Genomic DNA, 72,089 nt, shown 5'->3' with positions numbered 1-72,089 from the left:
TGCCTTATTACTTATGCTCTGTTATGGCCTAGCGCCATTCTTTATGCTCAATGTGAAGATTGACCTCCTTGCTAGAAGAGAAGGTAAAGGGGCTTGAGGAATGCCTTTCCACTCCCTGATTATGATGGAAGACAGACTATTCCTTAATATCTCTTTGGAAATCTGAGCCTTATCTAATGAGATGAAACTTAATAAGGATAATTGTTAAACTCAAATCTGAATTTAAAAAATCACCTTCACAAGTCCAAGAAAGAGCAAGTGTGAACTGACAGCAACTTGTCTGAAAACAATTTGGGGGTTTTAGTGAACCACAGGTTCAAAAAGAATAAACAGGTGAGATATAGTAGCCAAGTAAAACAATGTAATCTTAAGCTGCATTTATTAAAGCAGGGCATGCAAGAATAAGAAGGTGACAATCCTGATCAGACTGCACCTGGAATATTATATATTGGGTTCACTTCTGGACACTGAATTTTAGGGAAGATATTGCTAAGCTGGAGAACATCAAGAGAAGGGCAACAAGGATGACAGAAGGCCTTAAGATCAAAACATATGTGTATTGGTTGGAAGAATTGTAAGTACTTCACATGTAAAAGAGAAAATTTAGGGGAACATAGTTGTTTTATTTTACATATTTGAAGGGTTGTCACAGAAAATAGATTAGACTGTTTTGCTTTGCCCCCAAGGGCAGAACTAAGGGGACTAGGTTATATATGCGAAGAAGCAGCCTTAAACTTGGTCTAAAGGAAAAAAATCCCACTATTTAGAGCTATCTCAAAGGAGAATGGACTGACTCTTAGAGATAGTGAAATGCCCTTCACTAGACATCTGCTATCAATAGCTTGAGGACTTTGTATATTGTATAAGGAATTCTTATTCAGGTAAGGGTTGAACTTTTCGGACAGCAAGGTTATTTTTATAGTACCTTTGAGGTTTTGTTATTGTGTAAGGCAACCTATTGTACCCATCTGTGTACTCTTTCCTTTCCTTCTGTCCTTAAAAAATGTTTAACAATCCTTCCTCTTGCCCATTTCCTGAACTTATTGTACTTGTACATTCTATCAAAAATTGGCTCCATAGAGAGCTGGGAACTCATTCACACTAAAACATAAAAACGTTCAGTTGGCTGAGAATTTTATAAATATTTAGGGCATGTGTATTTTCACAGAGATCAAAGTCTTAAATTAGAGAAATTAAGCTCTTAATGCTACATCAGATACCAATAATCAGGTTTCTATTACACATAGTAGGGATATAATAAATATTTGTTAAATAAATATTGAATGGATGGTCAGGTAAACTCTTATAAACACGCTAAGAGTACAAGAAGTAGGGAGGTAATCTATTTCATCCACAAGTCAGTTTACTTCTCTTGAGATTCATGGACTATAGATCTGATAAAGTATATTATTTCCTTATATATGGACAGAAAATTGACTATAGCTTGATGAGGCCTCACTCATAAAGCTGGAGCATAATTCTAAAAGGGGCCCGCCCATAAACAAGTGGCAATATTTCATCCTGAAGGCTGAATCTTTTCTCTATCTATGGGGGAAAGGGGAGACAATTATATTTTCTGTGACACAGTAAACTGCAATGAGAGATGAATATTAATGTGTACAGAGGTGGTGTGAGAGACTTGATGTTAGTTGGTTGGTTGTTGTCCTTCCTTCTCAGAGGCCCAAAATGATATCACTATGTTGGACTCAAGGTACAGTGCATCTGACTATGGCTGATCAGACCAATTTGGGCTCCTAAGGCTCTATCACAGATTGGGCACAAATAGTCCACATAAACATTTAGAGTGGAGATGTCTCTAAATTTGCACATGTCACATGTCTTCTGTGCTACTACAATTTTCCTTCATTCACAGAGCACAGGGCCTTCTTTGATGTGGGCACACAGCTTTACCAGTGTCTCCCATGTCATGCAATTGATTCCAAAGTTCTTCAGAGAGACTCTGAGAGTGTTCTTGTATCACTTCTTCTGCCCTCCACGTGAGCACTTGCCTTGTATGAGTGCTCTATAAAATAGTCTTTTAGGCAAACGTGTGTTTGGCATTTGAAAAACATGGCCAGCCCACTGGAGTTGTGTTCTCTGCAGTAGATTTTGAATGCTTGGCAGTTACTATATTGTGTTTTAATTTCCTAGCTGTTACGTTGAAGTGGGCTTACTGGTTTGGAGATAAGATTACTGCCATGTCATATTAACTGAGAACCTGTGTTTTCTTGGTGTTAATTGTTAGGCCAAAATTAGCACAAGCAGCAGAGAATCAATACACACCCCATTGCATCTTGGCCTCAGAGGCTGCATTGAGTGATCTGAGAACAAAAGATCATGCACCAACTCTCCTTCCACTTAAGTCTTGGCTTGTAGCCTTTTCAAGTTAAATAATTTCCCTTCAATGTGGTAGCTGATCTTGACCATTTTCATGCCCATTGAAGTCTTCTGACAACACTGCTGAAAACATTATGCTAAAAAGCAAGAGAACAAGCACAAAGCCCTACTTCATTCCCCTGGTGACTGGAAGAGCATGAGAGCATCATCCATTATCCAGAGCCTGTGTAAGCATGCCTTCGTGAAACTGCCCTACAATACTGATGAACTTCCCTGGGCACCTAAACTTTGCCACAATTTTCTATAAGCCCTCACAATGGACAGCATCAAATGCCTCAATCAGAATGACAAACATTGTGTACAGACCTCTGTTCTGCTGCTTCAGTTTGGTGAGAAGACAACCCTATGGCCTGGACCCCCTGTGGTTGTGACTAGAGCTAGCAGTGTATCTGCACCTTTGTCACTTGCCTATCACCACAGGACTTTGAGGTACGTAAAAATGGTAAAAAGGTATGAATGATCCTTTTTGCTTCATGTAAAATTGGAATTAAGTGAGGCAAAGTTGTGCAAAGTTGTCAGCCTTGCTCTCTCTTCCAGAGTCATTGAAGTCCAGTGGCAAGACAAAAGTCAAGATGTCTGGTGATGGCTCAGAATACCGTGGATGACTTTGGCATCTTTGAAGTCTAACCAGGGTCCAAGAACTCCACAGCACTGTGTCAGTAAGGCAATTTTCATGATATTGATGGTGATCATGAATATGCATGTATAGTTCGGAATCGCAAAATATAAGAGATTCTCTATGTAGAAGGCAGAAGAAGTAAAACATTTATTAAGACATCAGCGGATCAAATCCCCACACCAATAACCCCAATGTGACATGGCAGTAATCTTATCCCCAAACCAGTAAGCCCACTTCAATGTAACAGCTAGGAAATTAAAATACAATATAGCAACAAGAAGTCTAGCCATCTTGTAATGTTCCCCTCTCCTAGGGCCTTCTCATAAATACTCACTCATGAATCCTAACTGTCTGCTTGCCTGCATCCTTTCTTCCCACGGTTCGAGAGCTTGCAGTTCCAGAAGCCCTTGCAGTTCTCAGAGCCTTAGCAGTTCTCAATCTCTCTCTCTCTCTCTCTCTCTCTCTCTCTCTCTCTCTCTCTCTCTCTCCATGTCTCTGGCTCTCTCTCCTTCTCCGTGGGCTGAATTCTAACCTTAGCATTTATTTTATGGATTTATTTATCGGTAAATATTTTGTATCCTCCTATTAGGGGAAGTCTGACTCAGGCTGGTACCTCAGGTTTGATATGGGGATGAAACATGGCAGTCATAAGTCATCCAACAATTAAGTAAAGGAAGTTTTCTGATAGGGAGGTTTCATGATATGGAAAGGATATTCAACAAGGATACTTTAGCACTTAGCTTGAGTTGACTTGGCTCTGCTTATTTCTGTATGGAAATGTGTCTGGTCAGCAAGTCAGGCTGTGGTCACTTGGACAATCTTGGGACAGACATGCACCAAATATAATGGGACCAACTCAAACATTAATGGGCTTTTTTCATGTCAATATAACCAGAGGCTATGACTCAGTTTAAACATTGCTTATACTCCTCCCAATTTCAGGCTAACCGAAGATGCAGGAGAGTGGGAGGAAGCCTGATAAATATTGGGTCCTATCACACCTCCCAGTAACATGTAAGCTCCTGGAGGTTAAGACCTGTCATCTTTGAATTCCTAGCACAGCACTTAATATATATTAAGCACTTAATAAATGATTGTTGGATTGAACAGAATTGAATTGAGGATTATGCCGTAGGTGCCTTTACTAAATAAGATATCATCGTCCACCTTGAGTTGAATATGGCCTTCCTTTTGAAAGTCAAATAATTGTTTTAACAAGAAGTTTTGGTAATTAATTGAAAGACATATTACTTTCACATTCCCATTAGAATGCAAGCTCCTTGAAGACAGTGACTATTTTTCACTTTATCTTTGCAACCCTGGTGTGCCCATGGTGCCTTACACACAGTGGATACTTAATAAATGCTCATTGAAATAGATTGATTGGATCCTCTATCTATTGGATCACTTATTCTTCCATGAGGATGATGAGCCAAACTATTAGGAAAATTTTTTAAGACTCTTCCTCATCGGGTTTGTGATGTTGGTTTATAAAGAAGATATATCATAGAGAATATTTAACATTTTCCATTTCTTTTTAAAATTAAAATTTATATTTTAATAAACAGAAATTATTTCTTTCCTTTCCACTCCCTACTAATAGAAAAAAAATTCCTTATAAAAATATGGATAGCTAAACAAGACAAATTTTGCCATGCTATTTGCCATGTCCATTATATATATGTACACACACACACACACACACACACACACAATTCTGTCCCAAGTCCATCACCTTATCTAGGGAAAAAAAAGTATGATATAGATGTGAAAGAAATAAAAAAAAAGTTTTTGAACTGTTGAATTAAAAAGAAAGAATTTTCTCATTAGGTTGAAAATTTAATAACCAATATTGACTGTGCTAATTTGCTAATATTCGTGAAGTATTAGCCATTTGGCAGACAACCATTTGTTTCAACAGATGCTGAAATGAGCGTCAATTGCTAAGGAAGGATCGGACATTTTAGCTGTGACCTGCTATTATCTTCTGCCCAATGTTATACTTGACAGAAATATCTGGAAAGTCGTTGGTGAAGTAAAATATACACACCTATGTACATAATATATGTAAAGGATAAAAATTAATTCAATCTGAAGTTGACTTTCACAGACTTTTTCCAGCTTTCTTTAGCAAAAAAAGAAAAATCATCAGCAAAGCACTTCTTTTTTTATTCCTTCAGAGCCTTAGCTTCTGGAGGTTAAAGACCCAAGGACAGAGCTGTTTAGAACAAAGGGCAAGAGAGGCCCACATAGCTAATATCCCCAGGCTTAATCTTTTTTTTCCCCCGAAGACCTATCTTCTTGATACAGGATTGAGTTGTCCTGGTCCTAGATTTCACCTTAGCTTATAGTGTCTATTCAGTACACTTTTCAAATTTGCACATCTGTCAGTAAGGCCATAAACCAGGTTAATTTGCCAATAGCCACAAATGACTTTTGATGTTCGAGATTCTTTAAGTTTTTACCTCTAAATTTTTTCACAGCTCCATATAAGTAGATGGGTATTTAAAAGATAAAGAAGCAAACCACCCAAGAGACAAGATCTTTATCTCTGCTATCAGCTTACTCAATTAATTTCTAGCTTTTCCATATTCAAATAAAACCTGAAAATGGGAAAATTGGAGAGGGACTTTGCTTACATCTGCAAATGTTCTTGGGATGATCTGGTATAATGGGCATTTGCTCTGCTCATTCCCAGATCATTTAGCACAGAGGCATCCATGTGGAAGTTACCAGGGACCTGCTTCTGGGAGAAGACATTCTGCATTTCCTTTCCACATGGGTGGAACAGCATCTTTCCCCTTGCTGTGTAGCCAGAACAGTTTGAATCTTTGGAGCTATCAGATTGGGACAGTCTTTCTCTCTTTTTTGTAGCTTCTGAGGGGTGGATAGTAAAGTCCTCTTCACCCAAAGCTTAGGTAGCCATGTGTTGACTGAGTTCAGAGGGGAAAAGCCTACCTTCTACCCTCTCCCTTTTAGGCTCTGGGCTAATGTGCTTGGTTTTTTTTAAATATTTTGTTTGTCTTTTTCAATTCCAGGTACAGACTGGACCTGCAACTAAGCCTCAGTCTCAATTCTTAAAATTTTTTTTAATTAAAAAAATAATTTGTGAAATAAAACAAGCATTTCTATAGCATAGTACAATAAAAAAGATGATTGCATAGAAGCTGCAAACCTATTATGCACAACTTGCTATTCCTTTCAAATATACAACAAAATTATCATATAAATTTCTTTTTTTTCCTTCCCACCCTAGAGACAGCTACCATTAGAGGCAAGATTCCAGAAAAGATGTTTCTGCCAGACCAGCAAGGAAGTCCTGAGAAACCAGGCTGCCTAAGACTTGAGCCAAATAGGGACTATGGACTCAGAATTTGGTGAGACTAGGTTAAATGGTCCTTAATTGAGTTAAATTGTGACTTTAATCCCTCTCTCCTCCCCAGAGACTAAGGTGGCAGTAAGGATGATTATGACCCCAGGTTTTTGGGGGGACGGCAGGAAGAGGGGGAATGTTTGAATGATTGTTCTTGAAATAAACATGCCTTTGCAAAAGCTAATCTGATTGTGAAATTGTTAAATATAAGCGGAATGTAGGGAACTCCCTAAAATTGGGGGAACATTATCAATGGCAGTTTGAGCCAATGGCAGAGTATAGATACCCAACCTCTTCAGGTGTGGCAGGTAAAATCTGAAATAAGAGAGGACAGAAAGGTTCAAGATGCCATGCGTATCAACTTATTAAGCAATGCACGCCAATTGCATGACAAATTGGGACCAGGCCTTCTCAGTTTGGCACTGGACCTCAAATACAGGTGGAGACAGAATTTTATGCATTAAAAGCAAACAATTAACAGCATACAAACCAGGATACAGGAGTAGATAATCTAATTTCTAATGGAGGAAAGATTAGGGGCTTTCCAAGTTGGGAGGGAGATGAGTGAGTTTTTAGAGTTGGAAGTGGGGAGAGTGAACAGGAACAGTAACTGATTCACCAGTATGGGGCCAGTTTTCAGATAAGACACTTTCTTATACTTTCTATAATCGAATAAAGTTTTTGCATAAGACATAAATTGGACTAGATCCATAATTGAATGGAAAGAGAACTTAAGTAGCTACAGAATTGAGTCACAAGATGGAAGCAGGTATGGTTCACTCAATTCCTACAGTTCCCTCCTAGGGACACTGAAGAACCCTGGAATAGGGGTGAAAATGTATGTAGCACTTTGCTCCTCTGGTCTCTCACTTTTCTGCCAAGAAATGGGTAGCAGAATTCATTACCAGCCTTTTGATACTTTTCATTGAACTTTTGCTTAATGGGAGTTGCTTAGTGGGAAGATCTTTCCCATCCATTAATAGGCCCATGTAACCTGTCTGAGTCAAGGGAAGTCTGAGTAACATGAGCCTGGGTCACAAGGGTTGTGATGCCCTCTGGCTGTGAAGAAGTGTATATATACTCTGAGATTAGCATTTTGCTTTGGGGCTCACTCACGAGAAGGATGTTTGTGTGATGTAGACAGATGAGACTCTGGGTAGCTGTTAAGGAGCTCCCAGCTTCGAAAAACCAGATGTTGTTGCTTCTCTTTCTGGTAACTGTGTATGTATTGCTTTTTTGTTAGACATTTAGAAGTCCTGTCTGTTGATTTGTGTTATTTGCTGATTATATAATTTCTGCTTGTTTTTTCCTCTGAAGTTCAGGATGCTGACTTTTCCCCTGAACTGAGTGAATGATAAATATACATATATATGTATATGTATATCTGTATGTGTATGTGTATGTATATGTATATATATATGTTTGCTTAAAGTAAGATTGTTGACCCCTTTAAAGTTGCTTTCCTTTGGAAAAGCAGATCAAAGAATCTGTATTAGCAGCCCTCCTGTGTGCTGATGTTATTAGTCTTACACCCCCACAGCAGCTGCAAGCAGCATTGTTGTTACATGAGCAGATTCTTAAGTCTTTCGAAAGGTTCTTCAAATCTTTCAGACTTTTCCTCATTTCTCACCTGGCAGGACTCATTTTGGACTTCTTTGTCTTCTTTGCCATGCCCCTGCATCAATACCTTCTCTTCTCCCTCCTGCTTTTAAGCTTTCTTTTGTGTGTTGTTTCTCCTCTATTAGAGTGTAAATTCCTTGCTCTCAACAATCTTTCTTTTTTCACATTTGTATCCCAAGCACTTAACATAGTACCTGATACATAGTAGGTATGTGTTATACATACATAGACAAACACACATAGCTACACACACACACACACACACACACACGCACACGCACACGCACATTTACTATTAGTTTATTCAAAGTGGTTTTTCTTTAAAATCTTGTTACTGTATACTGTGTTCATTTGTGTCTGCTCTGTTCATGCTCTATCAGTTCAATCTAGTATTCTTACATTTCTCAGAATCTACTCCTTGTCATTTCTTATGGCATATGGTATTATGTAGACATACAATTTATTCAACCAGGTAATGCACCTAGGCAGTATAGGCCAGGGAAGTACCTGTTCACTGACTTAGTTGAGTTTCAACCTGAATGCAGTTGTTTCTTCTTCTTCTTCTTCTTCTTCTTCTTCTTCTTCTTCTTCTTCTTCTTCTTCTTCTTCTTCTTCTTCTTCTTCTTCTTCTTCTTCTTCTTCTTCTTCTTCTTCTTCTTCTTCTTCTTCTTCTTCTTCTTCTTCTTCTTCTTCTTCTTCTTCTCCTTCTTCTCCTTCTCCTCCTTCTCCTCCTCCTTCTCCTTGTCCTTCTCCTCCTCCTCCTGTTCTTCTTCCTCCTCTTCCTCCTCCTCCTCCTCTTGCTTCTTCTGAACTGCCTTTAATCTTTCATCATCCTCTGTAATGTTTTGCAAATGAGTTTATATTGTAAATCACTTTACTGCCTTTGACTATCATATCTCTCTGCTTGGAGAGGAAATAACATATTTTCTGTTGGAGATAGTTTCTGAGAGCTTTTGGTTCCTTTGTTATGTAATTACTTCATACTGTTCAAACTTTTGTGGGAAATTACTATAATCAGAGTCAACAGATTTTCTTCTAATGATTTCTTACATTTTACATCAACCATTTATTTGAAAAGGGCAGGTTGGAGTTTATTCATCTTCATTTTTTTCTTTTACCATGCTTGTTTTGTTTTGTTTTTTAAACTTGTTTTAACTAGTTGATTCTGTGTTGGACAAAGATAATTCGGAAATTACTTTCATATTGCTAGCAGATTATTTCCTGACTATTAAATAAAGTAAAAAAATTTACAAAAGTGATCTTCAGCTGAATGTATATTCAGTACCTTTCAACTCTCTTCTTGAAGAAGGCTAGACAATTCTGAGTAGTTTGCAAGGTTTTGATCTCTTTCGTTCCTTAATCTTATACCACATTTTCCAAAATATTTTTCACTTTAACTCTCTGTGCCCACCTTTGTGTTGAAGCCATAAAGTGTTACTACATATATTGACTTAGTTTGGATTATTTTATAAAGTTACTTATGAAATTTATCTTCTACTTTGTGTGAATACGTAAAAGATAGCAATCTTTTCCCTTTTTCTCTAAATTTTCCTTTCTTATTATGAAATAAACACCAACAATATGAACATTTTTATATATAAAGAAAATGAGGCTTGTATATAAAAATGTGAATCTCTCTTACATACAATTATTGTTTAAAGTATCAATCAAATTAAACACAATAGTACCAGCATAGTCCTAGTTGTCTACATCTATTTCTGAACTTCTCCCTGGTCATTTTGACATGTTTAAAATATTTTCATTTTTGTTCTTCATGTTCTTCTAAATCTCCTTTGCAAACATAAGTCCATCCTTTCACAAAAAGGTATAATCAAGAAAAAAATCCATAGATTTCAATGTTTGAAAATATATGTCTCATTTTAGACCTCTGGTCTATCACCTTTCTGCCCACAAGTGGCAGACTTCTGAAGGAATTCTTGTTCTTTGCCTTGAGCAAAGTTCTTAAGTCTTTCAATGTAGTTTTCCTTCTACTATTGTTATTGTATAAATTGTTTTCTATTTGGTTTTGTTCACTTCCTACTGCATCAGTTCAGATAAACATACCCAGGTTTTTCTGACTCTTTCCTTTCCCTTATTGCTTATAGTATGTTGCATTACATTAGCATATCACAAATTCTTTAGCTGTTCCTCAATAAATGAGCAGCAACTTTGTATTTCTTTGCTATAAGAAGAAAGTGTTGCTAGTATAGCCTGGCATATAATAGATACTTAATAATGTTTATCGATTGATCCACTGATGTATACATATGTGTGTACGTGAGCATGCATGCATGTGTGTATAACTATTACCCCTTTGGGATATATGCTGAGTGATCTGCTATTGTCTTCATGATGGCATTTTGACTTATGCTCATCATAAGCACTATTTCTTTTTTTTTTGTGTGTGTGTGCTTGTCTTTGCCAACTCCTTTACCTCTCCAAAGAACATCTGTGATCCATTTCTTTAATTAGTTGCAATGGAATCTTTTGTCTCTAGGTTATGTTCCCAATTAGGTGTAATGGTACTCTTCCTCTGAAGGTTTTATTTCCAATTAGTTGCAATGAAATCTCTTATCCTTAACATTTGTTCCAAATGAATTACGATGTAATTTTTTTGCCTTTAAGTTTTGTTGATAACAAGAATGTCAATATAGATATGACCCAGTTCTTCCAATATTTCATCTACTTGTTCAATGAAGAATGATTGCACATTTAGTGGATTAATTGATGAAGTGACATTTAGAAATGATCCAAGTACTGTGTGATTCTTAACAATACCTTCATTTATTTTGTCACTCTGTCACCATCACTGTAGAAACAGATGGAACCTGTACAAGACTGAGGGCCAATTTAGAATTTTGTTTGCTTCATGGGTTGCCATGGCTAAAATGTTCCTCATCACTGGCCAACCTACTGGTAATAAGCCTCTCTGTACTTAGCTACCTTGGTCCTTGGATAGTAGATTCAGTCTAGCAATGAGACAATTGTTGGAGCTTTTACAGCATACCAAAATATGCCAGATGCTTTTTTGTATTTTCCTAACTTTTGTGAACCCGCAGTCATTGTTAAGTGTTGGGAAAAAATCATTTATGTGTCTTATTCCTAAATTTAAGTGTGTCCACTACAACAGTTTCAGAAATGATTGACAAGATAATAAAGAATGAATGCAAAAAACCAAGTGATATAAAAGTGAACACAAGGCAGTCCAGTTTTTTCGTACCTTTCTCAAGCTAGCTAAATCTATGATTAGCACTTATTATGTACCTTATAAAATAAATCCCATGGGGCTTCTACATTTCTAAGATCTGTCTATTTCTGCCCAAGTTCAGGTCTCTAATGAATATTTCCTGGTCACCTTTCATGCCATATCCAGGTTTAGGTACTATATAGCAACACCCCAGGGGGTGGTTCTGATAGTTCTTCACCTTAAGGACCAATAAATAACGATTCAGTTTTACATGTCTTCAGCAAATCTGTTTCCTTTTCTGGGCTTGTTGGTTGGTTGACTGTCCCAACTTTTGGAGCCACTGGAAAAAAAAAAGCCATCAACTTCTAAGTACTTCCCTTCCTTCTCTTTATCTGCCATGCATGAAAAATGTTAAACCAGATTTAGGTTGAATTGGATCAGACTGAGGAATACAAAAAGCTGAAAAAACCTTTGGTCATCTGCATTTGTCCCACTGTGATTATTTCCTTAAATCTTTTTGTTCAGTTAATGTAAGGTTTCACAGGTGACTCGCCTTTTTCTGCATTTCACCTGGAATCTGTAAGATTGACCCTCAGAGAATAATATTGCAATGCTATATTATTATCTGATTTTAATTTTTATATTTTCTTTTTTTGCTTAGTTAAATTGTTTATGTCATAGTTCTCATTGTCAATGAAAAAGAAAAGTTTTTCTGGAATTAATTAGACCCAAGATTTTGAAAAGTTGCATGACTCCAAGAAGTACTTCAAGTGCATAGTCTTCACTGGCACCATACAATTTAGCAGCTATTGAATTTCATGAACAAATGGGTTATTTTGGCATGCTGCCTCTAGATTCTGTTTTAAATATACAACATTTTTCCTGAATGTTCAAAGCTTTGAACATCTAACATTGCTGTGTGGTATCAGTCTAACTCTCACCTTTGCTTTGTGTCCAATGCCTTTCAGTTCCATTAACCAAATTACGTTAAGCTTCTAGTAGGCACTGTTCAAGGTTCTGCCACTATAATTGAGGTGATGTCCTAATAATCTTCCTTTAACTTTTATTGTAGTGTACTCTTCTATAGGAGACTGGGAGCTGAAAACATTAAAAACATGGTTCTTGTCTCTGGAATTAAGATAATAAAAACTGATGCTCTGTCCTTTCACTCATGAGTTCAAGCATAATGTGGTGGCTTTGATTTTCATTTATAATATGATCACCATAGCTACTCTAAACCAGTTAGACTAAGTAAAATTCAAAGGGAAATGTATTTTTCCTTTTATTCTTATTCAAAGTCACTTCAGGGAATGTTATAATAGCTATTTCTTTAGCAAATCATCTTCTTGCTACAAGAGGCTGTATGGCATATTGGAGTGTTGGGTTTGGCATCAAGAAGACTTTGAATCTCATCTCAGACATTTACTGGATGACCTTAGGGAAGTTACATAACTTCTCTGTGTTTCAGTTCCCTCATTTCTGTAGCAAAGAGGTTGCACTTCATATCCTTTAAAGTTGTTTCTGGCTCTAAATTTGATAATATAAAGTAGCAGTTTGCATATTTACCCATGGCTTTTTTTTACATTTAAATGAATGTACTAGTAGAATATTAGTATTTAAAAAGATGGACCTTTGTATTATGGGAGAGTTTGGCATCACTGCAGGATATTTGCATACTCTCAAAGGCAATCCAATTCTACTCTGCTCCTCCAGTTTAGTTATCATCCCAATGTCTTGTCCATTATATCCATTTGTTTAAGATAAATAACTGGTGGGTGATGACTATAGTGTGTCCATATAACTGCATATCATTATCTGAACAATATCCATTCTTCATCCATTTGGTTTTTCCTACATAGATGGTTAGACCAGATTCTTTTGAGTAGCTGTTAACCTTATCAACAATAATCTACAGTGTTCCAAAGCTTGATGAAACCAGCTTAATGTCATCCACAAACAGAAGTATCTATAAGACCATACTATCTATTGGTACTCCTTTTTCACTTGGACCCTAGTGGGGTTCTAGTGTGATAGATCTTCTCAATGACCAATCATTCTGAACTTTAAATGGTCAGCATTTAAAACCATTCTCCATGCTTCACTTCCAATTCTTTTTTTCCATTTCCCTCAAGTAAACCCCGTAACGTCCCACTCTAAAGCTTCCTAGCCTTTCACTGTGCTCCTTAAATCTTCTGACTCTCACAGAGTCCTGGCTACCTTCTCATGACACAATTTTTTTGTCCTCCCTTTCTGTCACTAGCTGTACTTTCACTAAAATTCCCTGATTCTCTGTAAAGGAGGGGAGTTGGAGTACTTCTTGCTCCCCATTGCCACTTCCCAGTTCTCCCTCTACAATCATCATTCAGCAACCTCTTCTTTTAAAATTCATTCAATCCAGATGTACCATTCAAAATTTTGGTAGCTGGTGTCTACCATTCTCCAGGACACTCCTCTTCTTTCCTTAAAGAATTCAATTCCTTCTGGCCCGTATTCCTTCTCTCCTCCTCAATTCCTGCCCTTATTCTTGGGGACTTTTGAAATATAATTTGATACTCCCTCAAACACCCTAACTTCAGCATTTCTTAACTTAACTAATTTTGCGTGACATACTCCTCTACCCTGCCTCAACCACACACAAACATGGTCATATCCTTGATCTATCCATTACTTAAAAATGCATGTCCATGTCCATGAACTCTGAAATTCCCTTATTTTATCACAATTTACTATCATTTCACTCCTCCCTCTGTCTTGCAATCCTAAATTTTATTTTTTTGTCCATGCTATGACCTTCAATCCTTCAACTGTTCAGTTCTTTCCCAGGCAACCACCCTTGCACTGGCTTTGTTCTTCTTTCACCATCTTGACCCCTTGGTGAACCAGTTCAACTTTAGACTTTTCACTTGAGTCCCTTGTCCCCTTATTCTAATGCCAGTCATGTGCTGCCAAGTCTCAGTCCTGGATTATTTTCACCATCTTCTACATTAGCTTCCACTCAGGTGCTAAATGTATGTAAAACATTTAAATATCAGGAATTAAATATATTTTATTATTCAGGTGGAAGCCTTCTATCCATTACCCTGTTTCTCTTTCAGTTCCTCTTTCCTGCAAGACAAATTAATGAAGTTTATCCAGTTCTGGGTGAGTCCTGTATACAAAGTAAGTTTTCTTAGAGGCAGCAAAAGGCTATAAAGTAAGCTATAGGACATCTCCCCCGAAGCCTCGAAGTTATCTACTCCTGTCACTGAACATAATGACATTCATAACATCTTAAACCACCAGATCTTTGTGGTGGTTTAATTGTTTAATTAACTTAATTAATTAAATTAATATTATATAATATAATTTTATAAATAAATAAACAAATAAATAAATAAATAAAATTGTTTAATTTTAACTGTTTCATTGTATCTTCCAAATTTATTTAGCTTTCTTTTTCAAGGAAATCATATAGATTGAGTCAAAGAGTATGAAGGCAAATGATACATATAATTATTAATTTCCTTTTGGTATTAATTTTCATAGCATCCCAGAATCCTCAAGGTGGAAGAGATTTTGATTCCCATACCTGAACAAGACTCACTTCTGCAACATACCTGACAGTTGATTATCTAGTCACTCCTCGAAGAGCACCAGTGATAAGAAATCCACCAGCTTACATGGCAGATCACTTCATTTCAAGATGGCTCAAAATGTCAAGAAGTTAGACTTTCTACCATTTAGGACTAAGGAGAGCATGTTTTTTTGTAGTTTCCAGCAATAACATCTGAGTTTTATGTATCATATAGAAAGTACCAATAGAAACTCATTATTCTGATGAATTATCTGTATAATATAGTAGAAGCTTGTTCTCACAATCCTTATCTTGTCACTATTATATTCCAAGTCAAAGCCACTTTAGAAAGGATCCAGGTAGTAAGTGAATCCAGACCATACATATCATAATCCATAATGGCAGCTAGATGAGCACAGTGGAGAGAGCTGACTTAGAATCAGGAAGACTTGAGTTCCAATCCAGCCTCAGATACTGTTTGACCCTGGAAAAGTCAATTGACCTCTATTTGTATCAGTTTCCTAATCCATAAAATGGGGACAATTATAGTATCTATATCCAAGCATTATAAAGAAAAAAATGAGATATGTGGAAAGTGCTTTGCAAATCTTAGAGCACTAGATAAATGCTAGCTATGATGACAATGACAATGATGATGGTGGTAGTGTCAGTGGTGATGATGATGTTGATTACAAAGTTGGCTGTTAGATCGAATTCTACTTCATCAAACAGGAAAAAAATTTGTTACTTTGGAGTTAAGATTGAGCCAGCCTTTTCATTATTTAGCTCCTTTTTCAGTGATCTGATAACAGAGATGTGCAAATTTACTTTATTCTTAACCTCTCTTAAAAGGGTTTTTGAGTTTTTTTCCACAGGAAATATCATTCGCAGCCGCTGAAGAAGAGATAGGACAATTGCAGTAGCTCACTGAAGCCTATTAGAAGCAACCTTGATGAGCATGACAGCCATGCTTATTTCAGTGCTCAAACTAGGATAGGATTGGGGGGGGGGGAGTTGAAACTTCAGGGCATTTTGTTCAGCATTTCTCTTACCATTAGTGTTTTGGAACATTCTTTCTATTTTTGTTAACAATTTTCAGTTCCTTTTTTGAGAACTATTTAGTCTTATCCTTTGAACACTTAGTTGGGGAATTGCTTCCATTTCTTTCCATTGTCTATACTTCTCATTACAGCAGCAACAATCTTAGTAGATTTTTACATACACAATACCTCTGTAGTCAGTTATCTTTTTGCATATATCACATAGAACATATGACACTTGTTATACATATATCAGTTATTGCTTCATGTTTGGATCTGTCTATATGAAAAGATAACCAGTACTACAAGGAGGACCAAATGAGTGGTGCAGACAGCATGGGATTAAAGAGAAGTAGCAGCAGACCAAGCTGTGGCTCCCTAAGTTGGTTGTGAACTCCTTCATGACATACTTTTTGGTGTCTCCTATGATTCCCATCCCTTAAAACCCAAACTCCTTAGTGAGACTTTCATGGTCCTTCACAGTCTAGTGCTACCCTCTTTCCAACATTATCTTGTTCACTTCAGTGAATTCCATGCTGTCCTCAGTCAATTTACTAGGCCCTGAAAATATTCTACACCTTTTTTTGGGTATTTTTGCTCAAACTTCTCCATACTCCTAGAATTCAACCTTCCTAGCTGTTGATATTTTATCTGTATTTTAAGCCCAACTCAAATGGCATGACCTACATGGAACTTTCCATGATTCCCTTAGTAAATAATTCCCTCTCTCCCACCCACCTTGACCTTCATATAGACCTTTATTTGTGCCACTCTTTTATATCATAACATTATATTATTATATTACATATATTATTAATCTTATTTTCTCTCATGTTATCCTATCATCCTATGTTAATGTGCCCTGCCTCTGATTCATTTTGTCTACTTTACTCTGAACAGGTCAGTTAACCTCTTTGTGCCCAAAAAACTAAGTCTATAATTGTCAGGGCAGGTTGAGGCAGTTTCTGACCCGGTATTTCCTACCAAAGGAGGCAACTTGTGGCCTCAAGGCTACACATGGACTTCTAGGTCATTGGGTGCTCCCTTTTGACTGAGTCCAAGTTTTACAGAACAAATCCTTTTATAAGGAGGAATTTTTCTGTGAAATTTGGATTCAAAGGGCCACACTTGAGGACCTAGAGGGCCACATGTGGCCTCAAGGCCTCAGGTTCTTACCCCTGCTATACTGATCAAATAATAGGTCTAGTACAAAGATATTGTATGATATTATGCCATATTATATTGTATGACATTATATTATAGCATATCGTGGATTAATTTGTGTATTTATTATATCCTTCTGCTACATAGTTAAGCTACTTGAAGAAAAATCTCTGTCTTTGCTGAACTTCCTATCTCCTCAAATGCTCAAGCACATTTGCATGCACATAATACGTGACAGAATCTGAGGATGACTGTGTTTAAAGGTAGAATAGATGTGCCCAGATAAGGCTGCTTGTGATTTTATGAGTCTATTTTACAAGAATGGAGTTGTGTTATTGTTAGAGACATGGTGATAGAAACTAGCTGTGGGGTTTTTGATGCATGAGTTAAGAAATGGCATTTGTTTCATAAGAAAAAAAAGGGAAGGAAGGAAAGACTGAGTAGAGGAGAAGATTCATCTGTCATGTGGGAGAAGCAGAGAATGAGTGCTCTGTGCCCCTGAAGAGCTAAATACCACCAGCTCAACTTTGGGCCACCTGATAGAGGCTATGCGAATGGCATAGCTTGAGTCTCCATCGGATTGGTGCAAATAACAGTGAATAGGCTCTTGTTCTGTGAATGCTCCTCCTCTACCAAAAAAAAAAGATTTAATAACAGTATTGAGGAATGTAAAGAAAAAAATCTGGTCTAATGTCTCACAGTATATCTGAATGATTAGTCTCTGAACTACTTGTAGCCTCCAGGAGGGAAGAGTTTAGTGCTGGGATGAGGGTAACAAGGGAACAGGGCACAAAGGAACCTAGAGCTTAGGGCAAATAAACTCATGAGCACGTGTTCACTGAATTAAATATGTATTAACAGATCTTAGTGACTTGACTGATTGATTTAGAAATAGTACAGGTTCACTTTTAAAAGAATATAAAATCTCCTCACAGCACTGAATATGGCGCTGGACACAGACAGACAATAAGTAACTTTTCATGAGTACAGAGCAGGAGAAAATAGCCATCATTTGTAGTCATGATAATGATATGTAATAAGTAATGTAAAGGTTATTATTGAATATAGAAAATATAGAAAAGAGGATGGATTTGTCATATATTGAGAACAATGGATAACAGAAGCCCAAATGTTTCACCGTTATAAACAAAATATTGAAAGACCCAGAGAAAGAGTCCAGTGTGTTGAAAGGATACTCTTTGGGGATGTATGGAAGGAGGTGAACAAAAATCACATGGAACAGGAAGGCATGGATGAGTTGCACTTTGTAGCACTAGAGGGATGTAAGGTTAATGGGGAATAAGACCTTTTCTGCCCACTAATAGGCCTCATGTAAAGCCCATTAAGGGAAGCTTGCTTAGGGGAAGCTTGTTTGTAGAAAGGCTTCCACACCTTTTGGTACTAAGCTAACTAGGCACTGAGTCAGGAGGGTTGTAATGCCTTCTGGCTCTGAGCCTATTATCCAAAAGAATATATATTCTGAGAGGTAAGCTTTTGCTCTGGGGGCTTGCTTATGAGAAGGATCTTGTGGTTCCCTGGTTGAGACTCTGAGTGGCTGTATGTTCAGAGCTCCCTGACTGCTCAGAGGTAAAGGCTCTCTTGAGTCAGTGGTGGATGTAAAGTATACAGCAATATTGCTTTGATTCAGGCAGTAGAGCCCTGTCTTTTGGTCTTTATTGCTCTGTTCCATATTTCCTCTGTTGGTATTTTATGTAACTAAAGAAGATTGTTGACCCCTGAAATAGCTATCTTTTCTAGTAAAGCAGATAAAAGAACCTGCACTAGCAGCCATCCTGGGTATACCAGTGTGGTTTCCATTACTAAAGATTATTCTCACTGAAGAGATCAAAGGTCAGTCAAAATTTTGGAGAACAATTAATTTCTGTGAACTACACTGACACATTTAGATTAGTCCCAAGGAAGCTTTTAGTGACAAAAGAGATTGATAAATAATAACGTAAATATGAATATAGTTTCTTTGGCAACTAAACTAGAGAGTCAATTGGGTAGCAGAAAGAGTATTAGAGAAGCTGGGAGACTTAAATTCTGGTTCTGGTATTGTCACTAATTAAAATGTTCCCTTGGGCACTTTCCTAAAATTCTCTGGGTCTCATTTTTCTCATGTGTCCAAAGAAGAGATCAGACTAGATCTAATCTCTAATTTTGTAATCTTATGTTTTTGGAAATTAGGTTATAGATGAAATAAATGTGTTGGGTCCCTTCTAGCTATAGGGTTCTGTGATCCTAGAAAAACACGCATGAGGCTCCCTAAGATCTTTTTTAGCTTCAAATCTTTGTTTCTACAGTCTGATGAATGAAGCCACATACAAAGATGAGGCAGAAACGATGTGAGTGGTGGTGAAATTTTTACTGACAACGCCCCCCCCACCCCCAGCCCCACCATACTGTCTCTAAGTTTTCATTCTTGTTTAACAAATATGTTACTCTCTGAGATGAAGTGGCCCAGGTCAAACTCAAGCAACTATGCCCTGTATCTACCATTGTCAGGATCTTTATCCTCTCTCTCTCTCCCCCATATATCATTGTCCCTGCAACACCTGGCCACAGGTCAGCTATTTATTATCTACATGGCAGCTAGGTGGCACAGTGGATAGAGCACTAGGCCTGGAGTCATAAAGATGTGAATTAAAATCTGGCTTCGAATACTTACTACCTTGGGCAAGTCACTTAACCTCTATCTCCCTCAGTTTCTTCAACTGTGAAATAGGGACAAGAGAACCAGTCTCACAGTTTCATTGTGATGGTCAAATGAGATAATATTTGTAAAGTGGTTAGCATAGTCCTTGTCACAGAGTGGGTGTTTAACAAATGCTTGTTCTCTTCCCCTTTCCTACATCCCATCTCTGAGTGAATAGTGCTTAAAAAGCCCCTTGGAAATATGGTGTAGGGGTAGCTAGGTGGTGCAGTGAGTAGAGCACCGGCCCTGGAGTAAGGAGGACCTGAGTTCAAATCCGACCTCAGACACTTGACACACTTATTAGCTGTGTGACCTTGGGCAAGTCACAACCCCAATTGCCCTGCCTTCCCCCCTCCAGAAAAAAGTGAAGGAAATATGCTGTAGAGATTTCAAAAATATCTGAATATGCCTATGGGCAAAAAGGTGAATGAATTAAAGGGTACCACAGGTGGGTTCTGGGCTTGAAGGAGGATGTAAGAATAGTCTGAAGTACAGGGAAGCTATGCAGACCAGCACAAAGGCCTAGCTCTCAGCCTTCCTTTTACCTTAAAAAAACTATCAAAGCTACACTTTCAAAGAAGAGTAACACACCAAGACGAAATACCAAATGCTGGATAAGTATTATTTCTACTATTTCTATTATTTCTAGGCTCCTCCTAGACCCCCTTCTTACAGATTTGCTTCTTTTCAAAGCATGGCATTTCTTGATCACCTAGCTGAATTGACAAGTATCACAAAAGACTTTGTGCAGGTATTACATTTTTTTTAAAGAAATCATCACTCAGAAGATCAGGTATGACAGTGAGCTGGTCCTTATCAATGCTTTAGGAGTACTGATACCCCAAATAGGCTACTCAATAGATATTAATGCAGAGTGAATGGCTTGTGAACTATCTATTTGAATAGAGAAGGAAAAGAATGTAAGGGAGAAGAACCTTACTGATTTCAGACACCTCTATATATCTTCCCCAAAACTTTGTTAGGATAGAATACATAAAGATTTACATAATTTTAATAATCCTAATTACTATAGAACATGGTCACATGGCCATATTCTATAGCAATTAAAATTTTTTTCAGTATAATAACTTCTGTCATACTGTGCTACAGGAGTCACTTAATAACTAATAATTTAAAACAAAAAATGAGTGTTTGGGAAAGAAAATAATAAACCTGTTAATAGCACAAGATTTGAACTAGTAGAACTTCTGGGCTAGTTAAATATTTTAGAAGGACAGAGAGGTTGTCCATACATGATCTCAAATTTTTGAGATATTCAGTTCTCTGGATGTTTCTAAATATCTGGCAGTTTGGAATCTTATGGAACAAAAAAAGGAAAAAATGTTGGTAAAGATCTGTTAAATATAGGTTGTAGTGCAATGGTAGGACTACCGGATTTGGAGCTAGAAGAACTAAGTTTACATATCAGTTCTGCTACTTACTCCTTTGTGACTGTGGGCAAGTTGCTTAACATCCTTTGGGCTCAGTTTCTCGTCTGTAAAATGGTAGAACAGACAGAGTGCCTGGCCTGGAGTCAGGAAGACCTGAGTTCATAATGGGCCTCTGATACTTAATAGCTGTGAGACCCAGGGCAAATCACGTAACTTGTTTGCATCAGTTTTCTCATCATTAAAATGGGAATAAGAATAGAACCTACCTAACAGGATTGTTGTGAGGATCAAATTCTAATGTGCTTAGTACGATGCCTGGCCCATAATAAGCTCTATATAAATGTTAGTTATTGTTATTATTAAAATAAAGTTGTTTAGATGGCCTCTAAGGTCTTTTCAGCTCTATTAGAAATTATTTTGGAAGACATCATTTATAGAAGCTATGCTTCGCATCCTCAGCCAAAGCCTTCTATAGAGCCAGTGAATGACAAGCTTTAGAGGGTCCTTTGTTACTCAGTTGTTTCAGTTGTGTCTGACTCTTCATTACCCCTTTAGGGTTTTTTTTTTGGCAGAGATACTAGAATGGTTTGCCATTTTCTTCTCTAACTCATTTTACAGATGAGGAACTGAGGCAAACATGGTTAAGTGAACCGCTAGTGAGAGTCTGAGGCCAGATTTAAACTCATGAAGATGAGTCTTCCTGATTCCAAACCTCTTGCTTCATCCACTGTACCACCTCACTGCCCAAGCGAGTTGAAACAAGTTGTAAAGACATCAGATACAGGTGCAATGGGGTTGAGAGTCTGATCAACAGAAGGTCAGTCACCAGGTGAATCACTTTTTGGCCATGGCAACTCTAGAAGACTGTCTATTAAGGCATGGGGGAGGGGAGATTTTGGAGGTAGGGGTGGAAAGGTGGGGGAGGCTGGGAAATTTGTAGTGTAAATTGATGGTATTGTTTAATGCATATTTTTTAAGGCACTAAAGAAGTTACTTTATGTATCAATTTTGAAAGAAAGTACATTAGTTTACTTAAAAATATTTGCCTGAAATTTAGTGACTGTATAGAAGATGATTGTAAGCTTATCATCCATTAATTTAAAACATTTTGGAAAGGAAGATGACTAAGCAGTGAGATTACTATGAAATGTGTTATTGGAGAATTATCTGAAAGAACTAGGCATATTTAGCCTGAAGAAGAGATTTAGGTGCAACATGAAAGCTGTCTTTAAATAATTGAACGGTAGTCAAATGGAAAAGGGACAAGACCCTGCCTTTGCCTTCCATCTGAAATAATTTTCAATCTTTCCAATATATAGCTTGTTTGTACATAGTTTACATATTGTTTCACCTATTAGGCAACTCCTTGAGAGAAGCAATTTTTTTTTCCTTTGTATCTCCAGGGCTTACTTAGCTCAGTGCCTGGCATTAAGCAGGTACTTAATAAAATCTTGTTGACTTGACAAATGAGTAAAAGCTGCAAGGAAGCCGATTTTAACTTTCATAAGGAAGATCTCCCTATAATTAGAGCTGTCCAAAATGGAATTCGAGGCCTTGGAAGTTTCTGAATTCCTTGTCACTGAACCTCTTTAAATGGGGAACCTGTTGTTAGGATTGTCATAGCTGGCATTTGTACTTCAGATATAGATTGTAACTAGATGAACTCTAATTTATTAAATTCTAATATTTCAACATTTCCTTTCACTTTGGAGATACAGGCTTAAATTACATTTAGTTAAAAGTTCGTATGTGAGAAATAGTAAAGCCTGTATTTTTAAAATATAGGATAATATTTTAAAATAAAACAATGAATATAGTCATGCGAATTCACTCATACCCACGTGCTGAGGTTTAGTAGATAGCGGCATGTACTACAGAAAATCAGGAAAGAGTCCTGAAAGGAATTCTATATTTTGCTTCTTCCTTCCATTCAATTTTTTTTTTGTTTTTAAGAAATCGAAGGACATTTGTGAATATGTTTTAACAGTCAGTTAAGGAGTTATCTTGTCTATGAAGTAGTAAAGTATGAATACCGGAGTGGGGGTGGGAGGAACCAATTCAAATTTTGCCGCAATGGAAAAAATTTCACGGACAAAGTGTTTTTTTTTTCTTTCTAAATTCTGAAGAGACAGTGTGATGCAAATGAGAATAATATAGAGACTATAAATCAGCAGACCCAGGTTCCACTCCCAACACTGCCCCTAAATGATAACCTGTATTTGCATAGTACCATAAAGCTTGCAAATTGATTCTTTAAGTACATTATCTCATTTGAGCCTCTCAGTAACCAAGTGAGGTAAGTGCCTCAGGTATTATCTTCATTTTACAGATGTGAGGAAATTGAAGCTGAGAACCCAAAAGGAGAAAGGGCAGCGGTCAGAAAGGTTAGAGGGAGCCGAAGACTCCGCTGGTGCTATTTGCCTTTTCTTGGGTGTGGGAAGTATAAAGAGAGAGAGGGAGGGAGAGAGGGAGGGAGGGAGGAAGGAAGGAAGGGAGGGAGAATAGTGGGCTCATTCGCTGCCTTCACTGGCTGAAACAGAGAGACATCCATGTCCCCCATCTCACTCGCAGAGAGAAAAGGAGGGTGCAGAGACTGCATCTCAGCTGACTCTATTCACCCTCCTTTTAGTCTCTTTTAAACTAGGAGGAAAAAGAGGAGAAGAGCCCACTTTGGGGGAGCAGCAAGCTGTAATCTCGAGAGCTCCCGGAATCCGGGGGCTGCGGCAGGGTAGCTCTGGAGTCTGTCTGCAGCTGCTGCTCGAGCAGCGCCACCTCTCTGTCCTCCGCCTACGGCTGCTGCCGCTCCTGAGGGCAAAGCGGAAGCCGAACAGAAGCAACAGGTTCACGCTCGCAGAACTCTATTCAAGGAGGAGAAAAAGACAGGGCTTTGCAGGACCATGAAGAAAGGATGAGACAGCGCCTGGACCTCAGCTGCCGGAGCTGGTAGTGTCGTACGGGGTCACCTCGAGGGATTCCTTCCTATCAGATCCCTCCAACGCCCGACTAAGTGGCTGCCAGAGCACCGGACCCCGAATACGATACATCTCAGTCCCCAGAATCCTTCCTCCTTTGCCGGCTCTTTCCACTCTGGTCCACGTCTAGCTTTTAGACCGATTCAACTCTATTAGGGGCAAAGTTCTTATTTTTAGAAGTACTGAAACTGTAGCTATTGCTGTGAAGAGTTGGTCAGTAGGAAAACTGGTGTGGCATTAACCTGCCGCTGCGTACTCAGTCGGTTGACAAGTATTTCTTAAGCCCTCACTATGTGGTTGGCACTGGGCTGATCTCTGGGGATACAAAGAAAAGCAAATACAGCCTAGACGCTGCCGTCTGTTCTCCCCACGTTGCAAGAAGTTAACCTTCCCAGAAAGAACTTCACACTCTTTCTGAGACTTAGCCAAGCCCCTCCACGCCCTTCACCCTCTTCTCCATCCCGGGCTTCTTCTCCCGGTTTCCAGCTGCGGTGCCCCCTTCTGCTCTCGGGGCTCAAACTTAGACCATGGACCCCGACCTCGCTATGGAAAACCAAAGTGAAGGAGCTGAGGAGGGCTGGAACGGAACTCAACCGGAGCTGACAGATCGGGATCTCAAACCCCTCTTCGGTCTCGGCATCGAGAATTTCATCACACTAGTGGTGTTCGGGATGATCTTCGCCATGGGCGTGTTGGGCAACACTCTGGTGATCACAGTTTTGGCGCGTAGTAAGCCAGGAAAACGCCGCAGCACCACAAACCTATTCATCCTTAACCTGAGCGTAGCTGACCTGGCTTATCTGCTGTTCTGTATCCCTTTCCAGGCCACTGTGTACGCGCTGCCCACCTGGGTACTGGGCGCCTTCATCTGCAAGTTCACCCACTACTTCTTCACCGTGTCCATGCTGGTCAGCATCTTCACCCTTTCTGCCATGTCCGTGGACCGCTACGTTGCTATTGTCCACTCGAGGCGCTCTTCCTCCCTGAGGGTCTCCCGTAATGCTCTGGTGGGCATGGGGGTCATCTGGGCGCTCTCGATCGTTATGGCCTCTCCGGTGGCTTACCACCAGCGCCTTTTCTACCGAGAAATCAGCAACCAGACCTTCTGTTGGGAGCAGTGGCCCAACAAGCAGCACAAGAAAATCTACGTGGTCTGCACCTTCGTCTTCGGGTACCTGCTGCCCTTGCTGCTGATCTCCTTCTGCTACGCTAAGGTGGGAGGTGGAGCGTGGCGGGGCTAGGAACCGAATGGGGTGAAGGGAGGTATGGGAAAAGAGGGAAGAGGAAGCTGGGGGGTAGATGAGACGGCTAGGAAGCTTGACTGAATCTCATGGGTCTGCTTTTATTTTCTGTTTTTTCATTTTCCCTTTGTCCTCAAATCCTGCCAGCCTCTCATCTCTGTCCCGCTTGACAGTCCTTTTGCTTGCCCAAGGATTCACTAGGCTAGAGGTACCGCCTTTGTTTGTATGAGGTTTGGTGAATATTTTAGCACTTAATCTGGTGAACTACACCAAAGTCCTACAAAAGTTTGCTTACTGCCACTACGAAGGTTTCTATTCTATAAAACCTTTCTTTGCTTTGAAAAGTGAGCGGTGCAAAAGAAGTCCCAAATGTGTTCAATATGCCGCACTCCTTCCTCCAGTTGCCTCACGCTCTAAACTTCTTCGCCTTTCATAATGCTTTAAAATGCTCTTTCCCCTCGTTTCAGTGTCTGATTATCACTAGCTTTTCACGTTGAGGGAACTTGTATGGTGTGAGATACATATTAAACAATTTGGAGAGTTGAAAATTATTTCCCGGCAAATGCAAACATAGAGCATCCGAAACGTTAAAAGCGCCAGCTGCAGAGATCTCTGAAAGCAGGGTCCGAGTCTTCTTTGTTTTCCTTTGTTTTGTTTCTTTTGCAGTCCCAGAGTGCTTGTCCCAGAGCAAGAGCCCCAATTCATGTGTCCATCGTGAAAACTGCTCCTTTTGCTGCTGACAAACCATAACCATAAAGAGCAGGCTTAACTGAATAATCAAAGCAAGTGGTAGGACGAGACTGATCTCTGTTAACGGGATGGAAATGTCTCCTGAGTCACCTGAAAATCCCGACTTTTCCTGCTTGCTCCCTTGCTCCCCTACTGCCAGCTGTGAGAAGATTCATAGACAAAAGAATGTGGCCCCTTGGGAGGCAGTAGGTCGATAGAAAGGGTGCATGATTGTGTTAGTTCCCAGCCCACCGTCCTTCCTGATGGGGGTTGGATCCAGATTCCCTTGAGTATCTAGATCGAAAGAAGCCAAGGGAACTAGGAGAGCTTATAGGCTTCATTTTATTTACAGATTGAGAATAAAAATCGAGAAGGTAAAGTGTTTCTCTTCAGAACTCTAAACGGAGTCAGAGCTTCTAGAGAACTCTGATCTTTAAGGGTCATTCCAGTTCTCAATTACTCTGTGATCAGATTAGTGAACCCATTATGTACTCCTCCTTTGCCCTCCAGTAATCCGTTCTCTGAGCACTCAACCGCCTGGCTAGGGGAAGAGTAGAGATTTGAGATTTCTCTTAGACTTTGAGGCTACATACATCTTTTGTCTATAGATGTTTATTGTCTTACCAAATTGCCAGGTCTTAGCAGTTGTCTACTCCCTTGTTGATGGGAGGCTTTTGGAAGATTTCACTATCTTCCATCTTTGTTGTTCAGTTGCTTTTCAGTCAAGTCAGACTCTTCCTGACCCCATTTGGGGTTTTCTTGGCAAGATATTGGAGTAGTTTGCCATTAGTCTCCCCAGCTCATTTTATAGATGAAGAAAGCTGAGGCAAACAGGGTTAAGTGACTTGCCCTGTGTGACCGGGTCACACATCTAGAAAGTGTCAGAGGCCAGATTTGAACTCAAGTAGATATCTTCCTGACTCCAGGTTTGACATTTATCCACTGTGCTACCTAGCTGTCCTAGCTGATCTTTGTTTACCAATTTTTAATCTTTTAATACAACTTTTTAATATTTGAGCAAATAAGATTATACTTCAGATAAAGTTCATAGAATGAATTACTTCATATTGTAATATGCTTATTTTCAAATCAGAATGCCATTAATTCATTAGAAAAATAGCCTGCCGCTAGTTTCTAAAAATTTCTATCATATTGTTTTGAATTTATATAGGAGGTAGTCACTAGTGTAAGCAAACAGAAAGTTACTTGATAATAGTAGAGTTGGTGTTGGTTATTTTTTGTTACACTTACAAAGTAGCTTTGTTCTTGGAAAAAAATATGCCTGTCAGTATTTATAAGGGAGGACATCACAATATTCCTGCAAAGTGTGTGTGTGTGTGTGTGTGTGATTTCTATGAGGATATATTTTGATATTACCTGGAAGGATGATCTGAACAAAAGAGTGCTGCCATAAAGATATACATTTTCCAAATTATTAGTTCCACATAATGGATGGTTTTGTTGTACTAAATTCTATGAAGGACTGAAAATTGAACCACAATTACTGTGCTCATTGAAAAAGTCCAGAGGTTTAGAAAGGTGTTATAATGAAGAGAAAGCCAAATCTAAAAAGCACAATGAAAAGAGGAGAATTAGGAACTGAATGGTTCTTTAACATAGTTTAAATAATTTATCTGGATAATTCTGGTCTGTAAGGTTTCTTTTCACTTAATTGTTTGGACAAAAGAAGGAGCACTAAAAAAAAGCAACCTAGATTACTCTGATAATTGTACCAATGTAAGTGTAGCCTTCATGAGTTGGTAATATTAGATAAACTTTTCAGTATAAGTATCCAGGCCAGATTTGTACAGCACTGGGATCCATTTCGGGTACCAAGTAGGTGGCTTTTTGTTTTATTTTGGATGAGCAGACATGATGCATCTAAAAAAACCCCACTTTTAGGAATGTGAGGAGTCAATAAAAAGGAAGCAAGAATACAAACTTTTAAAATGCAAAATGGGGAATAACGGCAGCAACAACTTATATATAATATATGTATGTGAATATAAGCATATCTATATCTATGTATCTATCTATTCATCTATCTAGTGCTTTACAATGTGGAAAGCACTTTCCCCAAAATGATTACATGAAGAAGTTGGTTTTTTTTAATACTTCAAGTTTACTCAAAAGCTTTCCAGACTGGGAGCACTGGACGTTTTACTGAAAGATGACTAAACTGAAGATCAGTTAGGGAACAGAGGGTAGTGGATAGAGAGCTGGCTTCAGAATCTAAAATATATGGATCACAGGATCATAACTTTAGAGATGGAAGGGACCTTAGAGGACCTTTCTCTGTCACATACTGGCTGTGTGTCCTTGGTCAAATCATTTAACTTAATGCTCAAGGCAATAATTCGCTACAATAATGAAATCACAGGTGCAAGGCAGAAAAAAGATGTGTGGGACTTTATATGCAGTGAGAAGCTATGTAAAATCACATAATCAAAAATTAATTTGGCACATGAACAGCTGGCTAAAAAAGGTGATATCTGATAATGGAAATTAATTTTCTGCAACATAGATTAAAATATGGATATGACAGATTCCTGGTCGGAGAGGGAGTACATGTAACAAAGTCTAGTAAGAATTTATTTGTCAGATGTGTTGCAAATCTATTTTAAAAGTCTATAAAGTAAAAAAGGATAGGGAAAGAAGACTAGTTATGTTTACCTCTCAAGTTAGATACCTCAGAGAGAAGCTATAAAGAAAGAAGATTAGCAACTGAGACATGCAGAAAAAAAGCCAAGAAAAAAGCCAAAAGTATAAATCACTGCCTCAAATATTTTCACACAGATGCTCAAAGTTTAGGTGACAAATGAGGAATTTGAAATTCCAATATAAGAAGACAAGTTTGTTCTCAAAGGTGTATCCCTGAGACTTGGTATAAAGAAACTTATGACTGGATCATGGCTCTGAATAGCAATGGGTCAAAAAAGGATAGGGTAGCATTATATATTAGAAATATATAATGTGAGGGAATCTGGGAACCAGAAATGGCCAGCATGGCAGAGAGCATTTGTGTATATAGATCAGTAGAGGGGGGAACAGAAGTGATTTTTATCTTTGTAGTATACTACAAACCACCTGGACAAAAAGAAAATTGATGAGGAGTTTGGGAAATGTGTCACAAGCCAAGAGCATGCATGATATAGCAATGCTCGGGGACTTGAATTATCCAGATATCTGTTGTAACTCTCTCCCTGACAAGAGCAGAATATAACTTGCCTTAACAATAATTTCATTCTTCCAAAGGTGGAGGAAACAAGGGAAAATTCTGTTCTAAATCTTATTCACACAAGTTTTCAAAAAAGGAAAGAAAACAGAATCTGTAAACTATAGACCAGTGAGCTTGGTTTTGATTCTCCGAAAAATTCTAGAATGGATCATTATAGACATAATTGACAAATTTTAAAGAGGTTATCATTGATTAAAAAGAGTCAAAATGATTTCTTCAAGAACAGGTCATGCTAGATTAATCTTATTTTTTTTTGACAGGGTTACTATAAAGTAGCAGATGAGGGAAATGGTGTAGATATAGTTTATCTAGATTTTAACAAAGCTTTTTGATAAAGTCTCCCATATTTATTCTTTTGGAGGAAATGGAGGGATATGGACTATATGATAATGTAATTAGATTTGGAACTGATTGGCTGGGCTGACTAAACAAGTATTTGTTGATGGGGGAAGGGGAAGAGAAGGAAATAAGCATTTATATAGTGCCTACTATGTCCCAGGTATCATACTAAGCACTATACAAACATTATCTCATTTGATCCTCACAACAGCCCTATGAGTTGGTGCTGTTATCATCCTTATTTTACAGCTGAGGAAACTGAGGTAAATAGTGGTTTGATAATTTGCCCAGGGTCACATAACTATTAAGGGTATGAGACTGGATTTGAACTTGGGTCTTCCTGACTCTAGGCCCAGCACTCTATACACTGTCCCACCTAGTTACACCCTGCATTGACGGTCCAATCACAACATGACAGAAGGTTTCCAGTGGAGTGCCCCAGTTATCTATACTTGGTCCTATACTGTTTAACATTTTTATCTACAGAATTTGCAGATGGAACAAAACTGGGAAGTATAGCTGACCATCAAAAAAGTTTGGCAGTCTAGAGAATTGAGTAGGCATTTCAAATTCACCATATCTAAAACAAAACTCATTCTCTTTCCCCAAACCCTCACCTCTTCTAAATTTCCCTATTTCTATTGAGTGAGTTATCTATCATGCTTCCAGTCAGCAGATCTGAAACCCTAGTGTTACATTCAGCTTCTCCCTCCCACTCCACATATCCAATCGGTTAAGTCTTGTTTCTTTCTCCACATGTCATGCTTATGACTTCATTGTGAGTACAGACTCAAAAAATTATCACCCTAAGTCAAGCCCTTGCCACCTCTCATCTGAATTATTGTGACATCTCCTAATTAGTCTTCCCGCCTCAGAGTCCAATCTTTCCACTATGTCAGTACCAAAATGATTTTTCTAAAGCACAGTTCTGACTACGTTCTCTTTAATTAAATTGATTATCTTGAAAGTGTACAAAGGAGGGCAGGGAAGGGCATTGAATCTAAGTAATAAAAAGGGTGGTTGAAGGATTGGGGATGTTTAGCCTGGATAAGAAATGATTTGGGGTGGGATAGTATGATAGCTGTCCTCATCTATTTGGATGGCTGTCACATATAAGATGCTTTGGATTTGTTCTGTTTGGCCTCACAGGTCATATAGAACCATAAGAAATGAGTCAAATTTTTAGAAAGGCAAATTCAGTCTTCTTAACTATACAAAGTAAAAAGGGCTGCCTGAGGAGGTTTTCCCTCTTTGGAGGACTTCAAGCAGAAGTTGCACCACCACTCGTTGGATATGTTATAATGGGGATTCCTTTAGTGGATAGTTTGAACTAGATGGCCCTTTAGGATCCCTTCCTGCTTTCAAATTCCATGATCCTAAGACTTTTCACTCTTCCTCACCATCCATATGTAATCAGTTCTCAACACTAATTGATTATATCTCCCAAACATCTCTAGCATCCATCCCTTTTCTACTCACAACTACGACTCTAGTTCACCCCCAATCACTTACAACAAAATCTTTCTGATTGTTCTCCATGAATACAGTGTCTCCACTCTCCAATTCATCCTTCATGTAGCTACCAAGGTGATATGGGAATGCAAAATGTACACTTGCCAAAAAGCCTATTTAATGGAGAATTCACACAGGGCAAGTGCTCACATGATGGTCAGAAGAAGTAATACAAGGACACCCTCAAGGTCTCTCTTAAGAACTGTGGAATTGATTGTGTGACGTGGAAGACACTGGCACAGGACCACTCAGCGTGGCATGCCCTCATCAGAGAAGGTTCTGTGCCCTATGAGCAAAGCAGAAATGAAATCGCTCAAAAGAAACGTGAGATGTGCAAATTTAGAGTAGCCACTCCAAATGTTCACATGGAGTATTTGTGCCTGACCTATGGTAGAACATTCAGAGCTTGTAGTGGTCTGATCAGCCACAGTCAGACACACTGTAACTTGACTCTCACATGGTGATGTCATTTTGGTCCTCTTTGAGAACAGACAACCACCATCATGATGCACAGTCTGACTTTCACTTTACTGCTCAGAAGACTTTATTGGGATTCTATTTTCTCTAGTATAAAATACAAACTCCTCTGTTTGGCTTTTAAATCTTTTCACAATCTGGCATACTTTTCCATGATTGTTACATATTATTCCCCTTTATATGTGCTTCTGACCAACCAAACTGGCCCACTTGAATCCTCACATATGTTATATCATTCTCCACCTTTGTGCAATTATATAAGCTGTGATCTGTGCTTGGAATTCTAGGCTTTCTTGCCTCAACCTCTTAACAGTTCTTAGTTTCCTCAAAATCTAAACTCAAGGGCTATTCATGAACTTAAGGCTTTCCTTCTATCTTTATTGATCCTCCTGAAATGACAGTATATATTTATGGTTTACTTATATATCTACACGCTGTTTCCTATTCTAAAAAGTAAGCTCCATGATGATAAGGACTGGTTCATTTTTGTCTTTGTCTCTACAGTACCTAAGATAGTGTCTGGAAAATAGTAAATATTTAATAAATGCTTATTGATTGTTGTGAGAGATGTCTACAGGTATAGAATGAGCCACATTCATCCAGGTGCAATCAAGGTATTGATTTACTTTGTTTATTTATTACAAGGCAGGATTCACAAAACCTAGAGATGTTTTACCCATGAACCACTATACAGCTATGTCCATGTCTCCCCTTTCTTTATTTGTGAACATGATTTTTTAAACCCCAGTATGAGACTAAATTTATCTGTAATAAATTCCATCTTATTGGATTTGCCCCAGTGATCTATGCCGATAAGATCTTCTGAATACTGACTTTGCCAATTAATGTGTTATATATCCCTCCCAGATTATGTTGCTTGAAAATTTTATTAACAAACTATCTACAACATCATCCAGGCCACTGATAAAAATATTAAATGGCAAAGAGTCAAACATAGATCACTGGAGCTTTCCGTGAGATCTCTTTCTGAGTTGACATCAAATTGTTAGTGACTGCCCTTTGGGTCTGACTAGTTAATCAGTTCTGAATTTACTTATTTGCACTGTCATCTAGACCATCTTGTCCACAAGATTATGATAACTGTTTATAAAATGCTTTGCTACAATCTAGGTAAATCTATTTACATCATTGTATATATCTACCACACTGGTGACACTGGGGGGGGGGCGGGGAAGAGGCTATTTTGTCATGGCCTGTTCTTGATTTCTATGACCACTAATTCCTTTTCTAGATATTCACCAACTGTCCTCTTTATAAATATGTTCTAGAGCTTTGCTAGGAGTATAAGTCAAACCCCCTAGTGTATTGTTTTAGGTGCCATTCTCTTTCCTCAATACAGATCTCTCTCTCTGTGTATAAACACACACATATACATATATATATATATATATATATATATATATATATATATATATATATATATATATATAATAGATAGATATGGTGTATCAGGAGGGCCGAGTTTATAATCTCAAAGAAGATCATAAACATGTCTGAAAGGTTCGGAATCGCCGGATAGAAGAAACTCTCAAAGTAGAAGGCAGAAGAATCAAAACATTTATTTAGGCTCCACAGTAACCAACCCATGAACCAGAAGCCCCATTTTGATATGTTGGTCATAATCTTCCAGGCCCAATAGGTACGCCTTGAAAGAGTAACCAGGAGGCTACAGAGAAACATGATTGCGTAAAGCAAAATCATGTTTCCCCCTTGATGGTAATAAGATTACCCACTGGACTGAAGTCTTTGTTCAGCTTCCTCCCGTAGATCAGCTCTGCTGCTGGCAGCTCCTGCCTCAGCTGTGTCTGTTTCTGAAACTGAAGCTGCAACTGAAACTGACGATGTAACGGTCGTAACTGCCTCTGTAACGGTCGTTGTAACTGCCTCTGGCTCCAACCGGAAAAGGAAAGAGAGGAAGAATCTTCAAGCTGTCCTCTCCCCTCTTATAGGGTTTCTGACATCATCAAGCTCCGCCCAAATGACCAGGGCCGATTGGTTCCTGAGTTGGCTCCTCCCCCTAGGGTAGACCAGGTTCTGGAGCTAACACCTCCCCTCAGCCAGCCCCATGACTCCCCACACAGGAAGCCGTCTGCCTCCCGGCATGCTCCCCGGGCCTCCTGCCCCGGAAGAGCAAGCCACAGTGTCCAGAGGCTCAATGAGGCAAGCTGAGCCATTCAAAGAAAACAAAAGCCATTATGGCTACATTCCACCCCTTGTTATAGGATACATAATCTAATCAGCCATGTATCCTAGAACATACATTGTGATTCAATTACAAAGGAAACTAAAACATATCATTCATTATAAAGCAAAACATATCATTTGGTGACATTCCTAAACATTGGTTTAACGATTCAAATGCGATCCACCCCTAGGTCCCAGCAAGATAATCTCTTCAATCAATCATCCCCAAAATAATTATTAATAATTCAAATGTCCACCCCTAAATCCTTGTATCCATTACATAGGATCAATAATATCATAACAATAAAACAACACAGCAAGGATAACACAAAATAAGTAAACAGAACACTATCATCATTTCCACCCCCCACCTTGAACGATTGGGGCCCAAAATCTTGGGGTGAGGGGTGAAGGTCTCATTTTCCATAGCTTCTTCATGCTGAAATTGGATGTAGAGATGGCCCTGCCCCCAAAAAGTCCCATTCCAGAGGTCATTTCTTTAACGAGCTGGCAGGAATTCCAAGAATGCTACATGCTCAGGCAGTCACCGGAAAGTGCAGGGTGCTTAAGCCTGAAGGAAACAAAACTAGCAACAAGGTTAGCCAAAACAAAGGACAAAAAGAATAGACAAGTATGGACTATAATTCTTCAAATAAAATCATCTCAAGTTTAGTTGAGATTTCAGTTATACAAAGATCCAACATCAGAGCCAAACTCAGGTGGGAAATGTTTCTTTTCAAAAGGAACATAATGAGGAAGCCAAGAGGATCCCACCCTAGATATAGACTAAGATTGTCCTCCCAGCCTTTCCCCAAATGTACAAGTTTTCATCCGTTAATCACACAAGGTCACCTTCACTCTGAGTGGCTTGTGGGCTTGCAGGAGCAGTTCTTATTTCCCTATTTCTCGTGTTATCAAGTCCTCTATACATTCTGTATAATTCATTGGTTGGAATTCCATCTATCATTTCAAAACCTACCCCTGCTCTCAATAAAGTAGTAAACATTTCTTTCCTTGTTACTCTCCTTTGGCGCCAAGTTTGCTGGTTATTCACCCTTCTCTCTCGAGGAGATCTATCCCTTCCCCAGTCACCTAAGTCATATAACTGTAAAATCTTATTTATCACTGTTGTAAGACGGCTCCCTACTTCTCCAAGCAATAAATTCAAAATTAGTTGTTTATAAGCAGGGGGAGCTGTCCTAATTATTAAATTCCTATGAGACAGTCCCATTGGATCATTGTAATATTTGTCTGCAGTTCCTATCATAATGGCAGTCTTCATTACCTCCTCCTTTAGTCTCATGATACAATCTCTAAGTGAATACCAGGGTCTGTGCTCAGTGGGCCACATAGAATCAGTATCATATCTCTTATTGCATCCCACAGCGGCTAATGCCAACAGAGTAGTCCTGCTATCACCATCTCCTTGCTGATGATGTTCCCTAAAAGCTTGTTGAACTAGAGGATCATGGCTGATACCTATGAATCTCATGCAGTCTGTCCCATCTACTGATATTCCACCGGCCCCTTGATCACTGAGTCTTACCATCCAAGATATCAATGGTTCTCCTATTCTTTGGCTGAATCTACTCAAAATATCTGTGACCTCTTGCGGTGAGAAATCTTCCTGAATTTCCCTTGTAACTGAATCTTCACCTCGGGTTTCTGTCTTCCTCCTTTGTATGGGTCGAGCCCTTGTCTGATCATTTAACCATCTCCTATTCTCTGTGTGAGGCACATCCTGAACCCCAGTAGTGTTTTGTGCCTCAGCCGGCTCTTTCTGGGCTGGGTTGAAATGCACTCTGGGCTTTTTTGGTCTCCTGTTGCTCTTAGCCACATTAATAGAAAAGTTCTCATTTGAGTCAGTTTGGTCTTCTGCTATCTGAGATTTCCCTTCTTCCTGTGGGGTAGGAGTGCCCCCATGTCTTTCACTTAATCTCAATCTTTCGTATACTAGCCGGTAGGCTGATAACACTATCCAGCTTTGCCTAGATAGTGATGCCCCTGACTGAATCCCAACTTCTCGTAAACACTTTTCTAAATCCCTAGGATCTCCTCTCCGTAGCCTTGGTTCCCAGTTTTCACAGGGTCCAGCTTTTTTAGCCAATTCTTTTGCTAGGGAGGAATAAAATGGATCCTCCCATCCTGGGATATTTATCTCTTCCTCTGGAATTGTTCTGCTTCTAAATAGAGATCTTATACCTAGCGATCCTGTTCGTGACGCCAAATGTATCAGGAGGGCCGAGTTTATAATCTCAAAGAAGATCATAAACATGTCTGAAAGGTTCGGAATCGCCGGATAGAAGAAACTCTCAAAGTAGAAGGCAGAAGAATCAAAACATTTATTTAGGCTCCACAGTAACCAACCCATGAACCAGAAGCCCCATTTTGATATGTTGGTCATAATCTTCCAGGCCCAATAGGTACGCCTTGAAAGAGTAACCAGGAGGCTACAGAGAAACATGATTGCGTAAAGCAAAATCATGTTTCCCCCTTGATGGTAATAAGATTACCCACTGGACTGAAGTCTTTGTTCAGCTTCCTCCCGTAGATCAGCTCTGCTGCTGGCAGCTCCTGCCTCAGCTGTGTCTGTTTCTGAAACTGAAGCTGCAACTGAAACTGACGATGTAACGGTCGTAACTGCCTCTGTAACGGTCGTTGTAACTGCCTCTGGCTCCAACCGGAAAAGGAAAGAGAGGAAGAATCTTCAAGCTGTCCTCTCCCCTCTTATAGGGTTTCTGACATCATCAAGCTCCGCCCAAATGACCAGGGCCGATTGGTTCCTGAGTTGGCTCCTCCCCCTAGGGTAGACCAGGTTCTGGAGCTAACACCTCCCCTCAGCCAGCCCCATGACTCCCCACACAGGAAGCCGTCTGCCTCCCGGCATGCTCCCCGGGCCTCCTGCCCCGGAAGAGCAAGCCACAGTGTCCAGAGGCTCAATGAGGCAAGCTGAGCCATTCAAAGAAAACAAAAGCCATTATGGCTACATATGGGTACAGATATAGATATAGATACCTACATAGGTATAGATATCTACATTTCCACCTACATCTCCTATATCTACATCTATATTTATATGTATCTCTAATCAGTGTATCTATCTGTATATCAATATCTATATATGTCATCCATACACACACACAGACACACACACAAACATATATATATATGTATATGTGTATATATATATATATATATATATATATATATATATATATACCCACATGCATATACACAGAATTTCCCAAAAGTCTTAGGGAAGATTTAAGCTTTAATAGCCCTAAGACCTTTGGGACAACTTATCCATGCACGTACAGACACAGGCACACACACACACACATTTTCCAAATTTCAATACACATAGATATTATTTACACTCATGACTTTTCCATGGTAAGAATGATTTTTGCTAAAGATATCTGTTTCTATTTTCATCTTTTGGGCCTCAAAAACATTTAGTTATTCTCTGCATAGATATGTTAGAAACTTACAAAAATATAATTATAGAGTACTTAGGTATATTCTTCAAGTACTAACCTAATTTACAGTGGAAGTGGTCTGAGGAAAACTTACGAGGACCTTACTATAGACTACATTTTGGCATGGAAATTACAAATTGACCTTTCATAGCTTTTATGGGTTTTGTCATTATAATAGTATTTTATCTTGGGCAACATTTGCTTCTCTCTTTCTCTTTCTCTCTTTCACACAATCTCTCATCTCTCTCTCTCTCTCTCTCTCTCTCTCTCTCTCTCTCTCTCTCTCTCTCTCTCTCATTAATTAATATAATATGTCCCTATATTAACCAATAGCTATAAATCAGACCTGAGGTCAACCTGGTGAGGGCTATCCCTTTCAGGGGATAGAAAGCAACAGGATCTTCAGCAAAGTCTTGCTACATTCCCCCCTTCTTGGTTAGCTCTTTTTAAAGCCTTTACCCTACCTTTATGCATCCTATTCAGATGGATTTAGTATCCAAATCTGCCACTCGTAATTATTGCTAAACATTCATCATATCTTCTGTAAGCCTCAAGTACATTGCACCCAACTTATTTTTTTTTTTGAACCTCATCCCTGGATACCTCCACCTGTTTTCCTTTGTAGTCCCTACTGGTCATTGAGAGAGTGAGGCTTAATCGTTGGGCAGATCAAGCAGACCAGGCTTGAGCTTAATATCAGTAAGACACAAACATATTAACCTGTTGATCAATCACTACGCGTATATCAAGCACTAATTATGTGCCAGGCTTTGTACTGAGATCTGAAGATACAAAGAAAAAGCAAATGAAGCCTAAATACTTTGGTCACACAATGAGAAGACAAGACTCATTGGAAAAGACTCATGTTGAGAGACATTGAAGGTAAAAAGAAAAGGGAACAGCAGAAGATGAGATCGATAGGAAGTGTCATAGAAACAGTGAACATGAACTTGGACAGACTTCAAGAGATAGTGGAGGACCGAAGGGCCTGGGATACTATGGTCCATGGAGTCAGGAAGAATTGAACACAACTGAATAACAAAAACTTTCTGCAATCCTTTCTTGGCATCACTTCACCCCTTGACAGTGCTCATTGTTCTCATGTGACTCTCCCTGATTACTTTCTAGAATTCCCTGTTTGTCCTCTCTCTAGCCCTTCATCATTCATGGAACTTTCCCATTCCATCAATAGTGTAGGCGTACATTGTCCTACATCGGGGGTTCTTTACCTAAGGATTTTATGGATAGATTTTGGGTGATCCCTAAACTTGGATTGGAAAAAAAAACACACACATCTTTATTCTCACTGCCTAACTGATATCTAACATTTTCTTCAATTATTTAAAAAGATTATTCTAAGAAGTTTAAAGACTTCACCTTCAGACTGTCAATGAGGTACATGACACTAAAATTGTTTAAGTGCCCCAGTCCTGGATTACTGTTTTAGAATGAGATCACAGATTTAGAGGTAGAAAGGATCTCATTGCTAATACATTACAAACAAAAGCCCACAGTAAAGTTGTGAACCCCACCCCCCCCAGGATGATGCTAGAAGCCAATTGTCCATTTGAAACATGGTTCCTATGAAACTAATTTCTCCTGTAATACTCTGTTCAAGGAATTGGTAATGTCAATATTTGGGATTTGTCCCTGTTACTTCATTGAATTTTATTTTTATTTTATGTTTTTATTTTTTCCCTTAGGGCCTTTATCTCTGCTGTAAGCACCGTAGGGATCAGGGTGGGACAGTCTTGTGCCACTAATTATTACAATCACCAGAGCTTGGGGTAGTGGGGTGAAACCCTAAATGAGATAACATTTGCAAAGTGCTTAGTACAATGTCTGGGCTAAAGTAGGCACTTAATAAATCCTTGTCTCTTCACCACCCCACCCCTCACCTCTTATGGAAAGAGGCAGGTTTAGTATAGGTTTGCCAGTGGGTGGGTTGGTGAGCTATTTATATAAATAAAATTATTTCTTTTTTTCAAAACAGTTTATTATTATTATTTTTAATGAACAAACTTAAAAATAATCTGTCCCTTCCCCTATCTTCTTATTGAACAAATTAAGAAAACAAAAACATTAAAATAAAGCCTTGATGACATATTTCTATAAAATTTTGGCTACTTATGACCTGTTTCTGTGGTCATAGGTAGGATCACTATACTCTCTCCCTACTTGGCTGTGGCAGGATTGGTATAAGCTTGGACAGTCTTTTCTAGCTAATTAATATAGCAATGCCAGGTTAATAATGACTGCTAATTCATGGGATGCATTTGAGTAATAACATTATAGATGATAATCCAAGTAAATTTGCAGTGGGTCTACAGGAGAGCCATTTTTAGTTAGGCAGACAATTCTGAATTCCACAGACACTACAAACGAGGTGACTATTCTCATAGGACAGGTCCTGTAAATTGATGAATGTTCATTGCTCAAAAGAACTTAAAATGTTTTGTGGTTATTCTATTGGAGAATAATTTCTTTTCACAAAGCCAATGTATTTTTCTAATCTATTCTTTGTGACAGAAGGAATATAATTAGCCCAGTCTAATTCCATCAATTTCCTGTTGCAGTGGTTAAGGGTAAAACACAGAAGTTGAACATTGGTATTACAAATGGCTTCTGATGCTGTTATTTTAATCAGCAGGTTGCAAATATTGTCTGAAGCCTGATAATTTTCCTCTGGACTTCTACCCAGCTGGAGGACTGGAAAGCAACGATAGATAATTTTTTTGCAGGGCCAACATCATTATAAAACAAGGTTCATTTTGGAGATTATTATATCTATAGCCAAATACTTTCATAGGCAACACAGAACTGAATTATACTCCTGGGCATCAATGAAATGTTGGTAGAAAAAAAGTAACAAAGTCATGAATTGAACAAGTAAATGAAAGTACTTCATGTGAAAAATACCTAGTGAATCTTACGAACAACAAACTCAATACGAGTCAGCAGTGTAATATGGTAGCCAAAAGAGTCAATATGATATTAGCCTTCATGAAGAGAACACAGTGTCCGGAGAAAAGAAGGTGATTGTCCCCACTGTTCCCTGCCCTGATCGAACCACCTCTGGTATCTAATTCTACATCTAATTCTAGGTGCCAAATTTTAGAAGCTTAATAGACCAGGATAGATACACTCTTGAGTGGAATGTATTTGGATCAAAGTGAACAGAATGATGCAAGGACTTAAAATCATTCCGTATGAGGATTGGATGAAGAAACTAGGGACGCAATCTGAAAAAGAGGAGACAGGGTGATAGGACAGCAGTCCTCAAATATTTGAGAAGTCATCATGCAGAAGAGTGATTAAATGTGTCCTGCTTCAATCCAAAGGGTACAAACTAGGATTGATGGGTGGAAGTTACAGAGAAGCAAATCTGTGGTCTGCATAAAACAACGACAAAAACAAACAAACCCGGTGATCCTAATAGTCAGAGCTAGACAAAAACAGAATGGTTGGCTCAGAGGAGTGGTGAATTATATCCCACTGGAGGTGAGGATATAAATTGAGTCCTCCTTGATTTTGTTGTAGAAATGATTAATGACCTGGTTTGACATAGGATGAGGTAACCTTCTGACTCTAAGAATCTAGGAATTTAACTGAGATAGGCATCAACATATCATCAATTAACAATGACGCTTCCCAGAACAGATTTTACTCATGAGCCAAGAAGTGACAATGAAATTTATGTTAGGGCTACAGAAAGGAGTTTGCACCAATGACTGTAGGTTTTATGGAGTCAAATTTTAGCTCAGTAGAAGGAATAATTTTTTAACCATTCAAGCTGTCCCAAAATGGAGCAAGCTAACTTGTAAGGTAGTGAGCTCATTCCTACTTGAAGTATTTAAGCAGGGATTAGATGATCACCTGTCAGAGAAATTTTATAGAGGACTTTCTCATTTGGTTAGGAGTTCAAGTAGATGATGTCCTAAGATGATTTCATCTAACTCTATCTATCTGTCTATCTATCTACCTACATATCTATCATTCTAAGTGCAATTTCTTAAAATATACTTCAAACAGGAAGAACATGTGCAGAAAATAACTAGCATCAAAATGTACAGTAATATGCTGTATGGTGACTTGCTAGGATAGTCATAAGCGAAGTGCACAGAAGAAACAGGGAAGCACAATTTCAGCAATTTAATAGTGTTATTGTGGAATGCTGAGAAAACAATAGCAGTAGATACACTAGCCTGGCATGCAACAATAGGATATAGATCAATCAACTGGCAAGAATTTATTAAATAACTACAATACTTCAGACATGGTGTCCAGACAAGCGTCCTTACCAGGGGATTAAGAGTAATGCTACTCCTAGTGTACTTTCCTTGGTGAAAAATCTTCTGGAAAATGATGACACTTTAACTTGTGAGGTATTGATGGAATCTAGTGTGGCAGAGTATACTTCTTATTATGAAATTGATAGCAACATTACCCTAATAAGTCCAACAGATGAGACAATTTTCCCAGGATAAATAGAAAAGTGGAAGAACTACAAAATTGGGAATGAATATATGGCACAATACCCAAGTTTAGTGTAAATCTCTTAATTTAAGTGAACAATCATATTCTAAATGAAAATACATGTAGATGCAAAAAATAGAAGAATTGAAGACTGCAGTATTACATAGGAAATGCTTGACAAACTAAGCACAAAATTCATTGGTAACAAATTTTGTCTGAGTGAAGCCACAGTGTTAACTAATGCATTGCTTAGAACATGGCCAAAAGACCATGAACTATACTGTAAATGGTATCTCCTTTGTGAAAAAGTTAAGACAATAATGTAATTAAAGATGATGATTACTCTTTGTAATGATGACAACTTTGGAACAGTAAAATAAAGTTTAATAATATATACCCTTTAAAAAAAAGCATGACTTTTTTGCTGAGCAGAAATATTATAACATGGGGCAGCTAGGTGGGCAGTGGATAGAATCCTGGGCCTGGAGTCAGGAAGACTCATCTTTCTGACTTCAAATCCGGCCTCAGACACTAGCTGTGTGACTCTGGGCAAGTCATTCAACCCTTTTTGCCTCCATTCCCTCATCTGTAAAATGAACTGGAAAAGGAAATGGTAAACTACTCCAGTATCTTTGCCAAGAAAACCCCAAATGGGATCACAAATAGTCAGACACAATTGAAACAGCTGAATAACAATAACAAAAGAGTTGTGATACTAATTAACTGTGTGATCCTGGGCAAGTCACTTAATCTCTTTTATTTTAATTTCATTCTCTGTAAAGTGAAGAGGATAGCAATGCTGGAAATTACTGGAAAGATATAAGGATCCAGTGAGATAATATGCATGAAACATTTTATATAATGCTAAATAAATGACACAGATTATGTGTGGACATTAATTTTTTTAGACACATTTTTATACATGTATAACACTGTCCATGGCAACATAATCTTTAATTCCTGAAAAATAATGGTATATACGGGAATTATTCCAGTGCCTAAGAATTACAACAACTCTAAATGATTTTTCCTGTATAAGTGTTTAAAATTAACGAGTTTGAAACTAATAAAACTCATTTCAAATTTTTATATTTTATTTTTCTCCTCAGTAACATGTAAAAACAATTTGTAACATTAGGTTTCTTTTTCATTTGAGTTCCAAATTCTCTCTCTACTTCCCTCCTTTCCCCACTCCCTGAGATGGTAAGCAATCTGATATAGGTTATACATGTGCAATCATATAAAACATATTTCCGTGTTAGTTATTTTATGGAAGAAAAACTTGAACCATAAAAGAAAGAAGTAAAGAAAGAAAGAATGAAAGAAAGGAAGAAATGAAAAATAAGATGCTTTGAGCTACATTTAGACTCCATCAGTTTTTTCTCTGGAGGTGCATAGCATTTTTCATCATGAGTCTTTTGAGATTATCTTGGATAATTATATTACTAAGAACAGCTAAGTCATTCACAGTTGTTCATCGTATATTATTGCTGGTATTGTGTACAATGTTCTCCTGGTTCTGCTCATTTTACTCTCCATCAGTTCACATACTTTCCAGGTTTTTCTGAAATCATCCTGCTTGTCATTTCTTGTAGTACAATAGTATTCCATCATGTTAATATACCACAACTTTTTCAGCTATTCCCCAATTGATGGGCACCTCCCCTCGATTTCCAATTCTTAGCCACCACAAAAAGAGCTGCTATAAATATATTTGTACAAATAGGTCCTTTTCCCTTTAAAAAAATCTCTGGGATATAGACCTAGCAGTGGTATTACTGGGTCAAAGAGAATGCACAGTTTTATGGCTCTTTAGGCATAGTTCCAAATTGCTTTCCAGAATGGCTGGATTAATTCGCAACTCTACCAACAGTGTATTAGTGTCCCAATTTTCCCACACCCCCACCAACATATATAATTTTCTTTTTCTGTTATATTAGCCAATCTGATAGGTGTGAGGTGGTACCTCGAGTTGTTTTAATTTGCATTTCTGTAATCAACAGTAATTTAGAGCATTTTTAATATGACTGTTGAGAACTTTGGTTTCTTCATCTAAAAATGCCTGTTCATATCCTTTGATCATTTATCAATTTGAGAATGACTTGCATTCTTATATATTTGACTCAGTTCTTTATATATTTGAGAAATGAGGCCTTTATCAGAGATACTTGCTATAAAAATTTTCCCTCCAGTTTTCTGCTTTTCTTCTAATCTTGGTTGTGTTGATTTTGCTTGTGCAAACCCTTTTTAATTTAATATAATCAAAAGTATCTGTTTTATATTTGTAATGCTCTTTATCTCTTCTTTGCTCTTAAATTCTGCCCTTATCCATATATCTGACAGGTAAACTATTTTATACTGCCCTAATTTGCTTTTGGTATCACCTTTTATGTATAAGGTATATAGTATGAGATGTTGGTCTATACCTAGTTTCTGCCATACTGTTTTCCAGTTTTCCCAGCAGTTTTCGTCAAATAGTGAGTTCTTGTCCCAAAGCTTGGATCTTTGGGTATATCAAATGCTAAATTACTATAGTCATTTACTACAATGTATTGTGTACCTAATCTATTCTACTGATCCACCACTCTCTTTCTTAGGCAGAGCCAGATTGTTTTGATGATTACCACTTTGTAATAAAGTCTGATATTTGGTATTACTAGGCCACTTTCCTTCACATTTTATTTTCATTGATTCCTGTGATATTCTTAACCTTTTTATTTCATCTTTTAATGATTATCTTTGAATTATAAAGAATAAGGTATAAAAAGCTTCACTGAAGCAATAAAAATTATTCTATGTTTTTTTTTCAGGTCCTTAACCATTTACATAAAAAACTGAAAAATATGTCAAAGAAGTCAGAAGCGTCAAAGAAAAAGGTGAAGTTTCACATATTTACAATGTTTCATCTCTATGCATCCTTTTCATTTTGACCTCAAATTGCAGAGTATATTTATTCTGAATTAACATTCCAAGCATTTGATATCCTAAAGAACTTTTAACTTAAATATCTCCATTAGACATTGGGGCAGTGAGTTAACATAAAGAGAAGGAAAACACAAATACATGTATATAATAGAATTAATCCTGGGAGAGATAAATATAAATTTTTTAATAGAGGATGTTGGAGCCTATCTATTCTTTCCCTAAACTCTTTGAAGTCTATGTTTTCAAAATTATAATGCATGTGATACTACACCCAAATTCCTCATTATGTGCCTTAAATGCTAAAATGCTAGAATATTTTTCTTCCAAGGTATATTCTCTCCAAGTCTGACACATTCCTCAAATTGCTGTTGAGTTTCTATAACCATTCATTGGATATGACCCTGAATCCCTGTGTACACTCACCTACCAGTAATATTTAACTAATGGAATATCTAAAGAATTTCCCTTTAAGCTCTTTAAGCTCTTAAGCTTGGAGCATGCCTCATGAATTTCCTAGTTGACTTCCAGTGTGAAAACCTCTACACTGAATGACACAAATCAGGATCCAAAAAGATTTAGAGGAGCTTCAGCAACAATGAGCCCAAATTAACAATATGAAATTTAACAGGAATAAAATGTAAAATCTTCCACTTGGGGTTCAAATGTCAACTACAAAGAAATAAAAGGCTATGAAATATTTGTTTCTTCAAAGTGACTTTCCAATTATTTGTGTTTATTAAAAAAGGATCATTTACTGGTTGAAAACTCATTATGAGTCAATTGTAGGAGATGAGGGTCAAAAAGCAATGCAATCTTAGGCTGCATTAACAGAAATACAATGTTCAGAATAAAAGAGGTAGTAGGCCCACCAACACAAGGAATATTACATTCAATGCTAGTAACTATATTTTAAGAGGTATGTCCAAAAAAAAGGGACAAGTCCAGGTCAAGAGATCTGGGCATTATGCCCCAGAAAGAATACTTGAAGGGCTAAAGGATATTTAAATTATCCACAATCTGGAAGTAAATTTCCATGTAATCGAAGAAAGACCTTTCTAAAAATTGGAGTTGTTTAAAAATATAATGGGTTGAAAGGATGGAAAGATAGGAATAACCAATATTAAAGAGACAGTAGAGAAGTAAAAATATTAACACCTTGATGTCTGACTTGTGAATTGATCCAATCATTTTGGAAAGCCATTTGGAATTATCTTGAGTAAAATTTATAGCTATAAACCCTTTGACTTAGAATCCCCAGTGCTGAGCAGATGCTCCTATGAGATGAAAGATACAAAGGAGGAAAAAAAGGTCCAATATACACCAAAAAAGTTTGTAACTACTTTAAAAATGGAAGCAAACACATGATCCTCTATTGGGAAATGGCTAAAAAAACTATAGTACATGAATGTTACGGAATATTGGTATATCATTAAAAATATTAAATATAAAGAACAAAGGGAAGAATATGAAGACATGAACTGATACAAAATGAAGTAAGCATAAAAAGGAGACAATATGCACATTGATTAGACTAATATGAATAGAAAGAAAAACAAAAATTGAAACCGATACATATGTGACTATAATAACCAATCTTGATCTTGAAGAAGAAATATGAGAATGTACTTCCTTCTCATTTGTGAAGAGGTGGAGATTATGAATAAGGAAGCTCATATATATTATCCAACCTGATTAATTTGTTAGTTTTGCTGGGATGCATTTTTTTATTCTTTGTTATAAGAAGCAGCCTTCTAGATGGAGGAAGGATCAGTTATATCTTGAACCAAATAGGACGAAAATACAAAAGATATAAAAAACAATTTTTAAAAATAGAAGGGGACATAATTGATGTAATAAGTTCACTGTCACTAAACATATTACAACAGAGGTTTCATCCACCTGAGATTCTGTGTGGTATCAGAATTTTCTACATTCACTTTCAAGTTGAAATATTTATAATTTCTAGGATTCCTGCCAACCTTGAGATGTTCTGGTTCTATGAATTGTTCTTTTATACTACTATTTTGTTTGAAAGACAACACACAAGATAAGCAAAATCCTCTTTCCCCCACTACTGAAATCTTTTACCTAAAATATTCAGTTTGAACAAAATAGAAAGTATGACTACCCTTACAGGTAAAATTTGCTTGACTATATATGTTACAAAGGATTTGTTTTTTTGTTCTCCTTTGTCAGTGGGGTGAGAGATAAGACTTCTTTTAGTTTAAAAAACAACCCAATTAACAATAGAGAGATTAGGTGTGCTACAGAGGTGAGATGTTACATGCACTTTCAGATGGAGTCACTATGTTTAGTTTTACTTGTTTTACTTTGTTGCAAGAGATCTCTCATAAAATTGAGGCATGATCTATAAATGTTTGTAATATGAAAATAAAGCACATCGGGGCAGCCAGGTGGCACAGTGAGTACAGTGCCAGCCCTGGAGTCAGGACGACCTGAGTTCAAATCCAGCCTCAGGCACATGACACACTTACTAGCCATGTGACCTTGAGCAAGTCACTTAACCCTAATTGCTCTGCCTTCCCACCCCTCCAAAAAAAACCAAAAACAAACAAACCAAAAGAAAATAAAGCACATCAACAAAATTAAAAAAAAATTAGTCCAACCATTATGGCAAACAATTTGGAACTGTATCCCAAATGCCACTAAATGACATAGTATTTGATTCAGCAATACTAACACATATATACATATAGTATACACATATGCTTCATATATATAATATATACAATATTATATATCACATATATACTATATATGTACATGTACATATACATATATATATTATATCTCAAAGATTGTGAAAATCAAGGGAAAGAAATCATGTACACAAATATTTCTAGTAGAACTTTTTGTGTTAGCAAAGAACTAGAAAAGTATAGATGCCCATTTAATGGGAATGCCTGGCAAAACTGTGGTATATGAAATAGATTGTTATTTTATCATTAGAACTGATGAAAATGAAGAATTCAGAGATTTTGAAAATATTTGTGTAAATAATTGAATTGTTTTTCAATGGCAAGGGCCAAATGGCAGTTAGATAATATGAATTTATATGTGAACCAATTAGCACATAAATCAAAATGGTGAGTCTTTGGTTACACAAAGGACATTTGTAAGATCAGTTTATATTTTAAAGGAACCTCCAATCTCATTGAGTGTTCTGGGTATTCAATTTGAGAAATTGGATTGGGGGGTAGTAACAGCACCTACCTCATAGGTTTGTTATGAGGATTAAATTAGACATTTGTAAAGTGATTAGCATAGTACTTGATATGTAGTAGGTACTACATAAATGCTTGTCCTTTCCCCTTCCCCTTCTAGCTACCACTAATGATCATACCTTTAAGATCCTATCCCTAGACTAGCATTTGTATGACATAAGAAATAGAGATGGAATTAAGGAGGTAGACAGGCCTTGGCAGTAGCAAGATCTATAGGTATGACAACGTGAAGGAGAAAAGAGGAGGAATGTAAAAAGAATTCCAGTGGCTACCAGACAGAGGTGAACATTGCTCATGTTCATATTTGATACAATTCAAATTAAACCAAACACATTGAATATTTGCTATATGTAAGGCATTACACTAAGGTACCAGGAAGTCAAAGAATAAACAAAACAAATAAAAAAAAACTCAGTACAGATCTCAGGGAATTTGCATGCTTTTGTGGCATGTAACATATGCATAGACAAAGTAAGCAAATACAAAGTATATACAAAGTTATTTCAAGAGAGACCATTCTAATAACTGGAGGGGTTGTGAGAAGTCTTAAGCAGAAAGTAGCAACTGAGCTTTGTTTTGAAGGAATCTAGATGTTTTGTAAGGTGGAAATGAAGAGAAACGGGAAACATCTATGAGCATAGAGTCAAGAGATGGATCAACCCTTGATCTTGCCAACCCCTCATTATTATCATAATGTCAGCTAGGTGGCACAGTGAACAGAGTGAAGAAGACCTAAATTTATGATAAATGTGACCCTGGCCAAGACACTTAATCTCTGCCTGCTCTCATTCGTCAAATGGGAATAAAAGTAGTACCTATCTCCCAGAATTGTTATGAGGATCAAAACTCTTTGCAAACCTTAAGGTATTATACAAATGTTGTTCAGTTGCTGTATAAATGCTAGCTGTTGTTTTGAGAGAGTGGTCTATTCTACTTGTCTTTTCTCTCTCACCAGTTATTCATTCCTCAACCTACTGTAATCTCCTTTCCTTTCCTGTAACGCCACTGAATGTACTCTCTTTAAACTCATCGATAATTTAAAAAAAATTAAGTTGCTAGTTTTATATGCCTGATGTCTCTTGACTTTTTTCTTCCAATATCATATTTACACTCCTATTGACAATGAAGAAACTTTGAAGTATAACACGTGTGATACATGAGGCTGCAGTGTGCTTGAAGAATGGTTGGACATATCAGGCACTTAATAAGTGCTTATTGATTGACTGACTGAACTTATATTTAGCTGTTCTAGAAGTTGGGCCCAGGATTTTGAGGAACAGCCATATGTATCATAAGAGAAGTACAGGGTTTATTATCAATATAGAAAACATTAATGGAACACAATCATGTAAAAATCATGCAAGAAAACATGTACTTCCACTTCACCATCACCCTTAGGGTTGGCTCTGGGGGAATTAGGCTGTACTGACCCTGGCTATGGTCAAAAGACATGAATTCAGATGCCCCCTCTGATGATTATTACCTGTGTGAACTTGGACAAATCACTGAGTCTCTGTGGTCCCAAGTTTCTTCATTTTAAAATGATGCAGTCGAACTAGGTGGCCTCTGAGCTCCTTTCCAGCTCTAATTCTCTGATATTATCATCTCGAATTATACCTGGATAGGTACAGTAGCTGTTTGATTTTTAAACTGAAGAAGGAGCTTAAGCCTTTTGCAAATTCATGAATATAAGGTAAGCAAACACTCTTTGCTTTTGTTCTCAGGGACTTCATGCATGGACATATCTCTCCTTCTAGCTGTTTTGAACTTCATTTTCCTTTCTGACCTCACCTTTCTCCCTCCTGCCATGAAAGAGTACAGTTTAAAAGACTGAATCATGAGCTGAGTTTATTCCTCATTTTTTTCTCATTGCAATACTTTGAAATTGGCTTGTATGCTTTGTGTAAACATAATTTTCTTGCCCTTCCCTCTGCCCCCACGCCATGATGTATATATCTATAAAAATTTTCAATTTCTCTTTATAATATCCTGCTCTGAGTTCAGGAAGATGGAAAATTGGGCTTATTCTGAGGAAGAGGATGATTGACAATTCCATAACCTCCCACAGGACCAAATAAAAGAAAATTAGCTTTTGTTGAAGCAAGAAAGTTGGGCTAGGGATAGACAAGGTGGCTTCTTAAGGTCCTTCCAAGTGTGCACTAGAACAGTCATTAATTCTTTTGGTCTAAGTTACTTGATAAATTATTTTGCTTGTTACAAAATTCCAGAAAATTTTAATTATTCCCATTTGTCAGATAGATCTTTGAACATCTGCTTATCTTTTGAGCAAAGTTCCATCAGATATTTTGCTAGCAACATTTTTTGAAGAAGAATCTTATTCTTCACATGCCTTGAAAAAAGCTCATCTCCAAAGAAGAAAAGTAATAGAATTTAATGCATCAGACATTTACAGTAAAGAAATAAAAGGGAGAAAAGAGACAGCATTAGAAACAATCCACTACCAAGTTTAATAAGAATCCATGTAGAGATTTAATGCAGTTCCCGTATCAGCATTTTCCTCCATCAAATGATTTTCTCTAAAGCCCTGAATGGAAAAAATGGTGTAAGTGAGGAGCAAACATAACAGGTATAACTATGGCTCTAATACAGCCAAAAAAAAACCCTATAAGAAGAGCAAAAAAAATCATCAAAGAAAACAAGCTTCTTCTCTACCAGAGGTGAGCTTTCTAAGTCACATTCTGATATTTCAAAGGAGAAAAAAGGACAGGAAGACAGAAGGTAAAATTTCCCATCAATTCTATGGAAAACAATTCATAATTAGAGCTTACCATTAGGATTGAGTGAAGTATCTTTTGAGTAGCTTACGTGTTGTAGCTTTTGTGTGAACTTCCACTTATTTCTTAGGTTTGAGATAATAATTAATCATTTCCAGGAGCAAAATGTAGTAGATGCTTAATAAATATTGCACCAAGTAGGCACCTATTTGTTGAATTTGAAAAAAATGCATTACAGTGACTAGGTGATCAACTTAATGTGTGAAGAAATCTCTTGAACCTTAGCTGGAGTGTAAATGTCTTTTTTTCTTCCTGAATCTGACAGCCAAGAAGCATTGATAAACTAAAAGAAATCTGTATATAGGTTTTCTATTACCTGGACCTTGGGTGAAAATGATCACTTCTATTGCTGCTCTTTATCTATTAGAAATTTCTTGCTTTTTATCATAGATCTTTGTGAGCAGAATGTATCTGTCAGGGAAAAGCATGCAATAGTATCAGGCAACCTTGCTATTGATTGTTTTTTTCTGACAGTCAGTCGAGTAATAGAGACTATTTAAATTCCTTTGACTGTTGACTTTCTCATACTTGCCATTTTCCTAACATTCCTCCTTTGCACCATCAGATTCTTGATCCCTGGAAGCAAAGTTTGACAGAGGATAATAGAAAAATAACAGAAAACTTGGTGTTTCCCAATGACCTATGTCACTATGCTAACATATATTAATTTTGTTAATGCTGTTTGAGACAGTTCAAATTTATCCCAGGGCTATTTCACATAGACCATAGGAAGCTGTGGAAAGTACTCAATGGACAAAGTGGAAATATGAATCTGACTCACATTCTGGTCAGAAAAAATGTCATGTCTGAAAGCTTCAGATGAGCAGCACAGGCAATAAACAAATGAATAATTTTTCAACCCTTAGGATATGTCTAGCTATGAGTATTTGACAGAATGTACAGGTTCTATATCACTTTGGTAAGCTGTCACATATAAAATGATGGTGATATCAAAAATGCTTTTGTATTCTCTATCTGGGTCACATAAATCATTAGTAATAAATCAAAGGAGACTAGTCATACTTCAGAGTAACTGACAGGCATAGATCTGGGTCTTGTCCATGGTTCTGAGGTCTCTGGTGGAATTTTAAAAATGTGAGGTTAAAAGAGGTTAAAAGTTAAAAGATTCTCTTTAATGAATAAATGAATGAAGGGAAAAATATTTATTCAGTACTTACTATATGCTAATCACTGGGGATGCAAATTGAAAAAGATAGTTCTTGCTCTCAAGGAAAGCAATAGTTGGGGGAGACAATACATAAAAGAAATCAAACACAAGGAGGGTAGAAAGGCCCAGAAATCATAATGATGCAGCATCCAAATGGATGGCAAGGGCCAGGAGTCCTTAAGGTGTGTTATTATGCCAGACAATAGTGCCTAGAGATCTGTAGGGCATAGAGAAAGGGCAGATGGTATGACCCAGAATACCTTAGGATGCAGTAACAGGGCAGATGGAAGGGCATGGTGGTCCTCCATCTTATTGGAAGGATTAGAGCTGTTTACTTCCATCTCATCCAAGAAGTATGAGCAGTTTTATTGCTCTTCCTAATTGGCAGCCTTTATTGGACCTGGCAGCCTAGGGGTTGGGGAAGGGGTGAAGGGATGGTAAATGGGGAGAGTCCATCTGTTGATGAGTCTTGCCACTGCCAAACAACTCCAGAAACCTTTGTTTTCTCAAAGAAGCATGTTCTTTGCAGAGAATATTTTTGAAATATTTGTGGCTATAGTTGAATCTTGTTGATTATCTAATTGCCAATAAACTGATGTGTTTAATTCTTTGTAAGATCTGTAGAAAGATAGCTAAAAATTTCCCAAAGAGTAGGATTGAACACGTAGAGGGAAACATTTGTTTTGCAAAGAAATATTCATTGATGTATTGGGAAAATACAATTCCTAGTTTTGCCTTTTTGGCTAAATCCATTGTAAACAAGTAAGATAATTGGATTGATAAGGGACTTATATCCATAAGTAATGAAATCGTTTCTATATGTGTAGCTAGATTGAGCCTTTTTTTTTTTCAATTATCACAGTGATAAAATATAAAAAATTTCTCAACCTGGAGTAAGAGAACTTGAATTTACAGACGAGCTCTGCTTCTTATTCTCCGTCTGAGCTTGATGAAATTATTTCATCTCTTTGGGCCTTAATTTCCTTAGCTAAATGACATTCTATAGCTTTTAAATCTATGGTCCTATGAAACTACTGCCTATATTGGCTAGCTGTTGTGTATGGTCACATTGCAGAAACTTCATGGAATTCAATCCCTGGGTTGGTTGGCTGTGCCTTAGATGCCAGTGGGTCAGAATGTGCTAGTTGTAATAACCTGCTATAAGTCAGCAACTTTTCCACTGTTAGGCTTAGATCTTTCTATTAATTATGAATAAATCCAAAGTTAGGAATGCTACCTACAAGCTGCCATGGCATCTAGGTGGTGCAGTGGATAGAGTGCTGGGCCTGAAGTCAGGAAGACCTGAGTTCAAATCAAGCCCTTAGATACCTACTAGCTGTGTGACTCTGGGCAGGGTTGTTGTAGGGATCAAATGAGGTAACACTTGAAAAGTGCTTAGCATAGTGCCTGGAACATGGTAAGCACTATGCAAATATTAACTATTATGTAGGACATGTAAAATATGTTCTATGATGCCTTGTCTCCACTTCATGATGAGCCTTGTCTCAACCTTGGACCAACCCTGCTAGCTCCCCAACTATCATCCATAAGGAAGGCAGGGAGACACAGCAATAACTATGCATTGCAGTATTGAGGATTTATAAGTCAGTAAGCTAAAATATCTTATAATTTTACTCACCTTTTTTAAGAAAATAGGATTTGAGCTAATAGTCAGAAACCATATTTGGTGTAGATTCTTGTATCAATAATAATAATAATAATGATTCCCAACCTGACATGAACAAAGTGACACAAGCCATTGGTTCCTTTCCTAACTGGAGAAGTATAAGAGAGTAGGCTTGCTATCAGTTTAAGGTTTTTTTTTGTCTCTAGTGAGTCACATTTGCTTTTGCTTTTCTCATTGTATATGTCTCTGACTTTCTGTTCTGTAACTTTCTCACTGTGTACGTCTGTGACCTTTTGTTCTGTAACTTTGGCCAAAGATAAGATACTTGGTTCCAAATATTAATCTACACTTCATTCTTATCCCCATCCTAGATCTCCTGATTCTGATTTCTAGTTCCACTTCCTTAAATACTGTACAGGAATTCAATTTGAAAAGTCACTCTGATAATAATGGCCAAAAGTAGGAAAACCTGTATCAATGACTTTGGGTTTTTGTTTTATTAAAATGTTATGAAAATATCTAGCAGAACTGGTTCTCTGATGACATTCCAGTACTCTGTGATCTCCTCTATATTGGCATTCTCTCCAATGATTGAGATTGCACATTATTCATGTCTTCCTAGCACATGTGAAACTTATTCATATCCACCTGTGAGGTAACAACAGGGGGTCCACCCAATAACCAAGAGACTTTCTTCACATTCCCTTGAAATTGCAAGGATAGTCATGGAGAAAATGGGCTGTTCATTGGCCATCCTTTCCTATCATTATGCTGTTTATTGGTCCATCTTTTTTCTGGTTTTACATTTCTCCAACATCCTTTATGACGATGTGTACTGGGGTAGTAATTCATCTTACTTACTTTTACGTTAGGTAATTTCTTTTTTTGCTCATTTTAATAAGACAAAGATTGATTTACTACTCTATGTAAGGCACTGTGGTAGGTGCTGTTGAGAATGGAAAAATAAAATATGATGCCTACAAAACAACTTATCATTTAGTAGCAGAGATAAAATATATACACAAATTACAGAAATTTTGAAAGAGATATGTGGCCAAAGATAGGTAAAATTAAAAATTCCATGAGAGTCATGGGAAGAAGGGGGAAAACACATTTTCCTTGGATCCCTGCTTTGTCCTAATCACTACTTGACTTACCATACTTGTGGATGAATGAATAGAAACATTTATCAATAATAAGAAATAGCTATTTTACAACATTTTAAAGTTCGCGAAGAACTTTATATATGTTATTCACTTGATCCTTATAAGAACTCTTTGGTTTTTTTTTTTGGAGGGGGGAAGGCAAGGCAATTGGGGTTAAGTGACTTACCCAAGGTCACACAGCTAGTAAGTGTGTCAAGTGTCTGAGGCCAGATTTGAACTCAGGTCCTCCTGACTCCAGTGCTGGTGCTCTACTCACTGTGCCACCTAGCTGCCCCTACAACAACTCTTTGAAGTACATACTGTTATTATCCCCATTTTGTATATTAGGAAATTGAGACTGAGAAGGGATAAGTGATTTGTCCAGAGTCACACAACTAGAAAGAATCTGACTCAGGTTTTGAACTCAGGTCTTCCTGACTCTTAAGTCCAATATTTTACTATACAAGTTGCTACCTATAGTAAATGCTTACCATTTGCCAATTAACATGGTAATCACTGGGGATACAAATAGAAGAAGGGAGATAATCCCTGTGCTCAAGGAGCTCAGACCCTTATTGGGGGAGACAACAAAGAAGATTTAGCTTCTTGGAAGATAGAAAGGTCTAAAAATACTAAAGGTAAAGTAGCAGGGGTTGATGGCAACAACTACAGGTCCTTAGGGTTACACTAGTAAGTCAGAATACAATGCCAGAGGTCTACAGGGCATAGAAGCAGGGTAGATGGTGGGGCTTGAGGAACTTTAGGAGTAAGTGACATTGTAGGAAGCTAGGTGGTGCAGTGGAGAGAGTACTGAACCTAGAGTCAGAGGATCTGAGCAAAAATCGTGACTCAGATACTTACCCTGTGTGACCCTGAGCTGGTCACTTAACGTCTGCCTGCCTCAGTGTCTTTGTTTGTCAGGTGGGGATAATAATACCACCTCCTTCCCAGGGTAGTTGTAATGACAAATGAGATAATATTTCTAAGGCCCATTTCTAACCTTAAAGCACTATATAAAATGCTAGCTGTCATCATCATCATCATCATCATCATCTGGTGAGGCCTAGTTGTTCTTTGTGTTATAGAGAGGAATATTTTTGGTGACTCCCATCTAATCCAAACTGTGTGAGTAGAAAAGCAGCCTCCATAGGCTTTGAGTGGCCTGGGCTAAAGGAGGGACTAAGGAGGGAAATCAAAGTGAAAAGGAGCCCCTGGAGCTGTTGGGATCCGTCTGGTCCCATGGGAATGTAACGACTTGGAGGATAGGAACTGGATCATTTTTTAAATCCTTGCACTCCCAGTATCTTTCAGATTGTAAGTGCTTAGTAAATATTTGTTAATTGATGTGGGAATATGCAGGATGTGTTTGGAAAATGTCAAATATTCAAAGGCACAGTCTAAGAAGACTAGCAGCAAAGATATACAAAAATTCGTAGAAGACAAAATCCAAGAAAAGGGTGAGCAATAGGACCCATGTCATCAGAAATCTGTTTAAAAAATGAACAAAACATGAGCAACATGCAAGGTAAATAAAGATCCTTATGCAATTAGGCAAAATTGAATATCAAATTTTCACCACCCTTGCAAAGATATTTTGGTAAAAAAAATAGATTTCACAAATGCAGTATGAAGGCATGACTAGGAAGTGGTTTACCTGGAAAAGATCTAGGAATCTTAGTGCACTGCAAGGTCAATATGAGTTATCGGTGTGCTATTACACCCAAAAGGCAGTGTTGTCTTAGGCTGCATTGAGTCACAGTGTCCCAAACCATGGAGGTGATACTTTCTTAGTATAATGGCCTAATTAGACCACATCAGCAAAATTGTGTTGTCTTGAATGCCGTATTTTATGAAGGGAATTGATAAAGTTGATTGTTGGTTCTTGTCCTTCATTCTTGAAAAGGACAAAAATGACATCACCGTGTTGGGGTCTGTGTATGTCTGATTGTGGCTGATCAGACCAATAGGAGCTCAGAAGGCTCTACCCTGGGTCGGGCACAAACAGTCCCTATCAATATTTGGAATGGAGATGGCTCTCAATTTGTGCATCTTAACGTTTCTTTTGACCTACTGCAATTCTACTTTGCTCTTGCAGAGGAAAGCAATTAGGACAGTGAAGGATCCTGAGATCAGATCATATGAGAATTGATTAAAGTACCTATGAATAATTAGCCTGCAGAAAAGAATACTTATTGGGGACATGATAGCTGTCTTCGGGTGTCTGGAGGGCTATAAGAAGGATTAAGTATTTTATTCTCACCTTGGTTTGAGAGGGAGAAACTAGGAGCAATAGACAGAAATTGTAGAGAGAGAAATTTAAGCTTGGCAATCAACAAACATTTATTAAGTGCCTACTATTTACCAGGCATGATACTAGGTGATGGAGATACAAATACAAAAATAAATGAGTCAAAGGAAAAAAAAAGAAAACTTCTTGACATTTAAAGATATCCCAAAGTGGAATGCTCTGTCTTTGGAGGTAGTGGGCTCCTCTGGACGCCTTCAGGCAAAGTCTAGATGACCACTTGTTAGGAATATTGAGGTGGGTATGCTTGTTTTCATATAGGTTGGACCAGATGCTTTCTGAGATCTCACCCATCTCTAATATTTTATGATTCTGAGTTGTTACAATCTAGATGCAATACTTGTTAATATCCCATGTAAATGATTATTAGGAAGCATAGTAAATACATCTCAAGATAATGAATAAAAGTAGCAGGAAAGAAGATAATTAAGTCAACACAATGTTTCATGTCTTCTGTATTCTACTGGTATCTTAAAACCCTGAAAGTTAATAGTTTAAGTGAATAAATTATTTTCCCATTGATGCAACTGACATATTTTTTTCTTTCTTACTCTAGACAGCACAGACAGTGCTCGTGGTAGTAGTCGTATTTGGCATATCCTGGTTGCCACATCATGTGATTCACCTCTGGGCTGAATTCGGAGTCTTTCCATTGACTACAGCCTCCTTCTTATTCAGAATCACAGCACACTGCCTGGCTTACAGCAATTCTTCTGTTAATCCTATAATATATGGGTTTCTCTCTGAAAATTTCAGGAAGGCTTACAAGCAAGTTTTTAAGTGTCAGATTGGCAGCGAATCTCCTCAGAATGATGCCAAAGAAAACAAAAGTCGGGTAGAGACCCCACCATCAACCAACTGTACCCATGTATGAGTCAAACAAATGATGTATTCAGGTATTGTTGGGTTTCATGAAAGTGGACCGGAATTACAGAAAACAAAGCACAATCACCTCTCGGAGAAATCTGCAACTAAATCTTCATCTAAAAATTGGTTTAGATACTGAAATTCTGTGTGTACTAATTTGTAAATACTATTACCTTCCATCCATAAGGTTTCTTAGGCCATTTAGAAAACCTTTTGGAAGATTCAATTTAAGGCAAGCAACTTCTTTCTCTTCTAAAAAGACATCCCATGGAAATGAGAAAAGAAGTGGCTTGTGCTATTTTTCTCTATAAGGAAAATTACATAGCACTCCAATGGATTTTTTCAATTTTCTATCAACTGACTTGCCAGTTCTACCATCATAAAATCAGATGCTTATGACATAGATTTGAGAACAAAACTGTGTCACAGAAACAATGTTTAGTTTCTTTGACTTCAAGAGAAGTACTTACTTTTCAGAGATTATGCATTAAGACATTTCATTGTAGTGGAAAGAACATTGGATCTGGAGAGATCTGATCTAAGATCACATTGTAGCCATTTACTTCCTTTGTGATCCTTAGCAAGGCATTTCCTCTCTAAGGGCCTCAAGTCTCTTCATATGTAAAATGAAGGTGGTGGTGGACAAGAGAATGTTCTAAGCCCTAAATTCTATGAACCTTTCTTGATCTTGGACATGCTATGAAGTTTTGATTTAACTTATGATTATCTTGACTTTTAAGAGCCAACTTGGTACCTTCACTTGAGTGAGACTAAGGAATTTTAACTTTTTCTCCAATGGTCAGATTTATACAATATACCATGTACTTTACATGACTGCTGGAGCATCTGCATTATCCATGGTATGAGAGTCCTTGCCCTTATTCTACAGTGATGCAGATGATTGATGTGATTTCAACAGTCCAAGTAAAATGTTAAGCTTTAGCTTGTGAATAATCTAAAGGACTTGGCAGCAGTAGGCACTTTAAATTAATCAGTGCCTCATAATTTGTGATTTTTGTCAACTAAGTCAGTGAAGCAGAATAGGTCAAATCTCAATGTAAGACCACAAATCATGTTCACCTTGTTGTTAATAGAAAGTATACATGAATATGGAGAGCTAAATTGGTGATTCAGGGCTTTGTCCGGGTACTTTGCTGATGTATTGTGTGGAGATATAGCTATGTGGCAAAGAATTGGGTGAAGCATAGTCCTATGCAATAATATTTGTTCCTAGAAGAGATAATGCTTTTTAAAGCTCACTAAAAATCTGGCTCAGGTTACATTAGTTTGGACAAAGATTAATCTTTGGAATGAATTCATCTTTGTCCTGTACTGTCCAAGCCCGAACAGAAATGTATTAACGTTTCATTATGATGATCTCTCCAAATGATCTCCCTTTTGCAACTTTTAGTTGGATTTAAAGCATGGATGTTAGTGTTTGAAATATAATTTTCATGGCAATTTAAATATTAACATTTACACTAGAACATAGTGTGAAAAGATATAAAATTACTCCTAGACTGTGAGAATCCAGTATACTATGGGCACAGGAGATTTAAGACCAGATGAGTCTTTTTTCCTTTGAAGTATTTTTGTTCATTATCCCAAGTCAATTAAATCATAACTGTCCAAAATAGCAGCATATAAATATGAATTAATCTTAAACCTTCTGACATTTTTGCCTTATTATATGCTTGAACAATTGATTAGCTTCTTTTCAATGACTTATTTTCAATTAATGGATTGAAATGGTTTCTTCCTTAGCTATTCTGATAGCAAACAGTGTTTCTTTATGAAATACCATGAATTATGTCTCTGTGCAGTATACATTCATTGTTAGCAAGGTTGATAAAATGTGAGTTTGGATACATTCATGGGCCCAAGATAGAAGTGTTATATATGTGTGTGTGTTCCAAGTGTGGGATGAGTCTTTTGCATAGTAATTTTGCGTATTTTATTAGACATGCCATAAAATCTATGTTACCCTGAAAGTAACACTGACCATACTTTCCAGGGCTTAAAAATCTTTCAAAATGTCAAAGCAGCTTCATCTTACATGTGTATTTGTGAGTAAATTTTGACAGCGAGGTAGTGTCTCCTGGGTAGGCATACAGACTTTGCTGGTGGGACCCTTAACCATTCTCTCCTTCTGTCAAGCTGTAGTGGAGAGAGCATGGTGATTGTTATTCTCAGAGCTGTTGTTTGCTAAGAGTATGTCGAGCATTAGTTTTAGTTCTTTCTTCCTTTCCACTTCCATATTCCTACCTAGCTGCTTTGTTGTGAGATGAGCTGTAGCCTAAATGTAATATTTTAATATAAAAAATCATAAATGACATTTATAAAGCTCTGAGCCCTTGACTAGCTGCTTTATGTTCAAATACAAATTCAAATAACCTCACGTTATAGCTAGAGAGAATATCCGTATCTGTATCTACTTTGTCTTGACAGTTTCTCTTCTCAATGTTTTATGGTATATCATACTTACAATAAGTCCTTTTAAAAGATAATAGTAATCCTTAGTCTTAGACCCTTGTTTGATTCAGCTAGGTTAGGTTCGGATTCTGATTCGCACTGGCAATAAGACACACTCCCAACAGAATAGTTTTTATTGAAAGACAGGGAAATGCTACATGGAACCCACAACCACATTAATCAACAATTCCTAACAAACACAGCAACAGAGACAAAGAGACAGATGACATAGATGCATCACCTCTCGAGGGGAAAACCAGCACTTAATCCTTTCAAAGCTGAGGGGAACTTGGTTTACACAGCTTGATCAAGGCCCTGAAAGGGAAGGTAGTTCCAGGCAAAGTGTCCTCTCCATGGGTGAGATCCAACGTGATTCACCCACGTGGTGATTTTTATAGGACCCTGAACAAAGAAAGTTTTTCCTGCCAGAGAGGGAGCCACCCCCACTCCCCTCATTCCTAGGCTAGGTTAATGTAATGTTTCCTATTCTTTGTTCAGAGCCTATCAGTCTCCAAGCAGGAGAGTCCAAAGGTTTGTTAAAGGGGGCAGGGAGTTTGACACATACGTGCTGGGCTTCCACTGTAATATGGAGGATCTTCTCTAATGATTTATCATTCAACCCTAGATTTATAGTTAAGATGAAAATTTCCAGATATTAATGAATAATAGAGAGCAAGAGGAAGGTTGTAGATTTAAGCTATGAAGGAGCATCTTTTATTTCCCCTCAGAACGTTTCCTTAGCCTTTCCCTATCAGATATTTTCTAATTAATTTCTAAACTAGAATTAATCTGATAAATGTTGAAGCACTTGTTCATCAGACATTAAATAAACCCCCAATTCCAAATACATTCCTTTTCTTCGAGCAAATCTGAAAGAGAAATATAGTATTTGCCTTTAATGTCTGGTTTCCTGAGAAGCATGTTTACAGCTTAACTTCAAAGGCGATGGATCCTTTCCTCTTCAATCTAGTCTTCTCTGTGCTCTAAAGCAGCTGTTCTTTAGTGGTTTTTTTTTAAACTTTCATTGAGGGGTATAGAATCTGAAGCATTTAAAAAATCCCTAAGATGCTTTTTAATGTGTGAAAGTAAACTTTTACAACTGCCCACTGATGAATATAATGGCTAGGTAGGATGAACTTTCCCACAACTAGATACCCAAGAGATATCTTAGAGCTGTCCTTTTCCTCTACTTCTGGCTAGGTTTCTAGAACCAAAACAGAGGGGAGGAGTTGGGATATTTTCCAGATAATTTAGTTAACATATCTACCTTTTTCCTGGATTAGCTGCATTCTTCACATTGCAAAAAGTGCTGAGCTTACTTACATTTATCCTCTTTTCTATTTTGATTTGAACATTCAAATTCTTCTCTTTTTGCGGTGCGAATTGTTTTTCATTACAGATATACACTAACCTTAAATTTTCATCTTGAAACCAGGGGCAAATTTTGCTCTCTCACACATATACATATATATATATATATATATATATATATATATATATATACATATATATATATATATATGAAAGAGGAAAGTACATTTTCAAATTACATGAGTCGGGGGTTCATGGAACATTCAACAGAAAAACGTCTTTGCAGTTTTATACCATAATATTGTAGAAAATCATGTTGGCTGAATTCCTTCAAAAGGAAAGAGAAGAGAGCAATGTTAATTGTAGAAAATCCACTGCCTTCTTGGGTCAGGTCACTTTTTGTGTAAAAGATGGTCATTTATCTAATTTTCTGTTTCCTTGTCCCTAGAATAATATGAAGTACATCTTTTGCTCATACATTTTTTAAACATCAATTTTAGGTAAACTTTATTAAGTAACATTCTATATCTTTGTCAATATTATCAATCACAGAAAGTATTTATTAGCTCATATGGGAATTTACCTTTTTTAGGACTGTGAAAGAATTCGATAAACTGAATTGATTTCCATAGTAGCTTACTATCAAACATCTGTAAGATTATATATATTTATATATATATGTATATGTACTCCATGTATGCATTCTCTGCTATTTTTGTTAAAATTAATCATGCTTCTCATCACCATCTTTGAAAGGGTTTGCTGATGGCTAGAAACTGATCCTTTCCCATATATTCCAATGGTTGAATTTTCTATCTCTTCTCCCATTCCAGTGTAAAAAGAAATAAAACAAAACCAAAGCTAAGAATATGTGTGAACATATACGTACATATGTGTATAACATGGTAAAATTAAAATACTATATTTTAGATCAGGAGCTATTAACCTTTTTTGTATTGTAGATCCCTTGTCAGTCTGGCAAAACTTTTACCCTTCTTCTCATAATGATGTTTTTAGATAATTGAAGGAAATGCTAAATTTAAGTTAGAGGCTAGTGAAAATAAACAAATATATTTTTTCTTCATCCAAGTTTCTTGAAATTGACCCAAATACTCCTTTTATGAGGGGAACTCTATGTGGAGAACTTAAGGACACCTACATTAGAGGCACCATGTCATAGCAGAAAGACTATGAGACCATGTGTAGTCAGAAGGTCAACATTAAATTATGACTTGGACAATTACAAGGTAGGGGACTATGGACAGTTCATTTCCTTTTTCTGAGCCTCAAGTTCATCATTCATAAAATGCAAACAAAAATATGCATGCTACCTACCTCAAAGGGTTGTTGTAAGGAAAATCCATTATACATTTGAAACTGTTATAAAATCTAATTTGTTCCTGGGCCTATCAATCAATCAGCAAGTATTTATTAACCACTTACTTTGCACCATGCACTGTGCTAGACTTTGGGCATATAAGTACAAAGAATGAAGCAATTCCTACTTGAGATGATCTTATAAATTCTAATACAAGTGTATATTCTACTTATTCTATTTGTATTTTCCCTTTAAAAATTACATCCTACATATAAAATTTTAGTGAACAAATTAACCTCTCTATATCGATGGCATTTACAATCAGTGCGTGGAGAAGGAGAAAAGAACTGGAATGATAGTAAAGAAATAGGGGCTGATGGGAGATGGCTAAAGATGAAAAGGAAAAAGGAATATTTTGAGCAAGAGATTTTTCTTCCCTGTGGAGGACACAAAAGGATGACAAATAATGGGGAAGAAATGTGTGATGATCGTGAACATTTCTCAAAATGATTATGAACATTTCCCAGCACTAGTCCTAACAAGATCTTGTCTAGTTTCTCTGCTTTTTGGGACAGCTGGACTCTCAGGGTATGGGGCAGAAGGGCATCTCTAGTGGATAAGGTTATTCTGTGAAGTTTGGATTCAGGCAAAGAGCCACACTTGAGGACCTAGAGGTCCACATGGGACCTCATAGGCTCCCCATCCCTGATTTTTGTCTCTTTTTGGATAGGCAATATCCTATGAGTTTTTTTAATGAAGCTGAGGAAAAATTGATTTCCCCAGTTCACCTACCTATCCTCAATGTTTCAGGCTTGGACGCAGTGGCAAATCCTTTACATTGGCTTTGCTTTTGAGTATGGGACAAATGAAGTTCCTGAGGGATTTAGATAGGCCTTTTTGCAAAAGGATTTCCTTGACAAAAATTTAAAAATAATCGCCCTAGGGGAAGAGTAAGGAGATAAAGTGTCTGAAAAAATGATTCTCACTAAAGGTGAAAGGGAAACCTTGATCATTGTCAGAGAAACATTTAGTCCTTATATTAGTAAGCAAAATCTTTCCATGTTTTGGAGCTACGAAATTATGGAGGTAATACACAGACGTTTGTAAAATAAAAAGTGACCATTTACTTTGTGATTATCTTATTCCATTTCCTTCCCTAACCTTTATCTCTTGGCAATAGAAGCTTTGAATAAATGCTAATTGTATATACTCATGCTGTCAAGAAACTGAAGTTTGATCTCTACCCAATGGATGCCACTAAGATTTTGTTTACCTGCTTGGGACCAGCTTTCATGGTAGTACTCAATCTTGCCCTGGGCCACTGTAGCCAGTGTAGCCATGTTCATCACCTCAAAAAAATAGGGAGACCTATGAAAAAATTTAAGCTGTAGATTGAAAAACAAAAGTTCACCTGTATTTTTTTTCTATTTTTAAAAGAAGTATTAAGGAAAAGGTATTCAAAATCTGTTACATGTAATTTTAAATGCTGTTTAATTTGAACGTGTGCATGTCTTTTGTGATGTTTGAATTTTTTTGTCTTGTATGGTTCAGCTTTAAAGTAAAACAATTTTATTATCTCTGAGAGATAAGTACTATTTACACTGTCCTAAATGTTTTTTTCAATAAAGAAATATTTCCTATAGGCATAAATTATGTGAATTATGGAGAAAATCTATATATATTATGTTTTTAAACTACAAATTTGTTTAGTCTGTACTCTGTGTATAACTGCTGAGCATGGTTATATTTATACCTGATAACATTTACACATTATCTAAAGACCTGGTAATGGAACTTTTCTGTACAGATCTAACTATCACATGCACATAAATTCATTGAAAAGCAGCTAAAATTATGAGTCTATATTTAGTCAACCTAGGGTGCACTCAGTCATTCTAAATTATTGTACCACTGTGTTCTGCATGGTTCCCAGTAGATCTTTATCATGTGATATTGCACATAATTGTAATGCATTGAAAAATAAAAAAAAGAACCTGTTTCTTAATGTGTCCTAATATGATAATTCTCTCCCAAATCAACAAGAGTAAACTTCCTACAAAATATATTGTGTTGGCATAGAGTAGATGCTCAATTTTTACTTATTGAATTGCATTGTGCCCCACTACTACCTTTATTAGTTGAGAACCTATAAGGTAGCAGTGCATGATCTACTATGCCCACAAATTTCTATCTCTTCCACTTTAGATTGTCTCAAGATGGTATCAAAATATACAAACTAGAAGTGTGATTTTGGTGGTTTGGCATCTTGAAAATAAGGTGTCCAAAGGAGTTGAATGAAATGTTTTTTGTTTTTGGAAAAAGACGATCTTTACCTAGTGCTAATATATAATCAGTTCAGCCTCAAATTAAATTGATTCAGTGAAAAAATTCAAATCAAGTATGTGTTATAATGTATACAAAACTGTCTTTGGTGAACTGATTTCCCCCTCCCCCACTCCTTCATTTTTTTTCATCTGATATAAACACAATTCTAGCCCTTCCAAAGTTGACATGGATTGACCTTATAAAGGCTTTGAGTCAATTTAAGCACAATCTTCATTAGGCAGAAGTGTTTTCCTATTCAAGTTCAAATTGCCAGTATCCAAGGGAGGAGGGGAGCATTTCATTAACACAATGCTGTTTAAGAATCATTAAAAAGTTCAGAATAATTATTGAGACTTTTTGTTTCTTCAAAGGTGAGAAACTATATGCTTCAAAACTGTGAAGTTGGATAGTTGCTATAATTAGGATCCAAAGATTTCTCAGACAAGAAAGTTGGGTTGAGCTTGATGAAAGTAAATTTAATAAGAATTACAGTTGGATCATGTACCTATATGAGTATGGGAAGGATCTGTGAGTTTCTCAGCCTTGAGGAACTCCCTCCTCCTGTGATGGCTATAACCCATTTTTAATTTATTTGACAAGTCCCACAGAGTGCTTGAGACATATAGAAGTTAAGTGACTTGCCTGGGGCCACTTTGCTAGTAAGCATTGGTGGGATTTGGATCCAGATCTTGAATCCAAGCTTAGCTCTAGATCCACAAGGCCTTGCTAAGTACTCCCTCCTCCACCTCCATAGCTTTTTTATCCAGACCAATAATTTAATTGGTTTGAAAATTGTCCATGTTGAAATTCCCTCTGACAACATCTCTAACTCATTTGCAAGTTATTTTAGGAAGCTAATGGGGTGAAGTACATTGCCCTTGGTCGTATAGTCAGTAGGATTGCATACAGAGGTAGGATGTGAGCCCAGTGTTTCCTGTTTCTTAGGTCTGCTCTCTGCTGGCTACCTTGAATTGTCTGTCTTATACTTAGGTGTAAAACCATTAATGGCTAGATTGGTTATAATTCAGGAGAAAAGAAAGGAGAGAGAATTCCAAGTGGAGTAGGTGGAGTTGAAGGTCAGCAGAACCATTCTGTTCCCCTAAAATCACATGGCCTACTCTTCATCTCCCAGGTATTATCTTCTGTTTGGGAGGACTTATTTTTGGAAGTCAAAAATTTGCATCCTGATTGCTTTATGTATTCTTTTATGCAAATGTGTGAACTATGATTTGAGGATTTTGAAGTCTAGGAATCTGTGAAGATGTGGTTGCCCACAGAAACCAAATAAAATGCTTGGAGATACTTTAAGTCAAAGTGTTAATGCAAAAAATTATACTCTCCTCTCTAGAGTCCGACCTAATTTTAGCATTTATATCATGGACAGATCCTGGTGAATTTCTTTTTATAAAAATTACCATTATTTTTCCTCTATCATACATTTAGGTTGAATGCATGTGTCTTAGAAATCTCTGTCTAAAAAGGAAGATTATAGAAACATAAAGAATGTAGACTACGTGTACACAAATCACAGGATGCATGGCCTGAAATAATTTCCCAACAAACTAAAAAGCTGAAATGTCTCCTACCAAATGCATAATTTCTTAAGATTTGTATGTTTATGCTAGAAATTAAGTTTTGTATATGAAAATGCTAAAAGATTAGCATTGTAAATACTGGGCCAAAGCCAGGTAATTTCTAAAAGTATACCTTAGTATCAGTGCAGTTTAGTGCTGAAAGAAACCCTAGAGATCTTTGATGTGATTTTTTTTCTCTGTCAACTAAGAAAGTATCTACTGTTCATTTCTGTGAAATTGAAAATTGATTTTAATTCTATTTTGTTAAGACTTAAACAAGTTAGCATGGATTTAGTATTGTCCTTTGCTGTATGTACCCAAATTCCTTGCTCTTGCAAATTCACTCGGGTAACCTTAGATTACTTGGGTCACTTGAATGGGTACCCCCACTTTTGTAACTTCAATCATTACCTACTTTTTAGAGAAATTTGATTAACCTAACAGTCATTCTCATCAATTTGAAACTATTGTAGCAACTCCATGGCCTGCAGACTGTAGCATACCTCAGAGATACTGTGGGTTTGCTTCCATCTCAACCCCTGTAATAATATTGCAGTGAAGTGAGTCACCCAAGTTTTTTGACTTCCCAATGCATATAACAGTTATGTTTACACTATACTGCAGTCTATTAAATGTGAAGTAGTATTATGTCTAAAATATGTACATATCTTAATTAAAAAATACTTTATTGTTAAAAATGCTAACCGTCACCTGAACCTTTAGCAAGTCATAATCTTTATTGCTGGTGGAGGGTTTTGCCTCATTGTTCATGGCTGCTGAGTGATTAGAATGGTGGTTTTTGAAGGTTGGGATGGGTGTGCCAATTTCTAAAACTAAGATAATGAAGTTTGCCACATCAAGTGATTCTTCCTTTCACTTGCACATTTAGAGGCCATTGTAGGGTTATTAATTGGCCTAATTTCACTATTGTGATGTCTCAGGGAATAGGGATGCTTGAGGAGAGGGAGTGAGACAGGACAGGGAAACAGAACACGCACAACATTTATTATTTAAGTTCCTTGTCTTATATAGGCATGGTTATAATTATAATAGTAACATCAAAGACCACTGATCACAAATCACCATATCTAATATAATAATAATGAAAAAAATTGAAATATTGCAAGAATTACCAAATTGTGACTTAGAGACATGATGTGAGCACCTGCTTTTTGGAAAATGCTGCTGATAGATTTGCTCTAAACAGGGTTGCTGCAAATCTTCAATTTATAAAAAAACATAATTATCTGTGAAGTACAATAAAGTGAAGCTCAATAAAATGAGGTATGCCTGTAATCCCAGCACCTGAGGACTATTCCCATCATCTAAGAATTGACCTCATCTCCCAATGATATAATGGGGAGGAGCTGAGGTGACATTTATCCCATCTCCTCATTAAAACATCTAGCCATTCAGTAGATTTTGCTCTGTCATCTTGTTAATCATTATAAAAGATTCTATCATACCTAACCTGGTGTCTTTGACTAATGAGGAGTCATCGACCTAACTTATTGGCTACTGCTAGTCTAGCCAATAAGTTGACCATGCATGGATCTTTGCTGCCTCAGTCTACCTTTATTTCCATTGGGACATTTCCATTCAACATTTAATTAGTGCTTACTGATTGCGAGGTATTGGTGATATGAAGACAAAAATGAAATAATCTCTGCCTTCATAGTCTTTACATTATACTGGGAGTATTCAACAGATATGCAAAGACAAAGTTCATGTAAAGTAATGTAGGCATTTAAAGAGTAAGAAGATGCTAATAACTGGGGTATTAGGAAAGGTCTTTTCTAGAAGTTGGTGACTAGGCTATTCTTTGAAAGAAGCTAGGCATTCCACAAGGCAGTGGTAAGGAGACAATTCATACTAGACATGGTTCGCCACTTGTGTGAAGGTTTGGCGGCTGGGGATGAAATGTGAAAAACACTGTTATTTGCTATGGGGAAAGTAAAGACATAAAATATATGCTATTTGCCTTCTAGGAGCTTGATTAGGAGATGTGATACACACACACATACATACACATATATACATATACATATGAATACATATATAGGATATATATGGATATATATACACACACACACATATATATGTATACACACACACATACACATACACAAAATGGAGGTAGAAAATGTTAGAGGAGAGAATAGGCAGCCAAGTGGCACAGTGGATAGACTACAGTCCTGAAGTCAGGAAGACCTGAGGTCCAATACTGCCTTAGACGCTTGCTAGATCTATGACCTTGGGTAAACCACTTAACCTGCCTGCCTGAGTTTCCTCATCTGTAAAATGGAGATAACTCCTAGGGTTGGTGGGAGGATAAAGGGAGATAATACTTGCAAGGTGCTTTGAAAACTTAAAGCATCATACGAATGCTAGTTATTAGTATTGTTTATTATTAACTAGCATAGGAAGTCAGGCTCAGAGGTCAGATTAAAGGAGTGGAAAGAGTACTGAATTCATATTTAGAGAAACTGGATTCAACACTTGGTGCTGCCGCTTGCTTCCTGTGTTATCTTAGTCAAGTCACTTAACTGGTGGTCAGTTTTCTCATCTACAGAATTAGGTGGTAGATGATCTTTAAGTTTCCTTGCAATCCTTGATTTTAAAATTACTCTGGACAAGAGTGATAAGGAAAGTTTTATGGAGAGGGTGAGAACTGAAGTGGGTCACCTGGTAGGAAAAATAAGATTTATATCCATTTAATTCCATAGATGTTTCAATACTCTGGTGAATAAGCTCTCGCAAATACCTGATGGATGAATCTCTGCTGATGGGAAAATGAAAAACTTTTGTGTATAGATTTAATTGATACTTAATAATTATGTCATTGAATAATAGGTTTATAAGTGGATGGGGGCTAAGAGCCCTCTAGACCAGCCTTCTCATTTTACATTTCAGGAAACTGAGGTCTACAGAGGTTAAGTGACTTGCCCAAGGTCACACAAGTAGTAAGAGGCAGAGCTAGGGTTTGAACCCTGGCCTTTTGATTCCAAATCCAGTGCTCTTTCTTTGGAATCACACTGTCTCTCTAAAACTTAATTTGCTTCTCAACTAGGGTATCAGTTAAAGAAAATGATAAGCATACACCCTGGACAAGCTCATGAAATAATGAGATAGGTAAACTACATATTATGTCACCAAAAATGGGCATTTGGCTTTGTTCTACAGTGCTAATGTCTTGGGGAGACCACCAGTCCTTCACCTCATGTTTTGATCCCATGCTTAGCCCTTGGACAGCACCCCAAAGGTCCAGTGACCATAACAGGTCTCTCCTAGGGCTCATCTATCTCTAATACCTCTCCTCTCCAATACCTTCTGGGGAACTACTGATTTTACTATTGGTTCTTCAAAAACTCATCACCTACCTGATTTTCTGTAGCTGCTGTCTCTGGGGCAGTCTGTCCTCTGTGATGCTAGGAAATTAAATGGGGGCCCAGAGGGGAAAGAATTTTTACTTATAATTCCATCTTCTGACATTCACTTTATACAGAATCATTAGGAAGTTTTCTTGCCTTCATGCCTGTATCTGCTTCTTCAGGCCTTCCAATAGTTGCCCTCTACTTTTGTTTTCTGAGGACAAGCAGAACAAATTGAACCTCTCATCTGTATGATAGCCTTTCAAATACGTGAGGCCAGTTCTCATGTCTCCTTTGAGTCTTTTTTTCTCTAGGCTGAGTTTCTCCAATTTTTTCAGCTAAGGCTTATGTGGTATAGTCTCCTGTCTTCTCAAGATCCTTGTTCCTGTTTTGTGGATGTGCTCTGACTTACCTACGTCTTTCCCAAAATGAATCCAGAACTAAACAGAGTATTCTAGATGCATCTGACCAGGGCAGACTGTAATACAATTTTTACCTGCTTTATTCTGGATATTATATAGGGGGCTTTAACTTGCAAATCTGATGTTAAGCTCTCCAAAATATTCCAGGAGCAAGTACTTAAGGCTTCTTCAAGTTAACCGTATAAGAAAAATTCAGTTGAGAGAGTTGAGGGAGAACTATGGGAAAGATTTTCAAGAGGACCTTCAATCCTAGAACACAAGGCATTGTGAAGGGAGAAATACTGAGATTTTATGAAGCAAGTTCTGGAATCTGGGGGATGGAGTAGTTCAGCGCTGGTCCAGGGAGAAGCTTCATTACATTCAAGAAGGCCAGGGGTTTCCAGCTTGGCCAGTGAGTAGAGCTGGCTTTTATCTTTGTTGTGTTATGGGTCATTGCCATCTGAATCCCTTTTTCATGTTTGTTTTTACTTCTTTATCAAACAGGTGGAGTGGGGAGCTAATATTGCTGCTGGAGAGATACGGCCATATGTACTGAGGATAATCCTTTCTGTGGGTATGGTCATATCGGGAGAGAAGTTGCATGTCCCTCAAAGAGGCTAACCCATGTCCCCAAAATGTAGCTAACAACCACAGAGGCAGTGTGGATAGGGCATTATATTTGAAGTCAGGGTCATCTGGGTTCAAGGCTCATCTTCAGACTCTTGCCAGTCATGGGACTCTGGGCAAGTCACTTACCTCCTTTCTGCCTTAGTTTCCTCATCTGTGAAATGAGAGGATTGTAAATTATGGACTCTAAGGTCCCTTCTATTTCTAAAGTTATGATCTTATGATTCTACAAGTCCTCCTTCCTATACCCTTCACAAATCCTTGGGAGGAAATTAGGGGTGAGGCAAAATGTGGGAAAAGGCACAGCATAGGAAACTGCCTTCTCCTGGGTAGGGAAAAGAAAAGAAATACAAAGTTGAGCGTTTCTCCCATCTTTCCTTTGTCTTTTATCTTCATTGCATACACTCTGAACATCAGTCCTATCCCTTTGTTGATCTTCTTGTGCTTAATATAACTGGAAATATCTTTTTAGTTCTCAGTTCTTAGAGGACTATGCTACTCTTTTGTATTCCTCCTTAGGGACCAGAACTTCCTCCCATCTCTTTTACATGCCTTTTAAAAAAATTAATTTTTATTTTATTTCCAGTTCTGAATTCTCTTACCACCTTCTCCTTCCCTTTCCCCACCCTTTGAGAAGTTAAGAAAAACAAAACCCATTATACATATGTATATCATGAAAAACAAAATCTCACATTATCTATGTCCAAAAAATAAAGCAAAATAAAAAAGAGAAGAAAATTGGCTTCAATGTGCACTCTACTTTCTATATGGAGGTCAATAGGATGTTTCATCATGAGTTTTGTGGAATTGTGGTTACTCATCGTGTTGATCAGGATTACTAAAGTCTTTCAAAGTTGATTATCTTTACAGTATTGTTATTGTATAAATTGTTTCCCTGGTTCT

The 72,089-nt window shown here is 37.4% G+C and overlaps 1 protein-coding gene across 1 annotated transcript; it reads left to right on the top strand.

The window, feature by feature from the left end:
- Positions 1 to 24,541: 24,541 nt before the first annotated feature.
- GALR1 (galanin receptor 1) lies at positions 24,542 to 57,794 on the top strand. Its single transcript, XM_036742390.1, has 3 exons — positions 24,542 to 25,228; positions 44,521 to 44,586; positions 57,477 to 57,794. Exons 1-3 carry the CDS (start codon positions 24,542 to 24,544, stop codon positions 57,792 to 57,794), a joined length of 1,071 nt encoding a protein of 356 aa, XP_036598285.1.
- The last annotated feature ends 14,295 nt before the right edge of the window (positions 57,795 to 72,089 follow it).

This window comes from Trichosurus vulpecula, chromosome 1, assembly GCF_011100635.1.
Source record: "Trichosurus vulpecula isolate mTriVul1 chromosome 1, mTriVul1.pri, whole genome shotgun sequence".
In the NCBI taxonomy this organism is placed as follows: domain Eukaryota; kingdom Metazoa; phylum Chordata; class Mammalia; order Diprotodontia; family Phalangeridae; genus Trichosurus; species Trichosurus vulpecula.
Note: the sequence above shows the minus strand (reverse complement) of the source record. Positions and strands in the feature narration are given on the sequence as shown.

Excerpts from the sequence above, each read along its gene's own strand:
- GALR1 (XM_036742390.1), top strand. The coding sequence starts at position 24,542 with ATGGACCCCGACCTCGCTATGGAAAACCAAAGTGAAGGAGCTGAGGAG. Across the intron at positions 25,229-44,520 it reads TCTCCTTCTGCTACGCTAAG|GTCCTTAACCATTTACATAA; the intron begins GTGGGAGGTGGA and ends TTTTTTTTTCAG. Across the intron at positions 44,587-57,476 it reads CAGAAGCGTCAAAGAAAAAG|ACAGCACAGACAGTGCTCGT; the intron begins GTGAAGTTTCAC and ends TTCTTACTCTAG.